This window comes from Haliotis rubra, unplaced genomic scaffold, assembly GCF_003918875.1.
Source record: "Haliotis rubra isolate DU_JTF1 unplaced genomic scaffold, ASM391887v1 Scf98, whole genome shotgun sequence".
In the NCBI taxonomy this organism is placed as follows: domain Eukaryota; kingdom Metazoa; phylum Mollusca; class Gastropoda; order Lepetellida; family Haliotidae; genus Haliotis; species Haliotis rubra.
In genome coordinates this window covers 714,948-787,036 of record NW_025767723.1, presented here as the reverse complement: position 1 = coordinate 787,036, position 72,089 = coordinate 714,948, and the positions used below count along the sequence as shown (strand labels likewise).

The 72,089-nt window shown below is 39.9% G+C and overlaps 1 protein-coding gene across 3 annotated transcripts; it reads left to right on the top strand.

The window, feature by feature from the left end:
• The first annotated feature begins 30,063 nt into the window (after positions 1-30,063).
• LOC124265474 (dystrophin-like) lies at positions 30,064-70,112 on the top strand. Of its 3 annotated transcripts, none has more exons than XM_046700273.1 (25): positions 30,064-30,460; positions 41,370-41,562; positions 41,800-41,981; positions 49,525-49,669; positions 50,110-50,200; positions 50,743-50,981; positions 51,819-51,998; positions 52,491-52,754; positions 52,957-53,044; positions 53,527-53,768; positions 54,559-54,712; positions 57,721-57,896; positions 58,271-58,486; positions 59,999-60,112; positions 60,698-61,024; positions 61,414-61,627; positions 61,966-62,069; positions 62,375-62,527; positions 63,290-63,451; positions 63,982-64,110; positions 65,327-65,500; positions 66,281-66,364; positions 68,441-68,608; positions 69,195-69,378; positions 69,973-70,112. In XM_046700273.1, exons 3-24 carry the CDS (start codon positions 41,806-41,808, stop codon positions 69,276-69,278), a joined length of 3,684 nt encoding a protein of 1,227 aa, XP_046556229.1. In that variant the 5' UTR covers positions 30,064-30,460; positions 41,370-41,562; positions 41,800-41,805; the 3' UTR covers positions 69,279-69,378; positions 69,973-70,112. The 3 variants fall into 3 exon arrangements, with proteins under 3 accessions (XP_046556229.1, XP_046556227.1, XP_046556228.1); XM_046700271.1 differs by having other exon boundaries at positions 66,281-66,436; XM_046700272.1 differs by lacking the exon at positions 30,064-30,460 and adding an exon at positions 34,667-34,825 and having other exon boundaries at positions 66,281-66,436.
• The last annotated feature ends 1,977 nt before the right edge of the window (positions 70,113-72,089 follow it).

The following is a 72,089-nucleotide window of genomic DNA, read 5'->3' as shown; positions in this document are numbered from 1 at the left end:
AACAGGTTTGGGAATTCTTCAGACCTGATAAGATTTTGAACTGAAAATCAGAAATAACAGAGCATGTATGAAGGAGTGGTCTAATGCAGCATCTCTACGTATGTGGATTGACTTCCTATGCTGAGGGGGCAGTGGGGTAGCCTAGTGGTTAAAGTGTTCGCACGTCACACCGAAGATCCGGGTTCGAATCCCCAAATGGGTACAATGTGCGAAACCCATTTCTGGTGTCCCCTGCCGTAATATTGCTGGAATATTGCTAAAAGCAGCGTAAAAACCAAACTCAGTCAGTCCTATGCTGAGGTTAGGGCCGGTGGGGTAGCCTAGGAGTTAAAGCGTCCGCTTGTCACCCCGAGGACCCGGGTTTGATTCCCCAGATGGGTACAATGTGTGAAACCCATTTCTGGTGCCCCCTGCCGTGATATTGCTGGAATATTGCTAAAGTGGCAAAAAATCAAACCCAATCATGCTGAGGTTGGACCTGCTTGTCACGGGTTCGAATCTCAGGTTCATTCTGATTCTGATCAATTCTCCAGGTTCCAGCTGAATGGTGACTGCCTTTGACTTTTGTCACTCAGTCATTACTTCCCATTTAAGTTCACTATTGGTGATATAACAGAGGATTGGCAAAGTGGCATTAAACCCATGTCGTTTACTCACTGCCACAACTGGCACCAGGAATGTTCCATGTGTCAGGATTGGGAGCAGACTTGTGCGGTGCAGTGTGGTCCCTGTCTACAGGAAGGTCTGGCAGGTGAACCTAGTGTACTACAGCAGACGTTGTAAGACTCTTGAATTATGGAGTGGAGTAAAAAGGGCAACCTCTCATTGTGTTTACCTTATCAAATTTCAGTAGCGTCTACTTGCTTTAGAGGATGAATGGCATGTGAATACTTCATCAAACGTTTTGTGAAAGTTAAACACGCATAATTTGTTTAGTTGAAGTTTCACAAGCTTTGCAATAAGAAGAATGTATGGACATTTATATACTGTATTTAAATCTGTGATCTTTCATTTACACAATGCATCAGAGTAACTGTCATACTTATGGAAGGTTATGATGTTATGTAGATAATTTAAAGAAGGTTGTTATTGTCAAGATTTAATTATTTATTTGAGACAGAATTACGTCATATTGATAGTAGCTCTTGTTGTGGGCATGGATGTCAGTGCTCAAGGAGATATATTATTTGTTGTGGCAGCAGTAGCATCACTGCAGCTCTTGTGACATGTGACATCAGTGGCAATTAGGTATGTTGTCTTGAGTACAATTTATACTTGCTGGATTGGCCTGGATTTGAGCAGTTAATACACCATGGAAGAGTATGGATGGTCTTCCTTTTGATGTTTCTTGCTGCAAGAATTTCTTTCCTTCTAAGCACTGCTGAACATGTGCCACGAATAGGAAGATTGATCATGTTATCCATACTTGAGCACGATTGCAGGTGTATTTTATGACTTGGATATATATTCTGAGCTTTCCGTAGACAATCTTTTATCAAATTGCTGCCCGCCTCCGAACTAGACACCCTTTCCCAAGATAGGAAGTGGCAGAATAGCACATTGCAACAGTCAGTCTTTATATATTCTGAATCTACTGTAAACACATGGTACAATTCCAGCCATTGCTATAGGCACCTGATACATTATACAACGTTATCTCACAGGTACACTGAGCCCTGTGCGTGTAAGTCAAACAGACGTCTGCTTCCGACAAATGATTGAGTGGACTGAGACTTTCTCTGCACATCAGAAATACTTCTGTCACGGTTTTGCCACGACATTGTCAGGACAAAAGGTTCTGACAATGACTGGTCTTTCTATGGGGCAGTCTGAGTAATTTGCAGTAAAGCAAGTACCTCTGTCACAAGCCACCAAGACAATGCATGACTTCAAATTACATGTTGTTCTTCTACCAGTGTTTCATTTTTGAAAATTCTCTGCATTTAGATGCACATATATCATAAAATGATTAACTATCATTGAGAAAATATCCTGAAATGTGAAAAACTATTTCCATTTGCATATTTATCTTAAATTTGTTGTACTTAGGAATTTACTTTTACAGTTCAGAGGCCAATATTTGGCAGACAATAAGTCTGAACCAGTTATAAAAAAGTACAAATTTGAATTCTAAATTTCCCAACTCCTCAAAATTAACAAAAAGTAAACAATATAATAATACAATTTAGAACAATAACAAATTGTTCCCAATTTGCCTCTACTTGTTAATCCTGGATAAAACCCTGGTATGGTTCCATGTGCTGTCATTGAAGCTCTGCAACAAGCTGTCAATATGGTCACTCTGATGTTAATATTTATGTTAAAAACATGATTGATCAGTATGCTTGTACTTCAGAATTACGCTTCATGTAGTGTTTGTGCTTATAATTAAAATATTAAACTTCGTATACAAAGCTCGAATAGCCTATGGGCGTATACTTAAGATATCATGATTTATATAGAAATATTGATTAGTGTATGAATGTATACTTAAGATATCATAATTTATATAGAAATATGGATTAGTCTATGAACGTATACTTAAGATATCATAATTTATATAGAAATATGGATAAGTCTATGAACTTATACTTAAGATATCATAATTTATATAGAAATATGGATTAGTCTATGAACGTATACTTAAGATTTCATAATTTATATAGAAATATGGATAAGTCTATGAACACAAACTTAAGATTTCATAATTTATATAGAAATATGGATTAGTCTATGAATGTATACTTATGATATCATAATTTATATAGAAATATGGATTAGTCTATGAACGCAAACTTAAGACATCATTTTTTATATAGAAATATGGATTAGTCTATGAACGTATACTTAAGATATCATAATTTATATAGAAATATGGATTAGTCTATGAACGTATACTTAAGATATCATAATTTATATAGAAATATGGATTAGTCTATGAACGCAAACTTAAGATTTCATAATTTATATAGAAATATGGATTAGTCTATGAACGTATACTTAAGATATCATAATTTATATAGAAATATGGATTAGTCTATGGACTGATGGTGAGTAAAGAGAACACATGAAAGTTTTAGTACACATACTTGATATATTTCCCGATTTTCACCTGCAGTACATGTTACAGTAGATACAGAGGAATGAGGGTGTGGATGCAGTCGGGTCTGTTTCTGTAAAGTTAAACTGCGGTAATATCCTTGACTACCTTAGATGATGCAGTCCACATTAACATTAGAGGAGTAATTTAATTTCCAAGGTGGTTGTCAGGGTAACGCATTATTTATTGTTTTCACGCTTGCACTAAGCTTTTTATGAGTGTTTTCAATTTTGTTATCCTCCCTAGTTTTTAACTGTTTATCTGTTAGAAATATGTCAGAAGTATTTGTGATAATATATTTTGTAAGCTGACGCTCCATTGTGGTGCTTTGTGTCTGTGTTCTGGGAATAAATAGTTTTTTGCAAGTTTTGCAATACAGGAAGAAATGAGCTTCACACCATGAGCTGGCCCAGTGCATATGTTTTTGTGTTGTTTATTTCAAGATGGGCTTCAGTTGTCTTGCTGGGCATGTGTATTTGGTCTGCTGTCTGAGAGGAGTTTTTCTGCAGCTGCACACTGCCATATGTCACTTTCAAACCTTCAGTGTTTGCCTGTCTCCAAATTCCTGAGATACTACAGGGAGTTAAAAATTTGAAATGTGCCTCTTCATTTGTGGGGATTTTTAAAACATTCTCAATAGAGGTGTGTTAGTTTGTATTAAAATGAACCGAGGAGAACGATATGTTTGAGGTATTTGGAATGTGTTTTGTTTGGATTGTAAATGTTTATTTCTTGTCTGTTTCAGATAAAACTTGTAAATATCAGCAGCAATGACATAGTAGATGGCAACGCGAAACTGACGCTAGGTCTGGTGTGGAGTATTATCCTGCACTGGCAGGTGAGTGGGGAAAACTTAGTACGACTTACATTGATAACCTGTCATTAAGACGACCAACTGGCCAATATGATCAGGCCCTATGACTAGGTGATGGCACGTGTACCCAATAGCCACAGGATCAGTGTTCCCAATATCAATCACCAGATTGTCTGACCAAGACGCGATTATTTACCAGTTGCTATCATACAGATTGAGGGGAGGTGGGGTTGCCGAGTGGTTAAAACGTTCGCTTGTCACGCTGAAGGCCGGGTTTCGATTCCTCACATGGGTACAATGTACCCCGCCGTGATATTCCTGGAATATTGCTGAAGGTGGTGTAAAACCATACTCACTCACTTACTCACCATCATATAGATAGAATATTGCAGAGTGTGGCATTAAACATAAAACACTAAGTTCTTGGGATGAGATTTTTCTGTACATGTGACTTGAACGTTTGTGAACAGATGCAGTGTAGATGGTATGGTCTGGCTGTTGTAGTGTATATTCTTACCCTGTCAGTGGGGAGTCTAGCTCTGTATTGGTGTACCTGTGTTCTGGCAGTTGTAGCTTCCAGCTGACACTTGCCATGAATATGTCAGGGTGATATATTCATCAGTAGTGTGGGACTGGTTTTGACATTTGTTTGATAACTCTTTTGAGGTCTGTATTATAAATGTTTAATGTGGTAATTGGATTGTTCCATTGACGTTCTCAGCATCACCTCTTTTCCTTAGGATAAGCAGAGTTACTCCCCTTAGATGAGAATGCGGCATGTTTAACACCTATGCAGATGTGTGAATGATATGTTTCCTGAATGTCTTGAAGATAGAGATTGATTGTTTGACTATTGGAACTGTAGACGAACTGAATGTATGGTATCTGACAGCAGTAGAACAAGTATTGATGGACTGCTATGTCAGTGACAGGTCAGTCAGTGTTGGACATTTGGGTAATATCCACAAGATTACTGGTTCAGAATGTTTGATGATGTTTGACTATATCAGAAAACTGAGGATTTTTCTTTAATCAGCCGCATACCTTTGAATGTTTGACCCTATTTTCATACTCCGTGTTTGACGCTATCAAGCACCCTTAATGTTTGTTGGTGTTGCAGGTGAAGGATGTCATGAAACACGTGATGGAGGACCTCCGCCAGACCAACCTTGAGAAGACCCTCCTGGCCTGGTGCAGGCAGTGTACCAATGGGTGCGCCTTTCCACATGTCTTCCTTACTACTATCTCTCAGAGTGACAAACCGAACAATTCTAAACTGTCTGACAAAACTGAACAACTTAATCTATCTCTTTGATGTTTAAATTTTTATATTTTATTTGTATGCATGTTGATTATATTTTGATGTTTTGTACAGCATGTAGATGGGTTTCAGGTACAAGAACGTCAGCATCAACAACTTCACCTCAAGCTGGAGGACGGGCCTCGCCTTCAACGCCCTCATACACAGATTCAGGTAGGATAGATTTTGAAAGTGACAACTGATATATGTTCAAAACCATAACCTTATTTCAAAGATCTTTGAATGAGGTTACGCACATCCAAGGCCAATGACACGAGGTACAGGCCTCATGTTATCATTGTTCTGAGTAAGGACATAATTTAGAGTTAGAATCGGATGGTTACAATATGTGATCTAGCTAATTGTGGACAGTATCATTTATTGCTCATGCTGTCAGCACTTAGTTTAACTCAGTGCAGTGATTTGCTTGCTGACTGTCTGAAATCAGATTTCATTTATTATCCATTTTGTAAAAGGGAGGCATGTAAATTTGTTCCAATTTGTCCCATTTGTCTTTAGGATAACAGTATTGGGTTTTGTACAAGTATGTCTGCAGTGTGGAAAATAACGTTTGAGTCTGCTAGCTCAAACTTGGCTCATGTCATATATGTTTTGTACATTGTAGTGTTACGATATGGACTGTTGTTAGCTGTTCTAAGTAGATCTATGTGTGTGTTTGTTTCAGGCCTGAGTTGTTTACATATGAAGACCTTCTGACCAATAGTAACCACGCTAACTTGGAGCATGCATTTCGCACTGCTCAGGACCACCTCGCCATCGACAGCTTGCTGGACGCAGAAGGTGAGTGGGGCTTCAATGAAGAATTTCATAGTTTTAGAGGAAATATTAATTTTCATAGAGCATGTCAACCATTGATATGTGTTGACATTTGTCAACAAAGTTTTGTTAACTCAATCAGTACACCCTAACAATACGCCTCCATCAGTACAATCCCATCTGAACACCTCCAACATTACACATCAGTCCATCCCCACCATTACATATTCATCAGTACAGCTCGATCAGTACACCTCTTTAGTACACCTTAATCAGTACACCTCTTAAGTACACCTTAATCAGTTCACCTTTAATCAGTACATCAACTTAAGTACATCATGTTTGTACATTCAGTACACCTGCATATGGACAACCCACCAGCACTCTTTGATCAGTACGTGTGAAGCCCATTTCTGGTGTCCCCTACCGCGATATTGCTGGAATATTGCTAAAAGCGGAGTAAAACTCACTCACTCACTCACTTTGATCAGTACGTGTGAAGCCCATTTCTGGTGTCCCTTTAATCGTGGTATTGCTGGAATATTGCTAAAAGCGGAGTAAAACTCACTCACTCACTCACTTTGATCAGTACGTGTGAAGCCCATTTCTGGTGTCCCCCACCGTGATATTGCTGGAATATTGCTAAAAGCGGAGTAAAACTCACTCACTCACTCACTTTGATCAGTACGTGTGAAGCCCATTTCTGGTGTCCCCCACCGCGATATTGCTGGAATATTGCTAAAAGCGGAGTAAAACTCACTCACTCACTCACTTTGATCAGTACGTGTGAAGCCCATTTCTGGTGTCCCCCACCGTGATATTGCTGGAATATTGCTAAAAGCGGAGTAAAACTCACTCACTTACTCACTTTGATCAGTACGTCTGAAGCCCATTTCTGGTGTCCCCCAACGTGATATTGCTGGAATATTGCTAAAAGCGGAGTAAAACTCACTCACTCACTTTGATCAGTACTCCTCCCTCCATCAGTACATGTCAGTTCATCCTCACCACACCTCCATCACAACATGAACCTGCAGTTGTCACCTCCGGATGTTTCAGATGTGGATGTTAGCCACCCTGACAAGAAGTCCATCATGACCTACCTGATGTGCTTCTTCCAAGTCCTCCCCCACTCCAACATCACCGTCGAGGAAGTTGTGTCACCATCCTCCTCCGTCGTTGTGGATGAGTTCGAGGCCACCCCGACCACACCTGACATGGGGGACATGGTGACAGCAGAACGCATCCAGCCCACCGCTGTCAAACAGTCTGAGGTAGGAATCAGTGCCAGGGACATTCTGGTCAGATCTGACAATCCTGTACCCTTCCTGCTGCTTCTGTACTTTAACATTGGTTTACAGTAACCACACTGCTGACATAGCCACAGTGTGACTTGGATTATCACTGTGATTTACAGTCCGTTTGAGTCAGAAACGGACCGATGAATTGCAAATTTTATCATTGTACAAAATTGCCACATAAATATTTATAGTACACATGTTTATCATTTACTAATACCCAACAGCTTTCTTATATTTGAAAATTTTCCGGACTCCACCAAAAAAGTTCTTTAAGAAACTATCATTAAAATTTTGACACAGTTCACTATTTGTTACGAGGGAGGAGTGCAGACAAAGGGACAGCCAGGTGTTAGAGAAGCACGTGCACAAGTGCCCACCAAGTTATTGATTCATTAGCCTGTGCCGTGCCCACCAAGTTATTGATTCATTAGCCTGTGCTGTGCCGTCTCCATCCTTTCTTAATGATAGTTTCTTAAAGAACTTTTTTGGTGGAGTCCGGAAAATTTTCAAATATAAGAAAGCTGTTGGGTATTAGTAAATGATAAACATGTGTACTATTTATATTTATGTGGCAATTTTGTACAATGATAAAATTTGCAATTCATCGGTCGTTTCTGACTCAAACGGACTGTAGGGGGTGGTGGGGAGGCCTAGTGGTTAAAGCGTTTGTTCGTCACGCTAAATACCTGGGTTCGATTCCCCACATGGGTTCAACGTATGAAGCCCATTTCTGGTGTCCCCCGCCACGATATTGCTGGAACATTGCTAAACATATATAACAGGGTTATCATAGCTGTTCAGTTGTCATGGAGACTGTTAGGGTGTCACTGTAGACAAGATGCAAGGTGGTGCTATCTTGCAGGGCAGGTTTTCATGCCAAGTGCTACCCTATTTTGCATGTATTGAAACAGAATTAAACCAAGGAAACTGTCTGTGAGGTGACAGTTAAGATCAGCCATAGACTTCATCATGTGACCATCTCCTGGTCCCTGACCCAGCTGCTGTTCACCTAATTACACATCTTCCCTTATCACAATGTCATTTAGAGGTGTAGTCGTTAGAACATCCGCCCGGAGAGGGGAAGGTCGTATGTTCGATCCCAGGCCGCGTCATATGGTACTTGTTGTTCCCTGCTTGGCACTTTGCATTACTTGAAACAACAAGGACTGGTCGACTCAGAGCCAGTATAATGTGTATGAGTGGGGTATTCATGCTTCACTGCGGCATGATATCTCAGTGAGCTAGCACTATAAAACCAACTTAAGTCTGGACTAGTACAAGCAGCCACACACACATGCACGTTGTCATATGAGCGAAATATTCTTAAGTACGACGTTCAACCCCATTTCACCTCACCTGTCATATGGACCTCAGCATTTCAAGTTGTTGCCAAACAAGACTCTGTTGAAGCAGTCATAAAATCTGCCAATACCCACATTCAGGGTTCACATATTGAGTGTATGTTATACATGTGCTTTGCTTTGTCACTGAGTCAATAGTAGAAACAATGTGTTTGTTTCTGGTAATCTGATGTCCAACACTGACATTTTATCTCATCTATTACAAGTCAGTAACTTTTTTATCTTGTTTAGACACACGTCTTCTAAGGGAGCAGTTCAAAAGTTTCATGAACAATAAAAAGAAAATACATGTTTAACTTTTGAAACAAACTCCCTCCCTCTTCAATTTATCACCTGAAGTGCTCCAACACCCCATGGGAGGTGAATGGAAACTTTAGAGACATGCATCAAGGGTCTTGGATCAGTTGGTTTGAGTTACTTCTATTGATATCATTATCCGGATGGATTATTTAGTTCACAGTCTAATCAGTATCAGTGCAGGAGGAACGTATTGTGTTTAGTTGCAGTTTGGGTTGTACTTAGATTGTACTTGTATTGAGATGGGACCAGGTTGCACTTAGATCATACTTGTATTGGGATGGGACCAGGTTGCACTCAGATTGTACTTGTATTGAGATGGGATCAGGTTGCACTTAGATCATACTTGTATTGGGATGGGACCAGGTTGCACTCAGATTGTACTTGTATTGAGATGGGATCAGGTTGCACTTAGATCATATTTGTATTGGGATGGGACCAGGTTGCACTTAGATCATACTTGTATTTGGATGCACTAGATTCGTACTTGTATTGGGATGGGACCAGGTTGCACTTAGATCATATTTGTATTGAGATGGGACCAGGTTGCACTTAGATCGTATTTGTATTGAGATGGGACCAGATCACTTGTATTGAGATATCAGGTTGCACTTAGATCGTGACTTGTATTGAGATAGGACCAGGTTGCACTTGTATTGAGATGGGACCAGGTTGCACTTGTATTAGATCATACTTGTATTGGGATGGGACCAGGTTGCACTTAGATCATACTTGTATTGGGATGGGACCAGGTTGCACTTAGATCGTACTTGTATTGAGATGGGACCAGGTTGCACTTAGATCATACTTGTATTGGGATGGGACCAGGTTGCACTTAGATCGTACTTGTATTGAGATGGGATCAGGTTGCACTTAGATGGGACCATGCACTTGTATATTGGGATGGGACCAGGTTGCACTTAGATCATACTTGTATTGGGAGATACCTTGTATTGAGACTTGTATTGAGATAGGACCAGGTTGCACTTAGATCATACTTGTATTTGGATGGGACCAGGGTTGCACTTGAGAGATGCACTTAGATGCGTACTTGTATTGGGATGGGAACCAGGTTGCACTTAGATCATACTTGTATTGAGATAGGACCAGGTTGCACTTGTATTGAGATGGGACCAGGTTGCACTTAGATCATACTTGTATTGGGATGGGACCAGGTTGCACTTAGATCGTACTTGTATTGGGATGGGACCAGGTTGCACTTAGATCATACTTGTATTGAGATGGGACCAGGTTGCACTTAGATCGTACTTGTATTGGGATGGGACCAGGTTGCACTTAGATCGTACTTGTATTGGGATGGGACCAGGTTGCACTTGTAGATCAGGTTGCACTTAGATCGTACTTGTATTGGGATGGGACCAGGTTGCACTTGGTGAAGATGGCTCAGAAGGACACTCATGGTGACAATTCATGGCTGTACACAAGTGAGTCAAGGATGTAGACTGTGTTGCCATGCAGTGTTATCTTACCCCGCCAAGAAAATAATCTTTTATTTCCGGTAACCTCTATTCAAACCTGTTCCTCCCTGTCTGAAATGACCAGAAATGACTTATATGACATGTTTTATCTTCAATGAAATTGGAAATATAAAAACAATTCTATCATGACATGTTTTCATTAAGGACACAATTTGACTTTATTATTTGGACTGTTGATTTGGTGTAGACAGTAGACAGCCTACAGTCATGTTTTAAGAACTAGATAAACAGTAGACTGCCTACAGGGTTCTGTATACTCTAGATAGGCAGTAGACTGAATCTAGTTTGATGGCTGGAACTAGACTGAATGAGGTAGGGATGTTCAACTGGTCTGTTTGACCTATGCATCTACTGCCCTGTCCATGGATTACAGCTTGCAGATATGTCCATATGTACAGGAATAGCTGTTGTTGCTTTAAGGACAGGATGACATGGATATAATGGTATCATCAAAACTGTCTCCTCCCTGGTCTTCAAGGTCACACTGATGCACACTGCCCATGTGGTCTGATTGATAGAGCGCTTGCCCTGACAGCAAAAGGTCAGTGGTTCAGTCCTCAGCTGTGTCACACCAGAAAATATTTAATGGTGGAATTTGTTTTATACCCAATCTGGTGCTTGGCATTAAAGAGATAAAACAAGTTCTGTCTGACTCAGTATATGCAGTATGGTATCCATGTTGAAGGTTACAGAATCCTATCTCAGTGCTCACAATTAAAAGACTATACCATCCTGAACCCCCATCACTGCATGTGTCACATCTCTCCTTGACTTCTTTGACTGGCATTCTAGAAGTTGGGTATTATTATTATTATTATTATTATTATTATTATTATTATTATTATTATAGGATATTTATATAGCGCACATATCCACGCACTAGTGCATGCTCAAGGGCTGGTATTTTTTCCCTCGATCATTGAATGTCAATCTCAACGGCACATCGCATTATCAATCTCAACTCCCTGGGGAGTATACAACTCTTGCAGCCACTAGGAGCACTGAGTTATTGTGGCTTTCTCATCCTAACGAGTTAGATAAAGAATGAGGCCTATTTTCATGGATATACAACTTCTATGTCGAAACGTCGCCTATATAGAATAAAGAAGTTGTATATCCATGAAAATAGTCCTCATTCTACATCTCTCCTTGTCCCAGTTCCCAGGTGACTGACCCGCCCCTCCTTGCCTGCTTCTTCCTCCATATCCTTAGGTCAGACTGACCCATCCCACATGTCCCGATGATATAACCCCACCCACACCAATGATATAGCCTCACCCACACCGTGCCTCCATTGTACCTCCTGGTATCTCAATGTCTGTGTCTCTCCACTTCATGTCACCATGAGAGTCTTACAGGTCTACAGCCACTGTCCCTCTCCCCTTCATTCTACTTCCCCATCTCAATGTCCCCAGATGTCACAGACCCACCCCACCTATATCTTGCCTCCCCAATGTCTAAACCTCCCACTCCACCTGTCTCTCTCTAAACAAGGGTCAGAATGATTCAACTTTTTCACACCTCCCCCCATGTCCCCATATCAAACTGTCCCACCCTTTTTCCTCCCTTCCTGATGTCCCCATATCAAACTGCCCCACCCTTCCTCTTTCCTTCCCCATGTCCCCATATCAAACTGCCCCACCCTTCCTCTTTCCTTCCCCATGTCTCCTCCCCCATAATAAACTGCCCCACCCTTCCTCCTCCCTTCCCCATGTCCACATCAAACTGGCCCACCCTTCCTCTTCCCTTCCCCATGTCCCCATAAGACTGCTCCAACCTCACCCCAACCCCATCTGTCTGACCCTCCCTGGCTGTGCCTTACCACTCCATTGTGCCTCCCTTGGCCCCCCCATGTCTCTCTCTCTCTCTCTCTGTGCCAGTCCCTCCTCCATGCCCTCAGGTCAGCGTGCCCCAGCACAGACATCCCTGCTTGCAGCTACAGCATGGATCCCCCTGAGGGATGATGCACTTCCTGGCACTTCCCATCCACACAATCATCAGAGTGGGAGTCTCCATAATATTGTCATCAATTTCGCTCTCAGAGGAATTTTAATTCCTCAATACCTCAAAGAGCACTTGAGCACCTCATAAGGTTTATCATGCTCGTGGATTTTAGAATGTTTGGATAAGCTAAGGAAAATGGCTTTGGGGTATGCAGGAAATTGGAAATACGGATCCATGGAGTGAGGTTAACATGTCATTTTGTCCTTATCAGGTTTTTGAATAACTTGAACCGAATCCTTTCTAACTCAGGAGCCATTATTTCAATTATTAAGCATGCAGATACTTTACGACAGACATATATTTGATATGGCACGGTGGACATGTGATAGTATGGAACATATTGTATTCTTCTTGATCGGTTCCTCAATTTGTCTCCAAGCTGAATTATGTAATCTAACCTGAATGGACCCCGGCATTACTTCCAAACAAAACACATCCAGTCTGTCACCAATGCCTACTGACCAACAGTACACCACTGTTTCACTATAGGAGACTTGATTAAAGAGACCTACTTGGTTTGTCAATGTGTTGACTGATATTTGTCATGCAAAACTGACTTCTACAGGAGATATCACTGCAACAAACTGTATCTTGATGCATTGCAGACCATTGTGATGTCATCCATTATGATGATGTCACAATGAAATGACATCAATAATCTCTCTGCCACTGAAGCTGATTAGCACTACTTTTTACTTTCAAGATACTGTTATTTATGTTCATGAACTCATTGATAATTGTTTTACCAATTCTTCTCAAGCTTGGGGGTTTGTTGATTTATGTTACTATGTTAAAATATTCTCAGTGCCAAATGTTTAGCTGAGCATTCTGATAATTTATTAGAGAGAGACAATGATCAAAATGCTATGACATATCCCCTCTATGTCTTGACCTGTAGTAAAGGAAGCCATATTTGCCATATAAGTTCATGTTTGCCTCCCTTGGGTACACAACAAGGGGTTTGAATCCCAGTTCACCCAAATTATGTGTCTGGGTTTGTCAGCACCAAACGTGTGCTCATCGCTTTCATCAATGTGGTATTTGTCTGGAACTTGCATCCCTTCCTGCTTTCTTCCACATTAGTGAGTGAGTGAGTGAGTATGGTTTTACGCGGCTTTTAGCAATATTCCAGCAATATCACGGCGGGGACACCAGAAATGGATTCAGACATTGTGCCCATGTGGGGAATTAAACCTGGGGCGAGGGAACGCTTTAACCACTAGGCTACCCTGCCGCCCCTCTCCCACATTAGACTAACATGCTGTGATATAACTGGAATACTGTTCCAAGCTTACCTAAACAAAAGTCACTATACCTCGTAACTAATGCCATTGGTAAAGCTGAGATGTTGTGTTGTGAGGGGAATTATATGTTCAATATCGGTATGCATAACATTTGAGTTTTGTAGACAAAGAAGATCAGGAATGGCTGACATTTGGTTTTGACCTAATATATCTTTAATAACCTTATCCTGTTTCTTTCTGGAGGGTATTGCTTCTATGATGAAACTTACAGGTTTTAGATTTCATCCAGTGGAGAGGAATATGCCGGACAAGGGATGTTATACATGAAACACATCAAGCTGGGACGTCCCAGGGGGGTCTGTATATACTGCTGATATTCCATTGGCTGGTGTGAACTCTGACTTTTGTGGGACAATTCTTGCTTCATTCATCTTTGATGCTTGAAGCTCCTGTTCAGGCCAGAAAACAGGTGTTTGACACTGTTTGCTGTTTTACGATTAAAAATAGAAAGATACTTGGCCCAAAAAATAGCTTCAGTCTTGTCTCGTAAATAGATTGCAGGTAGGCTAAATGGTAGAAATGTTTGACGTTTCACGATGCATCTTTGATGTTGCCATGGAGATGAACAGAAATATGCAATTTTTCCTTATCCTGACTCATGCTCTTTTTGCTTGTCTTCTTCTTCTTGCGAACATAGTGGAACACTTGTATCTCCCTAATTGAAGCTCCCTTCAATGTAAAATCACTAATTAGTACATCACGAGTTACCTCCCTTCCACAAGCGCGGGAACGAGGGCGCCACCTCTACCCATGTGCCTCACTCTCTCCTTCTTCGCCCAGTGAGCTGGACGTGAGAGCGCCTGTGTCTCCCGACACACTATATCCTTGGATTATATTTAGTTAGTTACCTCGTATAGACATCTATAGAGGTTTAGCTAGTATCCTTCAACAATTATATATTGATATTTAGTGTAGTGTTTCTACTGTTTATTCACGGGGCGCCATGTTTGTTCTGTGGATTACGTTGATGAAAATTCTGTACTGTTGCAGATTACGTTTTATTCTGCTGCTGATCCGCATTTAATATGCCCTAGCTGTACTGCGCCATGTTCATTTTATTCGCGTGGCAGTTGCGGTACTAATTTATCAATTCTGCCTTTAATAAATAAATACTTTATGTTTGAGGCGCGCGCAGCAGATGGGTCGCGTATGCAGAGTCTAGCCATGACTGATACACCTGAACCCTCGCCAGTCTACTGCGGTTGGTCGACCCCCTCCCGTCTGGTATTCGCTAGAGTGGTGGGGCGTGGGGCGTAGTCCGCCGCCTCAAGCGTCCTGCTTCCCCAGACATCCCATCGTCGCGGCGAAGACTAGAGGGCTTCTACTGCATCTCAGCGCCAGACTTCACACCCCAGGGCAGCGTCGACCTCTGAGGGGAAATCAAGCGAAGTCTACTAGAACTTTCTCAGCCGAGATTGTTCCCGTCGCGAATTTGGGCCTGTATGATGATCAGCCGATCATCATACCTGATAATACATCAAAGAATGACCGATGTCGGCAACAGTGATGTCAGCGCAGATCAACATGCAGCCTGATGTACCAGCGCTGATATTCGATGATCTTCCTGAGGGTCCCGTCGCTACCAACACTCAGCGCAGACTTCGCACCCCAGGGCAGCGTCGACCTCTGAGGGGAAATCAACGAAGTCTACTAGGACTTTCTCAGCGAGATTGTTCCAGCCGCTGAACTGGGCCTCTCACGATGATCAACCGATCATCATCCCGGCGTCATACGCCAAGAAGCGACCAGTGACATCAGCAGAGATCGCCATGCAGCCTGATGTCTCTACACTGATGTCAGGCGACTTCCCTGAGGGCTCAGCAGCTGTCATCGCAGAGAGGGCACCGACCACTTCGTCGCCAGACCATCCCAGACGAGCTGTTGCGGCAGATCATGACCATGATGGAGGCCACTACAGGCGGGAAGCAGCCAGCCCAGGGCCTGAGCAAGCGCGACAACACCCCAGAGGCACCCCAGTCAGCGTAGCAGCAACCCACGAAGAAGCCAGCCGAGAAGGAAGTCACAGACCACCTCGGCGAAGGACCCAGATGTACAGTCTTCGCGAAGGCTTTCGCGAAGACGGGAGAGATCGTCACCGTCCTCGGCCTCATCCTCAGATGCGGACTCAAGGTCATCCCATAGGCGCCAGATCACCTAGGCGATCTCCACGCCCGTTCACCACGGCGATCTCCCATTACATCACCGCGTCGATCACCTGCGCAGGTCACCACACAAGTCGGCAGCGTCACCCGACATAGAGATAGCAGCACACAGGTCACCATCAGAAGAGCATCAACCTCTCATCACCGATGCTGGTACAGAAGATGATGGAGACATCATCTTCTCAGACGCTGAGATAAGATATTGGATGGTAAACAACCTAGATTTATCTTCACCGTCCAAGAGTGGCAACTCAGCGCCAGACATACCTGATGAAGGAAGGCGATGTAGGCGTCGTCACCCTACCTCCGATCGACCCGATTGCTGCGGTGCCACAGAATGTGGACACAGCCTACCATAAAGGCATGTAAGTTCAAAGCGCCAGAGGCGTATGTTCTTTGGCCTTAATAGATCTAGAACGATCAATGAGATTCTTATCACCAGATTTCGTGACCGCGACTTCTGAAGATGATAGGATGATCTACTCGGCTCTACTTATGCAGAACCAGCAAGAACCACACCCTGTATGAAGCTAACGGCTCATATATTGATCGGACTCTAGACACCCGATAAGGAAGTCCCAGGCGCCTCAGCGAAGAACTAGAGCCTCACCAGTTACAAGGGGCGTCCGGAGGAGTGGCGGCCGCCGACCCACATCCTGTTGAACACAGAGGTCGTTCACGAAGCAAGCATGAGTCAGGATAAGTATAAAATATCAATTTTACTCTAAAAATTACATATATATATACTGATCGGGGCTCTGACTCGATACCAACCGAAGGTCGCGAAGGCTAAGTGGCTCAAGTCTGCTTCACCCAGAAGATCTAGAAGGGATGCCGAGAGCCGTGAAGTCTCGGCGTTCACCGAGGAAGTATCCTCCAAAGGTCTCCATATACTAGCCACTTTCGTCATATATGGCTACTCGTCCAGTCCGTTCAAGACATCGCATAAAGTGTCTATCAACTGTATGCCATATGCCGTCTATAAGCCTCTGCGAACAATTGCACAGGCTATTTACAACACAGAGCGTAAGCTATATAAATTAGTCAGCGGCGTTTCATAGATATTCACAGAAATCAACTTTCCGTATAGATTGCTAGAATATGCTATCCCACACTACGATCACGATTATCTACATGCGTGACCATTACGCAGATCTGCAGACAATTCAATATCGAAATTGAACAGCAACCTGTTACAGCGAGTATAACTCATAATCGTCAAGCGTTTCTGAGAAGTAATATGTACAACAAGTTCAGCTTTAATTCTACAATTATGACGATACATTCATGTATACAGTCTACAAGCTGACAACTTGCAAGTTTATTGTACCTTTATATAAGGAAGTCGAATTATATCCAAAACTGAAGTTACTTTCCGCGACAGGCAGGAAAATAACCTACCCAGCATTAATATTACAGAAGAGGTATTTGGCTACCGGAGGTTTCGCAGCGTTTACCATTAACCCTCGAAACACGTGGTCACTCGGGTAACCGGGAAAGCTACGGTGAAGACCGGCGATTATGCTAATATAAGCGGCGGCAAGATTTTATACAAGGTTTTTCCTGCTACACGGTGACATCACAGCGGGTATTCTACAGAATCAAAATGCCTTGTTCTGATTGGACGCGATGGACAACGACCTCGCAGAAGGTCGGTCTTTAGTTCACAGTTCAAGACTCGCGTTACAAGTGACAACTATATATCAGTGAGCGAGCAAGCCTCCTTACAGTCCAGTTAATCTGAACCTTCATGATTGGGCTGCTTTCTTCAGGTTAGAGACCTCCCCTGTCAAGTTAGGGCGAGGGCACACGGCAGTCGAGGCGATTTTACATAAAAGTTCAAGCGAGGACAGACACACCTGGTTGTGCACCTACATCGTCAAAAGGACTTAGCAGCGAATTTACCTAGGCGACGGAATACAAGTGGATCTAAATCCACAGCGTCTCAGTCTACAACTGAATTTCATCATCAAACTACTAACACAACTAGATGGTGAGTAAACCTACTTAAGCTTTCTGATTGGAGGATTAAAGCGGAAGTTTCAGCTCCAACCGGGATCTGTATATAGTGCTCCAACACCTCACAAGTGAGGTTTATGAACACGCCTGGATGACATACTTGGACTTCATGATCACGATGATTCTATCACGATGGCCAGCAAGAGCACTGTAAATTTATCTCCACCGAACCAAACAGGAGGAAAAATGCATCAGATTATTTCCTCTATATTCAAGTTACGCGAGACGGAAGTCTCATGTACTACCATCTCCTTGGATCAGAACTGTCATACTATGTGCCTACAAGACTGATGGACCCGATCCGACCCTCCATGAGCTTCTAATACTCATGATATTAGAGCTAACTGCTACAATTGATTTACACAAATGTTATTTGAAATTATGGAGGGGTTATTTCTGGAGATCCGATATGGTGGTTGCCAACCATTATCTGAGAGATATCACCGTCAAGGACGTCTCAGGTATCCACCAATTCGGTTCCAGGGTCCTCGCACAACAGTTGACAGTTCCTCGAGAAGATAAGTCAATCTTACAGATTTCTACTTATCTTATAACAGTACTAAATAGCTACATGCTATATATAATTTGCTTAAGTTCTTTTTTATCATCACAGTACTATGATTATTACATCATACAATATATAAGTTAACAACTCTACAGAGTTTGTTATTATATATTTACCTTAAGTTAATCATATCTTAAGCGTAGTACTATGGTTGCATTATAAATGCATTAGCTAATAAACTCTACAGAGTTTTTGGCTATTATATACGTAGCTTAAGTTAATTATATCTTAAGCATAGTACTATACACATATTATAAAATATATTAGCTTACAAACTCTCACGGGTTTTGCTATTATATAGGTAGCTTAAGCTTATTCATATCTTAAGCTCAGTACTATGTTTATATCATATAAGTATATTAGCTAACAAACTCTAAAGAGTTTTTTGCTAATTGGCTTAAGTTTCATCATATCTTAAGCATTATGGTTACATTATAACATGTATTAGCTAACAAACTCTACGGAGTTTTTGCTATTATATATGTAACTTAAGCTTATTCATATCTTAAGCGCAGTACTATGTTTATATCATATAGGTATATTAGCTATCAAACTCTAAAAGAGTTTTGCTATTATATATTTGGCTTAAGTTTCATCATATTTTAAGCTTTATGGTTACATTATAACATGTATTAGCTAACAAACTCTCACGGAGTTTTGCTATTATATATGTAACTTAAGCTTATTCATATAGGTATATTAGCTATCAAACTCTAAAAGAGTTTTGCTATTATATATTTGGCTTAAGTTTCATCATATTTTAAGCTTTATGGTTACATTATAACATGTATTAGCTAACAAACTCTACGGAGTTTTGCTATTATATATGTAGCTTAAGGTTTCCTTCATATCTTAAGCTCAATACTATGTTTATATCATATAAGTATATTAGCTAACAAAACTCTAAAAGGGTTTTTTGCTATTATATATTTAGCTTAAGTTCATCATATCTTAAGCAGTATGGTTACATTATAAAATGTATTAGCTAACAAACTCTCACGGAGTTTTGCTTTTTATATATATAGCTTAAGTTTAATCATATCTTAAGCTCAGTACTATGTTTTTAACATAAAAGTATATTAGTTAAAAACTCTAAGGAGTTTTTTTGCTATATACATTTAGCTTAAGTCTAATCATATCTTAAGCTTAATACTATGGTTACAATATAAGTCTATTAGCTAATAAACTCTACAGAGGTTTTGGCTATTGTATATGTAGCTTAAGTTAATTATATCTTAAGCACAGTACTATACTCATATTGTAAAAATATATTAGCTAACAAACTCTACAGAGTTTGCTATTATATATGTAGCTAAAGCTTATTCATATCTTAAGCTCAGCACTATGTTTATATCATATAAGTATATTAGCTAACAAACTCTAAAGAGTTTTGCTATTATATAATTGGCTTAAGTTTAAGCATATCTTAAGCTTAGTACTATGTTTATATCTTAAAGTAATTTAGCTAACAAACTCTAAGGAGTTTATACTAGCAATTTAACAAGCTTAAGTCTATTAGTCTTAAGCATTGTATTAATGTTATATATACTTTATCATAATAAGTACATTGTAATAAGTACATTGTAATAACCTTTATATGGCAGCTGATAAGTTAGCAGCAGGAATTCATCAGTTCAGTGCCTTTATGAAGTTCCCATAGGGTTATTACAATCATCACAGTTCAAATCACTAATTATTAAAATCCAAAGTATTATATATTCCCACCTCCTTTTCCGTAGGATTCTACAAGCAAAAGAGCATGAGTCAGGATAAGGAAAAAATATGTAATTTTTAGAGTAAAATTGATATTTTATACTTATCCTGACTCATGAGGTCTTCCTCCCATCCTCCCCACATAACACTTTGGATTTCCCTGTAAATTCAAATGTTGGGCTCAGTATATGAGGAGAGAGTGAGGCACATGGGTAGAGGTGGCGCCCTCGTTCCCGAGCTTGTGGAAGGGAGGTAACTCGTGATGTACTAATTAGTGATTTTACATTGAAGGGAGCTTCAATTAGGGAGATACAAGTGTTCCACTATGTTCGCAAGAAGAAGAAGACAAGCAAAAAGAGCATGAGTCAGGATAAGTATAAAATATCAATTTTACTCTAAAAATTACATAATTATAAGGCACAAAATGTATTAACAGTTTGTATTTCTTGTAGAACTGAAATGTGCAGAAAACACATTTACCACTGACACCCATAGGGGTCAGCAGGAGTCACATTAAGCCATGTTGGTCTCATGAAGGGGCTTAATAAGCAGGGATGGAAACATGCGGAAGCCAGGATCAGTTTTAGTATTGTTGAAAGTATCCCAGGGGGCTAATAGACTGCCATACCTGTATGGTGTTGTTACCCTATGTTATCACTACTTGGCACAGTAGATGTTCTCTGTGATGGGATCGATGAGGTAGTCCGACTCAGTGACTTGGCTGATAATGTGATACTCAACATCAATCACTGGATTGTCAGGTTCAGAATTAATTATTTACTGGCCATTGGTTCATAAGTGAAATATTGTAGAGATCAAGCTGTGTTAACAAGGGCAATGTAAGATTTGACTTTACATCCTTATGATGTCCTTGCTTGTGCATTCAGGCTCCATTTTTACTATGACTGACTTCAACTTGACTCCAGTATATTGAGTTTCACACTTGCTATTGTTTATGGTGCAAAATACCTTTGAATTACATTGCATTGCCTGACCCTGTACCCTGTGCCATCCCCAAGAAGATATTTGTTACAATATTTCTTCAGCAAACCCTGCTTGTCGTTGGAGCCGATTAATGGGACGGGAAGGTCAGACAGCAAGACTGACTCAATCAGGGGCGGATACAGCTTTTTGAGAAAAGGGGGTGCACTGTTCATTTGTTCATTTTACCCATTTTCACGAGCTTCAATGGTCATTTAATAAACTTGCATCCCCATGAATATCAGTGCTCATAATGTCAATCACTACTTTGTCCCATCCAGATTTGGTTATTTACAGACAGCCATTATTTAGCTTTTGTTATTTACCTTCTAGTGTCTCACAATGAGACAGGAAGTAGTTATTCAGCACCAGGCATGAAATGATATACTATGTGAGTGGTGGTTGGGAAAAACAATTTGTAACCTTGACCTTTGATCAGCTACTGTGTGGCATACAAAATCAGAATATTATTGTTCATTCCTATCTAAATCACATCAGTGGTTATTAATGGAAAAATGTGCCAACTTAGATGTTACAGTTGTATATGAAATGTCCCATGTGAAATCATGTTATTCACAAGGTTTTAAAAGAAGGCTAGATTCAGTTATATTTCACAGGGGACTTCAATACTGCTAGAATCAAGTGTCTACGAACAATAAAGTGAGTGGGTATGATATTGTCTGAGTGTACCAAATGGCAGATTGAATACTTACATGGTATAACACCATAGATCAGTGAGTATTGGATGAAGGTGTTGAAAAATTGGTTAATACTGTGTTTATAAATGGATATATTGTTAATTTAGAATGAACAAGATTGGATATTCCAGAAATTGTGATGATAATAATATTAATAGTAATAATAATAACAATATTAATCTTAATTTTCATTATTTGAATAACATGTGCTCTGAAAAGTTGCTTAGTTTTTCATATGAAATTCAAAGTGATTGATAAATGTTAATGTATTGTCTAAATAATGATGTCTCAATATTTTGAGAAAGACTTTTTTAAGCAATTATTTAAATGCAAATTACAATATAACCAATTTCTTACATATCTGACTGTGTAATGTCAGACATGGACTAATATCAATTAATAGCCATGTATATACATGCCTAGAAATACTCGGAAAATTGATTATGTAAGGAGGAAATTAGAAAGGAAGTAGATGAATAGTGACATTAAACTACAATTACATGACTTGTATGAGAAATCTAGTCTTTATATTACTGTTGCAATTCATTTATGGCCACCGTCCTCCCAGACACTTTATAGTAATCCTATCAATCAGGTAGTTGTTAGTATCGCAATTGACGTGGTACACGCTGCCTCGAGTCAGCATATCTCGCCCTGCGTCTCTGCTACAATGCTTGTAATCGGTTCATCCCACCTCCCTGTCTACAGTCAAGCAGGTGGAAAAACCTACCTGTTAACAACTCCCATTGTAAATTATATAACAGCATGATTAATGATCTAACCAAGCTCCTACAGAAGATCTGATGAAAAGCCAGTGTTCTGGAAACAGTGAGTGGAGTTTGGGAGGCGGACGTGAGGGGTTGTACAGGCACGCGAGTCGGCTAGCCTTTGGAGTGTGTACGTCAGACTATTCAGGGTGGGCCAAGTGAGAGATCAGTACTTTAGAAACTGTCTTGACCCATATTACCTGGCCTGATTGCACATGTTTCTGTTGCTGAGAGTTAACAGTGAAAGGTGCTATAATGACCGTGCTAATGTGGATTACACTGAAATAAGTTGTTCGTATTGGATTGTATATTTCACAGGTGGGTGATATGAACATGGTGTGTTTACATATTTGCTGGTGTGGTGTATATTGCTTGTTATACTATGTTGTTATGTGATATGGTAATTAGCACGGGGTCACTCTATCGAAGGGGAATACCTGAGGGAAATACTCTGATGAAAGTGAAAGTTGTACTTAATGGTTAAAGAATTCTGATGGGATATGGAGGTAAACACAAAGGGTCAGTTTCAGGAAATAGGATCACAGTGAAATTAACAACTTTGTTGAGTCTGTCTCAGTGGTACTATATATTAGATGCAATTATAAAGCCTTTGAAGCCTTTGCTTTTACTTAAGAGATTTGACCTGCTCATTTATCATTGAATGAATAGTGTGTCCTACATGTAGTCTAGTGTTATTGATTATTCAGAGGCATGCTGATAAAAAAGATAGCATAGAAAATCATTTAAAGGAGGTAAACAATTATTCCAATGAAAAAGAAATACCTAAGAGACTGCATAAGTTTGAATACCTTTAATTTCAAGTAAATCATGTATGATATGCATTACAAACTATATGATTTGCTTCACGCTACATTTTTTTTTTCATAGGTATGTATGGTAGATATGTATCTATTTTTTAGATTTAAACAGGACAATGTTGACGACAATATCTCAAGAGGAACAGCAGATATTTATGCTAAGCAATTTTAATAATGGCCTGAATTCTATGCAAATAGTACTTCTAAATGGACAACTTATCGTATTTGGACAGTGTGTGGTGTTAAGTGCTGCTTCCCTCACAACTCATGATGTTTGTTCATTTGTTTGAGTAACAAGGTAGATGTATTTGAACAACACACTTCCATTGATAGTTTCCTCAATTCAGTATTCGGTACAAATGGCTGACAACTACAGTAGGTTGGTATGTAGGGTACTGTCTGATGTCGCTCCAAACCCCTCACATCTATGCGACTGAAGAGAGTTCAAGACCAGGGGCTTGCTCTCATTAATTTCAGCAGCATGATGGATGCCATTAGCACATCTCAACCCTGTTGCTCTGTGTGGAAAAACCTACAGTGTAGTGGTGATATATACTACTGAATAGAAGTACAAGCATATTGCATTTCTTTTGTATGAATTTTCATTGTTAATATGTCATGTCCTTAACAGATAAACTGTAGTAATATATGGAAGAGTTAGGCCTTTTCTTTAACATACACAGCTTTTTGTAAATTACCAGTCTTACATATCCAGCAATCTAATCCAAAACTGAGGAATTGAAATAATATTCGTAAATAAATAGTATTTATATCCTATCAAGGCTGTTCAGTACTTTCAGCAATGACTTCTAGTTTATCAAGATCATATAATACCTGCTCACATGCAAAAGGAGTTAAAGGAGTTAAATCTGCTGGAATTTATACCAAGGTAGGCGTAATATGGAGAACTTTACTCTAGCCGTTTCCCCATGGTTTTAACTTTACATGAGTCTCTTTACTGGGCGAGTAAAGCTTTGAGTTCAGTTCTAATCCTGCTTCAAATTAGGTGTAGCAGCTTCCATGTTGTGTACAGGGTGTACGCTGTCTGTCTAATCAGACAAAATGATGCGAGTATTGACAATGTAACTACAGAAAGACTCCATTCACCATCCATTGATGCATTCAGGTGCATTAAACTCAGATGAAAAAGAGTCTTCTTTGTATGGTTGCTGCTTGAATGTATTGCTTGTGTTCAACACGCGATGGTTTCAGAGCACGACGGCAATGAAAAGAACATGAATGTGAGATGGTGTACATCGTTTATTGATGCTGGATTTAAGTGGTTTGTTAAGAAATAGATTGAAATTGACGGGTATTTGATGAAATAGACGTGTGGGTGGAAACGTGGCCCAGTTGTGCTGACACTGATGAATGAAGCTACTATTACTGACATGTGCATCGTGTGCAGCAACATGGACATCGTCTTGTTACTACTACTGGCGTAACTTTGATGTCTTCAGATCATTACTGTCCCTCTCTTGCTGTTGTTGTTTTGGATATTTTGGTGCCAAAATTTAGCTTACATATTAACCTTCATACTGCACTTTCACTGAAAAAACTTAATTTATTGACAATGTGTTTGATTCATCCATGGATGGTTTCAGTTCTTCTGTCCATTCATCCACCTGTCATTGGTTCCTCCATCTCTCTCCAAGTTGTAATCCATAATTATGTTTTCATTAAGCCAAGAATCCAACGATTTCTTTCAACTACAATCATTCAGCATTTCTTCCTTCATTCATTCACATCATTTTAATGCACACATCTATACTTCATTTTTTTTCTATTCATTCATCCAGTAATCAATCATTCATCCCTGTCATTCATCGGTGGTGTAGTGGTTAGAGCTTCCGCCCAGAGAGCGGAAGGTCGCGGGTTTGATCCCCGGCCGCGTCATACCAAAAGATGTTAAAATATGGTACTTGTTGGTCCCTGCCTGGCGCTCGGCATTAATGGGTACAACAAGGACTGGTAGGCTCAGAGTCAGTTTAATGTGTCTGAGTGGGGTATTCATGCTTCACTGCGGCATGGTATCTCAGTGGGCTAGCACTATAAAACCAGCTTCAGTCTGGTCTAGTACAAACAGCCACACATACACATACACATGCATGCACGTCGTCATATGAACGAAATATTTTCAAGCACGATGGTAAACCCAATTTCACCTCACCTCTCATTCATCCCATCATATTATTCTTCTAGCTGGCGATTAGGTGCCTGACTCTGAGGGTGTGGGTTCGAATCCGGATGGGACTCAACCCAACAAAAGTACTGGAATCTGTACTTCACTGAGAATGTGTAATCCCAAATATAACATGTTACATTTGACCACATTCTAAATGGCATTGTGTATTCATCTTTTAGCTATCATTCATTTATTAAAGTATTTATGTGCCTTAATTTGATTGATACAGCTTGAAATTCATTCATGCATGTATTTATTCAGTTTGATTTTTATTTCATCGGGTCATTTTTTCGTTCTTTCATTTGTTTGCCCATTCATTCATTCATTCATTCATCCACCTGCAAATAGTTATTTACTTTTTGTTTTCTCATCCACCATCATCCAACAGTCCTTCATTCCTGTATTAATTGATTCGCCACTGGCACCATACCTCCCTGAGTTATCCACAGATGCAGAAGTAATCTCCCATCAGATAACAGTAAACTCGCAGAAAGCCCTTCACACAGGTGCCACGTGGCAGGACGAAAACAGACCATTGCATAATTACTTCTACCTGATAGACGTAATCTGTGCTGGAATGTGTAGGATACCTGCCCTTAGGGAGTCCGAGGTTGTAGAGGGGATGTCATGTGACTTCTCTGGTTAAACACCAAAAATTCTACAGGTTGTGTTTTTTCCCGGGGCACATTTTGTTGATTAAAAGTCAACAAGGTTTCTGCTGCATTAGATGTAAAAACCTGTTGAGATATTTTCAGAAATGTGGAATTTTCGGTTGTATGACAAATGCATCAAGATAGGCCGAGTGATAAACATGTTAATGATTCTGAAAAATGTGTAGTTTTATTACAAGAAAGAAGATAAGGATGTGAGGTATTTCTGGAAGGGAGGGTTTACATGTAGATGAGATGATTGTGTGATACAGAGAAAGTATTAGGCAAACGAATGGAAGAAAAATGCTAAATGGAAAAAAGGGATTTGAGGAAGGGAAAGAATTAAAGATAAACAATGAAGGAAGAAGGAAATATTTTGTTTGGAGGGAAGAAGAAGGGAGAGGATGAATGATGACAGCAGTTAAATGAAGATGTGAGAGATCAAAAGACAAAGAACTAGTCAGCTCATGATTTAATTAAACGTCCAGAAGCATGATTCACATTTGTGTTCCTTCTTGAAGATCTGTCTATTTGACGTCTATATTTTCAACTGTATGACATATATGGTAATGTTACAAGAAATATGTGTACATATGGCACATGCCGATAAATAGCAGTATGATATAGATCTTATACATAAAAATGAACATTGAATATATAGAACATTTAAATAACCAGCTGTATGATACATGATATTTATAGCACATAGAGACAAACACTTTATGATATATGGAATATATTGCAAATAGATATAAATACCTGTTTGATATATGTAAGTCATAGCACATTTCAACTGCAGTATGATATATGAGAACACTGAAATATGTAGCTGTATGATATATGTACGCTATAGCCCATTTACACCAGAGTACGGTATATGGAAACACTGTGTCACGCTCACACAGACAGGTGCCATGACTGAGATGTGCAATATGCCAGGTCAGCAGAATATCTCTCTGGTAGAAGATGTTGATTTGGTTAGGTGTACACTTCCACGGAATGGTGCAGTGTTATACGTCAAGGGTTTGTCTGTGAGTTGGTGTGGTTAGATTTACGTTTAGTCTCTGAATATATAATTTAGAAGTAAACCCATTTATATTGAAAAGGAGCCCATGGGAGACCAGAGATTCTGTGCCTGGGGAAATATAGACTTACTTCATTTAGGGCTTTAGCACTGCAGGGAGGGCTAGGCAGTAGGGAAAATAATGTGGTTCAGGGACTGTGAGAAAGACTATGGTGTGGTTTGACATTCAGATGGATGGTATCAGTAGCAGTAAAACGTTTATTTGTGATTCTTTACATATTTAAAAATAACCATGGTTAACAACAGGGAGAGTTGTATGGATACACAACTTCTGTATTATAAAGTGTATCTAGAGAACTCTCCCCTTTGTTCATCACACCAACTTCTAATGCCACTCAAAGAAGTTACCAACATGGTAACCTTGTCCTATTCCCCATCATCACAGGAACATAGAACTGTTTGTGGACCAGCAACATTCAGAAGCAGGTAGTTGTGGCATGAGCTGGATGTTTAGGAAGTGTTACATTTTGTGGCTGTCCAGGCACAGAGGTATGTAATTCATCATAAAGCTGAAAACACTATGTGCTTATTTATGAAGGTTCTTTTCTGATTTCATACTTGTGGCATGAAACCCACCTCCCTCACTTACTCTGCATCGTGTGTAGTAAGTGTAGAAGTGCAGGTACACAGGTGGCTATCTGACAGGTGCGCAGGCCGTCCACCCAGAACACAGTCGGACGACGCCAGCACACATCTGAAGTGTGTCCGATAACAGGGGTGCAGATAACATCCTGTCAGTATATCATATCAGGGTTGTCTTCGGAGGCAAGAGATTCAGATTGATATCTGATGAACTCTATTGGTCAGTGTTTTGATGACATTTGCATAAAATATTTATTTCCTTCATGGTTCAGGTTGTCTGGATCCTTTGATATGTTGACATTGGTGTATACGTAATTGTGTTATTCCTTGTCATCGGGGGAATTATTCATCAATATTGTACACTACTAGAGAGATGGATAGCAGTCGTGTTTCTGAACCAGGAACTCAACCAAGTTTACTAAATGGGAGCAGAGGGAAATCTTTTTCATATAAACTTGATACCTCAATTATATATGTGTCATTCACTGGAATCAATATACAAACTTAAACTTATCGTGAGATATCAAATAGTAATACAATTGGTCTTCATGTACAGATTTCTGTCAAGACCTGTACAGATTTCTGTCAAGACCTGTACAGATTTCTGTCAAGACCTGAAATTAGATAACATAATGCTGATCCATTAAATGTTTAGAATTGAATTTTCTGCCCATCCTAACCAAAGCAATCTTGACTTTAAAGGCTTCTGCAGCAGCGAAATATATATTATATATTAGTAAATATTATTAATGCCGTATCCACTCTAAAAACGTATCGATACATTAGTACCATGGTATACATGACATCCTTTCCCTCCATGTGTATGAGAGAGCATTGTTTCCTGTGTTTCACTGACCCAGGGAGTTCTTCCTTATCACCTCCTGCCATAGTTTACACTGATGAATGTAGAGGTCAGGTGATGGTGACGGCTACAGGGTGTATGTCCAGGCAGTGACCAGGTGGTGTATACAAACCATAATTACCTAGCTCCATAACATATTAACCTACTGAACCTTCCATGTAGACTGCTGATGTTGAGGTACTGCCATGTCGGAGGTATGTCAAGGATGCTGTTCCTCAAACAGTTAACCTACTTGCTCACAGATTGTTGATTGTACAAGTATTTGGAGGAGAAACATTATGTCAGTTTCCTTGACTGAGTAAATATTTAGGCAGGTAAGAAATTGGTGGCAGGATTCAGTCTATCCTGGGATAGTGTAGCTTGTGTCACAACGAGGAAACGATGCGAGCGATGTGTGATGGAATGTAGCCCACATTACTCGCCAAATCACTGATTTAAAACATGTGAATATTTCATAACAAGACAACAGCTTCAGGTAATTTTTTAGTTATTGTTCATGAGATACATTGATAGTGAAATCATATCTGCAAGATTTGTGATCGTCTTTAGGGAATATTCAATTCACTGTGTATGTTTACATTACCATCATCAATCAAGATACAAAAACTCGTCCTCTGTATCTTGGAATTCATTAATAAATAACATAGGAAGCTTTGTTCAGAGCTTATTTCATTAACATGTTTAAATGTTAACATTTCACCATTTTGTATGTTATGTGTTTTCAAGAGGATATGTAATTTCTTGTATCACAAATATAAAATATCCCTTTTTGTTGTATTATAGAAATGTTTACAAGACCGTGAAAAGTGTAACATTAATAAGTAATGTGAGTCTTTAGGAAAACATCACACTTGATCCCAAAGCAGTACAGTGGACAATTTATTGTGTGATTGTTACTCTGACATTCTGCATCCACACATCCCATCATCAGTTTCAGGTCAATCACTCAGGGTTAGGGACACATTAAGAGAGCATTTTTCACTATCATTCCCTGAACATGGTAGATTGTATCGATGTCCCAGCATCACCCCGTTACACCATACTGCCATTAATTGCCTCTCAACACTTCCCTCCTCTGCCTATCCATCCCTCTCTCTCTCTCAGACTTGCTGTGGGAGAGTTCCACATGGAAGTGCTGTGCTGTAATCTGATACATCGCACTGATAACTGCATGGTGTTTTTTATCCTCTCTGGCAGTTATTTTTGAAAGTGTTGTTGGAGCCTCGGCCTGTATCCATCTCATACTCACTACCTGTGTCCAATCTCTGTTTTCGTGGACATGGGGTTTTCCCATCCTGCTGACGGAACACTCTGTTCTCATGGCTGTCTTTGAGAGTTGAAAACGTCAATTGTTTGTGTTCAGGCACCGCTTCACTGGGGCAGGATAACATCGGAAGTGAGAGCTCTGTCGGAATACTGGATGTTCGGGAGTCTATTTTCGTGTGTGTGTTAATTTGTTCATCAACCAAGGTGCCATGAGGGTGGAGTTTAATTGTGCTGTGGTTAAATTACCTTTTACAGATTTAGCAAACTCAGCAAATCTGTTGCAAGTCTGTGATAAAGGTGAAATATATCATGGAGTTGACAATGTTTACAAGTTTAATTCCCTAATTTCAAGTGAGTATACTTTTGTCTTGATGGATTTACAGTTATGTTGGTTTGGGAAATTTGGGATGGATGTGGTTTTGTATTTTTAGCATTGAAGTTCTGGCCATGTTTGTTTACATTGGAAGCCTGTCTGGAGCTGATGCTACAGTGTTACCATGTATTTGTGACAGTATGTTTATGTTACAGGGATAAGTTGAGGTGACATTTTGGTTGCAGTTTTTATTGTGAGGGTTTTGCAGACTGACATCTCTCCCAGAGCTTCTAACAATTTGTCGTTTGAATTAAACACATGGACTTACTGCAGTTTTAACTGCATGACCCATGAGTTAAAGAATTGTGGGATACTGATGACTCAAGTTGTTGGATGCGATATATGGAGATGACTGTATGAGCATGTGTGGTATACAATGTACACAGTATATGAAACATGTGTCAGAGTTCTTGTATTTCCCAACCAAGGTTTGAGACATAAATTCTTGCATGATTTTCGTGAAACGTGTGAGTGTAATAGGTTTTAATTAAAAGTTTTTCTCTTAATTGTTATATATCCTCCCCATCAGAAACATGACTGTCAAATTAAAATATGTTTATTTTGAATTATGTCAACAATATTCAGATATGTTCTCAAGTGATGCCATTCCTGTCTCACATCACAGTGATGTCAACAATGACATCTTGATCAACAAAACAATACGTTGGAGCACATGAATATTCACACAAGATCACATATGAGTTTTAAGAACTTTGTTATTTGTAAACAGTATGTAGTGATTACTGGTCATCACATGGAAATCACATGTATTGCTAGTGTATGCATGACAATTGTCACCCAGCCAGCAGTCATGTGCTTGTTTTGTCTCACATGTTTGGATCCTAAACCAGACATTGAAAAACAGTCTCCTCAAGGATTGCAGACTGGCAGTCTGATGAATTTTAATGTCATAATCAATCATTATGACTTGATGGAATTTAGTTTCAGTAAAAGGATAGTGGTTGGGGGATACAGGATAGTTGCTGGAGGATAGTGGTTGAGGGATACAGGATAGTTGCTGGAGGATAGTGGTTGGGGATACAGGATAGTTGCTGGAGGATAGTGGTTGAAGGATACAGGATAGTTGCTGGAGGATAGTGGTTGGGGATACAGGATAGTTGCTGGAGGATAGTGGTTGAGGGATACAGGATAGTTGCTGGAGGATAGTGGTTGAGGGATACAGGATAGTTGCTGGAGGATAGTGGTTGAGGGATACAGGATAGTTGCTGGAGGATAGTGGTTGAGGGATACAGGATAGTTGCTGGAGGATAGTGGTTGAGGGATACAGGATAGTTGCTGGAGGATATTGGTTGGGGATACAGGATAGTTGCTGGAGGATAGTGGTTGAGGGATACAGGATAGTTGCTGGAGGATAGTGGTTGAGGGATACAGGATAGTTGCTGGAGGATAGTGGTTGAGGGGGATACAGGATAGTGGTTGAGGGAGGATAGTGGATTGGTTGGGGATACAGGATAGTTGCTGGAGGATATTGGTTGGGGATACAGGATAGTTGCTGGAGGATAGTGGTTGAGGGATACAGGATAGTTGCTGGAGGATAGTGGTTGGGGATACAGGATAGTTGCTGGAGGATAGTGGTTGAAGGATACAGGATAGTTGCTGGAGGATAGTGGTTGAGGGATACAGGATAGTTGCTGGAGGATAGTGGTTGAGGGATACAGGATAGTTGCTGGAGGATAGTGGTTGAGGGATACAGGATAGTTGCTGGAGGATAGTGGTTGGGGATAGGGGCTGCTTCCTTGTGGCAGCAGAGTCACCAGTAGATAGGCAGCCTGGTGGTTAAGATGTTGATCAGCGCACTGGACACCCAGGTTCAAATCTCCAGATTCACACAAAATATGGAGCCCTTTCTTCCTATCTTCATATGGCTGGAAAAGCTGGCTACAAATGTAACACTGAATATCAGGCCCTATCCTTGTAATTGTGTTGTATAAAAGCAGGAATTCCAGTTACAATGGGTTTTATTTTATTTTGATCAATGCACTTTGAATTGTCAACATTTGATTGTCAGATAAAGGGTTCAGTTCTAACAATGTTTTTTATCATCCTTCATGACTGTGGAATGCTTAATCTGATCCATCGGCTGTGTTAACTTTGACCTTTCTCTTGCTGGGTTGTAATTTGACACAATCGTTCTTTGCCTCCAGTATCTCGTTAATTTTCTTGTTGACAAATTAAAGGACAGCATTTCAGGAAAGAAATCAGAACCATTGTGGACTTCAGATATAAAACACACACATCGCTCACTTATCGCACCTTAATAGCATTAGATTGTTTTTTACACGATCATGACCTTCACCTTAGAGTCGGCTAAATGAGTAAGGGTGAAAAGATGTTAGAATTAACATGTAAGTATTTCTATCTGGCTTGGGGATGTGTTGTGCCAAGGGAAGCTTCTGTGATGGCTCAATCACATGAGGGCAATTTTCCTGCTGTCTATAATTACTGATTTACCCTTCTCTAATTATTTTTGGTCCATGAATGTGTAAACATTGATCTGTTTCTAAGTATTTTTCTCAGCAAGTCGGTTAATTAGATTGTGATGAGACTGTGTGGAAGTGTTGCTGGGAGTATCGGATTGCATAGCAACATATACTATTGGAAAGAAGTTACAGAACACACAATTTCATATGACTATACTTAATATGTTCCTTATTACAAAGTGTGTATAATTTTAGTTATGATCTTGTAACATTGTAAGTGATATATTACCTGCAAGGAGTATATACATGACATTTACACAAGCTGGGATAAGATGATGTGAATCATTTAAGTTTGCAAGTGTGACCACCCTAAATAGCCCTGAATATCCCTTTATTCAACCAGGATAGACTAACACTTCTAAGCCTCTGTATATATGGGGCTGTGGGGTAGCTTAGTGGTTAAAGCGTTCGCACATCATGCAAAGACCCGAGTTCGATTCCCTACATGGGTACAATGTGTGAAGCCCTTTTTCTGCTTTCCCTTGCCATGATATTGCTGGAATATTGCTAAAATTGGCGTAAAACTAAACTCACTCACTCTGTATATATACAATTCTGATTCAAATAAACATATCATATTAATTCAAAACGACCTGGAGTGACATGGGACATTCAGACCTGAACCTGAGGAAATCTAGACTTGCTGCACTAACAGCCTTAGCGTTTCAGAAAGGGATGGGCAGAAAGGATAATAATACTGTGAGACAGAATGTAGTCTAGTTCTAACCTGGTTCTATTTTTACTGAAAGTACAAACATGAATGAAATATTGTTAGACAGAAAACCAATGTCCCGGTGACTGTAGAGCTTTTATTGAACATAAAATGAAACTGTATTTAATGATGTTGCCTGAAAGCGGACTGCCGCCATGATGAGTAGTTTTCCTCACTTCAAGCATGTGCTATCACTTGGAACATGTGAATGGTGAGGCTAAATTTGACACAACTAGGATAAAAATCTGCTAGTTTTGCCTCATAGAGATGTTTTCCATTCATACTTCAATACAGCTGTGCACATCCTCGGGTTGTCAGCCATCCTGTGTCATGACATTTGTGGGGAACTGTTTCAATCAGGACACCAGGAGCTGATAATGTTTTAGGAAGTAAACTTCTTCTAACTTGTAACATCTACACCTGGTCTACTGTAAGTGTAGGAAATGGATTCTATTTGTGGTCATTTGCAATAATTAATTGAATTAAGTCATATGTATCCTGAACCAAAAACTTCGGGATCAAGAATGTATTTTCTTGTTGTCAAGATTGATTTGCTTGAAATGTGAAAACTGTTCCTTAACTTTTGTGCAGTATATATTCATATGACATTTACAGATTTTCATCCTTGTGTCCAGTTATACGCTGATGTCTACAAGACAAAATGACTACAAAGTAATGCTGTGTGTTGATCATGCATTGTTTGAAAAAAACATACACAAACATAGTAAACGATTGTTTTATGGGCCTATCTGGTCAGTCAATAAACTGAATTCCAGTTTCACTCACACATGGGGATTCAATACACTGTGCTAAATATAGTTGAAGGAGTATTATATAAGTGTCAAGTCCTTAGTGTGTGTGATAAATATAAACATGGTCAGGTTGTGACAACCTGAGTGCAGTGTAGTGCTTGAAGGTGTTAGCATTATTGTGCAGTTGTGAACGAGGGCTGGAAGGTAACCTAGCTGAAGTGTTGCGTGAGGGCCAAAGTTGACATCAATATAAGGAATCAAACCTTGGTCTTAAGCATGACAAGCCACCGCTTCAACCACCATGCTATTCCGCAGTCCCTGAAAGCTGCTCCCATGAAGATCCATGTTAGAAGAGGTCTTCAGCAACCCATGTTGTTGGTAAGATACAGATATAGGATTCACTTGATCAGGTTCATCTGACCTGACATGTTTGATGCATGTTATTGTATCCGAATTCCATAGATCAATGCTCCTGATATCAGTGCCTGGATTGTCTGATCTAGTCTTGATTATGTACAGTTCGCCAATAGCTCCTGGGAGCATCTTAACCAGAAACGTAAACAAAGCTGAAACAATGTGTCTGGCCTTGAGACCAACTCTGTTTTTTCTACCTCCACCAGCGAGACCTCCTCAGACAAGGGCATTAATTCTGTCTCTTTCACAACCAGGCATCTTACACAAAGAGACATTCTTATTGTTACAAATTTAATTTTGCTGTGACATTGTTTTTGCCAGTCTGGGAATGTAAAGTTTTGGAGGTTGTTTGCTTTGTTTAAAATTGTTCCTGATATGTTGTTGCCCACATACCGGTAGGTGATGCAATATATCGTAACTTTGTAGCTGCAAGTGTACATGATAATTGTTTATGTTATGTTTCTGTATGAATAGAAAGATGACTAAAACTGTGACATGTCCTCAAAACAGTTTTCTCAGCGGAATACTGTGTAGAAATTAAAATTAAAATCAAGGGATCTTAAAACACAATGCATGAAGCAAGGTACCACAAGTCTACGCCTCAAATACTGTTACAGAAAAATGATAAGATCCCCACCTCTCCCTATAACATCAGAATAAGTTTATGTTTTGAAACAAAGATATTGGTTAAAGTATTTATCATTAAGATCCTTGCCACCTAGTGCAGAGTGACATACCGTGCAGTATTACGACAGATTCAATGCAGTATTAGGACAGATTCAATCTGCTGTCGACACTGAATACAAAACCAGGTCATCGTGACCTGGCTGATAACTTGGGCATGATTAAGGACAGCCCAACCTTCTGATCACATCGACCTCTTGATCCCAGTGAGAGGCTTACAACAAGAAATGGAAAGTCGGTGTAAAAACTCCTTTGTTTTGCCATCTCATGAGTTAACGAGTCACATTTTGTCATTGATAATCCAGCTCAAATTTGTCTTTAGGTTTTGTACATGTTTCAAGGTATTTCCGTCTCCGATGTAAATTTGTCCCTTGTAAATGAGTTGTTGTATGTAGAGTTATGGCTGCGGGATGTGGTGGAGACAACATCAGGTGCTAATGATGATGAATGAAGGCTGTTGATGCAAGGTTTCCATAGAACCGGTAGACTGTTAGGTCAAGGATTCCTTGTGCTGCTTCTCCGCATTCGGGAGATAGAGGTCCAGTATACAGGTATACCATGATTTCACATAATGTATATGTATTAAAATAGTTTTGGAAAATAACATATTTTGTTTTTCAAAATGATGCATATTTTCATTATGTTGGCACAGTTTAAATCAGTGACAAATCAAATTTAAAAAAATAAATTTAGAAATTAGCAACTAATTCCAATGATCAAAAATGACCCCCAGCTTGTAATATGTAATGTGCATATTACATATGTGTTCTGACCAAAGCAACATCCAACTAAATGGCAGCTGATGAAGAAGTTGTCAGAAATGTGCAGGTATTTTGGAGTATTGGTCCATTCTACTGATGTTTTTAGGTGATAGGAAAGAATATATTGTGTTGCATCTTGCAATGCATGAATATTTACTGCAGTAAATTGCACAACAAATTTCAAACAAATTCCTATTACTGCTAAAAGGAAACCATACGTGTTTAAGTGTTAACACCATTGATAATATCCATCTAATCCACAGACAAGTCCACCAACAAGTGGCTTATTTAATAGTTTCACACTTTTCTTACTAATGGCCAAGTGGCCAAGTCTAACCCTGTAATGTACTGATGGCAGTTTTCAAAATTTAAGTGACCCTTAGATCCTGGAGGTCAGCCTGATAGTCTTTGACTGTGGGAACCAAGGACCAGCATTAGGGTCTGACCAGGGCCACGTTCCTCAAAGCGATCGTAGCGCTAAGGTGATCGTAACTCCCATACTTTAACATAGACTTACGACTGTCGTAGCACTATGATCGCTTTGAGGAATGGGACCCAGGACATGTGATGATCTGCTGTATTACAGACACTGTCAAATCCAAGTTCAGTGTTCAGAAACCCACCCTTGTCACTGGATGATAATCACCTTGGTGACGTTCCACTAACCGATTTTAGCCCTACGCCAATCGTAAACCCCTAAAATCCCAATCTTAGCGTGACGTTACGATCGGCATACCGTTCCACTAACCAATCTTCCTCATGTCAATCGTAAAGTTAAGATCCAAAGTCTAATTTGCTCATGACCAACTAAAATCGTTAAAATCAATCGTAGAGAAACCAAAATGGTGGCTTTCATATTCTATGTGAAGAAGAAGAGCGAGCATTTCACCGTGAACGTCCCCTAAAATCCCCAATGAAATGAATTTGTTTATTTCTGTGATGTAAACAAACACTGCACTGAAGCCTTACAAATGTTGGGCCAGTCTGACCACTGTCCTCATGGGAACACAACCGAGGGTGTCGGTGTAATACATTTGTTCAACAATATTGCAACGTCATGGTTAATAATAGGTAGGGGTCATGAAGTGAACAATGTTCTGAAACAAAAGGATACAAATATGTTTGATTTCTCTGTGCTTATTTGGTAGGGGATTCTAAATTTTAGGGCAGGCCGGGTGTTTTTCAAGACCACTGACAGATTCTAGATACGTTATCAGATGATGTGCTTGTGGTGAGGTAGAGGTGTTCACACCCACTTGCCCCTGAAACCAAGGTGCTCACTACCCTAATATTTTGCTCGAGGTTTTTTCTCCACTTTTACACTTGGTTCCAAAACTACTTCCTCGCATTTCTCTATCTCTCGCACGAAAGAGTCTCGATCTAAGCTTGGATCGGATCGTAAGATCGGGACCGGCTACGATCGGCCTAAGATCGGTTAGTGGAACGGGTGTAACTTTTAGCTAAGACGATTGTAAAATTGGCGTAACTTGCTAAGATTGATCTTGGATAAGATAGGTTTGTGGAACGGCACCCTGAGCGATTTCTTGGGCTTACTGGCTGGGTTGATGTAATACATGTCATCTTGTGCTCATAGATTGATGTTCATTATGTCAATCTAAGGACTTTCTAATCCGACTTACTTATTTGTTTGTTGTATAACATCTCACTCAGCAATATTCCAGCTATTGGAGGAGATCTGTAAATAATCGAATATGGACCAGACAATCCAGTGATCAACAGCATGAGCATCGATCTACGCAATTGGGATACGATAACGTGTCAACCAGGTCAGCAAGTCTATCCACCTGATCCTGTTAGTCGCCTCTTACGACATGTTATGTTATTTTTAACTTAATGTTTAGAAGGGGCGGTGGGGTGGCCTAGTGGTTAAAGCGGTCGCTCATCATGCCAAAGACCTGGGTTCGATTCCCGACATGAGTACAATGTGTGAATCCCACTTCTGGTGTCCCCATGATATTGCTGGAATATTGTTAAAAGTGGCGTAAAACTAAACTCACTCACTCACTCACTTATATTTAGAATTTACAACTGATATCTTGATCTCAACAATATTTTGTTCTGAGATTCAGAACACTGATGTCATGAATCGTTTGGATTCCTGTTTTAGAATTATTAGTGCAAACTATTAACTACCTGGGAAACGTAAAATAAACTATGGCTGGCTGCAAACAATGCACAATAGATTGACAGTTTAATCTTTGTTCACTTCATGTTTGTTTCTCAAGCTTCTATAATGGACATTAAGTGCTGGGTAATCAAATATGGCTAATCAGAAAATCTCCGTTTAATATGTCCCTCTTGTTGTTTGTGTGAGCACTGGGTGTGATATGGCCAGTCATCAATAATGGTCAATACATGCTGTGGGTAACTGATTATACTTGCTGCCAGTCAATATGTGCCGTTATGGAGCCGAGCTCACAATGATCTGTACAAGATCTGGTGTGCTCTTGTTGCCAGTCAAACTACAAAGTCTCATGCACACTGTACTTTATGTGATCTGGTGTAGACCTGTCACTATGATCTGTACAAGATCTGGTGTAGACCTGTCACAATAATCTGTTCAAGATCTGATATAGACCTGTCACAATAATCTGTACAAGGTGTGATATAGACCTGTCACAATAATCTGTACAAGATCTGATATAGACCTGTCACAATAATCTGTACAAGGTCTGATATGGACCTGTCACAATAATCTGTACAAGATCTGATATAGACCTGTCACAATAATCTGTACAAGGTCTGATATAGACCTGTCACAATAATCTGTACAAGGTCTGATATAGACCTGTCACAATAATCTGTACAAGGTCTGATATAGACCTGTCACAATAATCTCTACAAGATCTGATATAGACCTGTCACAATAATCTGTACAAGATCTGATATAGACCTGTCACAATTATCTGTACAAGATCTGATATAGACCTGTCACAATAATCTGTACAAGATCTGGTGTGCTCTTGTTGCCAGTCAAACTACAAAATCTGATGTACACTGTACTTTATGTGATCTGGTGTAGACCTCTCATTATAATCTGTACAAGGTCTTGTTGCCAGTCAAAATACAAATTCTGATGTACACTGTACTTTATGTGATCTGGTGTAGACCTCTCATTATAATCTGTACAAGGTCTTGTTGCCAGTCAAAATACAAATTCTGATGTACACTGTACTTTATGTGATCTGGTGTAGACCTCTCATTATAATCTGTACAAGGTCTTGTTGCCAGTCAAAATACAAATTCTGATGTACACTGTACTTTATGTGATCTGGTGTAGACCTCTCATTATAATCTGTACAAGGTCTTGTTGCCAGTCAAAATACAAATTCTGATACAAAATACTTTGTGGTCTGACATAGACTTGCTGCCTATGACTATACTCTGTACAAGGTCTTTTAGTTAGTTAAAAGTAGTTTGTTATTCGCATTATGCAAAGAAACTTGGCTGAGATAAAAACCCAACAGTTTGTTATACCAATCAGTTCATTATAAGTGTGTTGGTGATGAACCTGGTCTAATTTAAATACAAATGGAAATCAAGGACATCTTTTTACTGATATTTTGCACATGATATTGGAATAAAAATGGCTTGGCTTGTAGTCGTTTAAGTTTAACTACCTAAAAGGGGATGTCAGTGTCGACAATAATCTTGTCTGAAAACTCGAGTCCAGTGTTTCCATCAGTGAGGGAGTCACCAGACTACTTCTTGTTTTCATTTGGAGTCTGAATTATTCTGGCATTAACAATTATTGTAATTGTGGAAGCAGAAATTTATTAAATATGACTTTAAGCAATTGGGTATGCATGTGCTGAACTGAGGGAATATTAAGTTGTTCCATGGTGGGAGAACATCGTTATGTGATACGAACAGTGGAGTGAGCGTAGCACCACGCAGCCTCTGGCAAAAGGGAACTTGATCTCTTGGAAGAATTGTTTTTGTTTTCATCTCTTGACCGGTTCAAAAAATCCATTTTTGATTCATGAAATCATGACATTGTTAAAAAATATCCTAACTTAAAACGAAAAGTAATTAATGGAATAACAGGACAAAAAAGTAAGTTTTTGTATGAGGGTCCTAACCTGTCTGTTATTAGATAACGATTTGCCAGTGTTTTAATAGTTGACTGTGTCATTAATCATCGGAACGAGACCTTGAATTATGATATTGTGCTACATGTTTTGTTCTTTGTCCTGTCTATGGTAATAACCACTGACAGGAGGCCAAGTTTGAGAGAGAGCCATTTTAATTCCTGAAATTTGGTCTCCGAACAATGAAGATGGCACTCTCCTTGCACCATGTAACAGGCATGTAATATGAACTTGTATCAGTAAGTAGTTCCTGTGCTCTTTAAATCAAATTACTTAGGACTGTTTGTCTAGTATCTTGACATTTGTGGTTGGTATGTTCATGGTCATTTGTTTAGAAGCATCATATGAAGGTTTGTTTATATTCTGCTTTTGGAAATGTTCTATTGCGACATTTCAGCATGAAACAGAGACCTTGCAGTGGATGGTATTTCGGCCACTCATTTGTCAAGGGCTTTGTATTTATTGGGAGAGAACGTTTTGTTATTGCTTCTATTTTGGACTAGTCAGAATGTCATGACAAATCATTGTTCAATTTCCGTTTGACGAGTGCATTCAATAGTCCAGGCCCTGATTGTCCAGGATGTCCAGTCTCATGGTGACTGTAGACTGACATTTAGTCTCAGAAGCGTAGTTATTTCTTATTTAGAAATACATATCAACAAAATAAAAAAATGCACATGGAGCCCAGAACAATTCTTTATTTCAGATCGAGGCAATCTAGACTTGCCACATCATTCTCGACTTTTACTTAGACACCTTTTTAAGTTTTGTTTCGAGAGACAAACTAGACTGTTTGCAATGTCTGCTTATTTAGGAAAAAGCTCTCTACCCGTATCTTATTGATCCTTAAATGTTGTGATCCAAAAGATATAGTACAATCCACATTAAATGAATGTATTCTTAATGACTTTGACTTTAGAGGAGACTGTGAGATTGCTGTTTGTTTTCCAGTCTGCCATGTCCATGAGCAGCTCTGAGAGCAGACACAGTACCATGAGCACCACGTTCCTCTGATCTCCTGTCCTACCAGGATGCCCTTGAGAACGTCCTCACCTGGCTGCTGGAGGCAGAGGAGGTCATCGAGAAACAAGCCTCCATTGGACACCTCGTCTACAGTGTCAAGAAACAGTTTAATGAACATGAGGTACGTCTGCTAACACATATGACAGCAAGAGATAGCACACAGTTCTCATCTAGTTGCTATTCTCCATACAGTATAAGTGTACAAGAACATATGGTTGACTATTGGACATGAGTACAAGATGTAGATGCTGTCACCCAAACACAACCCACCCAAATGCAATCCACACTAAAATAACTATGCACCATCCTTGTACATTGAACCCTTGACCAGTTGTGATACCAACTTGTCTCCTTGCAGGAGTTTATGCTGGAACTGACCAAGCACCAGGACAGTATTGGGAATGTCCTGAAGGAAGGAAATGACCTCATTGCAGAGGGCAAGGTCACGGAAGAGGAGGAGAATGAAATCCGTGTTCAGATGGGATTACTTAACAATCGGTGGGAAGACCTCCGTCTCAAGGCCCTTGACAGACAGAGCAGGTATGTATATCTTATACTTCCCTTGGGGTTCCCAATGTAGAGTGAACATACAGCATCTATCCTTATTTCAAGGGCCTCATAATGGGTTGTTTTAACTAACAGATTTTGCATCATCCTACTGTGGAACATTGGTCATGCTCTCAGTCACTGGTTTGCCAGAACTTGTCTAGATGCTATGCTGTAGCTTGATCCTAGTTAAAATGAAAATAGATTTGACTGTGAAAGCTATCTCATGAATGTGTTTAGGTATTTGTTCTTGGCAATAGCGGTGACACTGTGAGTGGTATAAACCAGTTGACTTAGTCTGATTGTTCATGGAAAGCATATTAGCAGCACTGGGATCTTATTCTAACTAGATTAGCCTTAATCTGCAGGTGTGAAGATTAGGAACTCGATTACTGCATGCATGGTCAAACTCTGAGCTCTGGGATAATCTCAGGAGTTTTTGCCCTGTCATTGTGGTGTCCCACCGTTACAGTCACATAGAGATCCTGTCACTGTGGTGTCCCACCATTACAGTTACATAGAGATCCTGTCACTGTGGTGTCCCACCATTACAGTCACATAGAGATCCTGTCACTGTGGTGTCCCACCATTACAGTTACATAGAGATCCTGTCACTGTGGTGTCCCACCATTACAGTCACATAGAGATCCTGTCACTGTGGTGTCCCACCATTACAGTCACATAGAGATCCTGTCACTGTGGTGTCCCACCATTACAGTCACATAGAGATCCTGTCACTGTGGTGTCCCACCGTTACAGTCACATAGAGATCCTGTCACTGTGGTGTCCTGTCACCGTGTACAGTCACATAGAGATCCTGTCACTGTGGTGTCCCAGTCATTACAGTCACATAGAGATCCTGTCACTGTGGTGTCCCACCATTACAGTCACATAGAGATCCTGTCACTGTGGTGTCCCACCATTACAGTCACATAGAGATCCTGTCACTGTGGTGTCCCACCATTACAGTCACATAGAGATCCTGTCACTGTGGTGGTGTCCCATAGAGATCCTTACAGTCCCACCATTAGAGACATAGAGATCCTGTCACTGTGGTGATCCTGTCACTGTGGTGTCCCACCGTCACATACAGTCACATAGAGATCCTGTCACTGTGGTGTCCCACCCCACACATAGAGATTACAGTTACAGTCACATAGAGATCCTGTCACTGTGGTGTCCCACCGTTACAGTCACATAGAGATCCTGTCACTGTGGTGTCCCACCGTTACAGTCACATAGAGATCCTGTCACTGTGGTGTCCCACCATTACAGTCACATAGAGATCCTGTCACTGTGGTGTCCCACCATTACAGTCACATAGAGATCCTGTCACTGTGGTTCCCAGTCACATCCTGTCACTGTGGTGTCCCAGTCACATAGAGATCCTGTCACTGTGGTGTGTACAGTCACATAGAGATCCTGTCACTGTGGTGTCCCACCGTTACAGTCACATAGAGATCCTGTCACTGTGGTGTCCCACACATTACACCATTACAGTCACATAGAGATCCTGTCACTGTGGTGTCCCACCATTACAGTCACATAGAGATCCTGTCACTGTGGTGTCCCACATAGAGATCATTACAGTCACATCCCAGAGATCCTGTCACTGTGGTGTCCCACCATTACAGTCACATTACAGTCACATAGAGATCCTGTCACTGTGGTGTCCCACCATTACAGTCACATAGAGATCCTGTCACTGTGGTGTCCCACCATTACAGTCACATAGAGATCCTGTCACTGTGGTGTCCCACCATTACAGTCACATAGAGATCCTGTCACTGTGGTGTCCCACCATTACAGTTACATAGAGATCCTGTCACTGTGGTGTCCCACCGTTACAGTCACATAGAGATCCTGTCAGGTGATGATCAGTTCTTGTTGTCAGCAATAATTGGTTGGTTGCTTTGTTGTTAAATGCCACACTCAGCCATATTTCAGGTATATGGCGATAGTCTGTAAGTAGTCGAGTCTGGACCAGACAATCCAGTGATCAACAGCATGAGCCTCAATCTACACAATTTAGATATGATGATATGTGTCAACCAAGTCTGCTTGCCTGACCACCTGATCCCGTTAGTCGCCTGTTACGACAGTGTCAGCAATACTGACCACCTGATCCCATTAGTCGCCTGTTACGACAGTGTCAGCAATACTGACCACCTGATCCCGTTAGTCGCCTGTTACGACAGTGTCAGCAATAAAGATTAATCGGAAATATTTTATTCATCATACTTTTATTGAAAAAATTGACTCTCAAATGTGCACGCAACTTGAACTTGAGAAAAAAGCATTTATTTAATTAAAAGAGCTGACACTGTCGAACAACACTATTATGTGCTTCCATTAAATGTCAGTATGTACTCCACCTGATTGTCTGAGATGCTCTTGGATTCAGACATCTGTTTCATGATTATATGGTATACAGTTTGAGAGTGACAGTTCCCATATAACGTGGGCATTAGCCAGAGTATGTCGAATAATCAGGATCACCATCTTCAATAAGCAAGTCATCAATGTCTTGACAGCGTTATAAGGGGCCTGTTTATCAGTAGATTGCAACTGCTGTTTACATGCATGGCCACCAGCTGACTACAGTGTCTAGGGGGGCACCTGCTGTAGCTGATTACACTGTCTCAGACGAGGAGGTAGTCCTTGGAAATATACCACTGGTGTGTGGCAGGTTCATCTGTTAGATTTTTATAACAGTGACATTGTGCAGTCACAGTGCAGGGGTGTGAGTGGTGGAGTAGCCTAGTGGTTCAAGTGTTCGCCTGTCATGCCGAAACCCAGGTTCAGTTCCCGACATGGGTACAATGTGAGAGACTCATTTCTGGTGGCCCTACAGTGATACTGCTGGAATACTGCTAAAAAGGGTAGAAAATGATACCCATTCAGTCACATTGCTGAGTTGTCCATGTTCTTAAGATCTGAGGAAATAACAATACATATTTTAATGCATTGACATAATAAGAGATGGGACAATAGGATAGATTCATACAAGAGGCTGCCAGCCTCTCTTGCCATTCAGCATACCACTTATATTGTCTTGGTCCCCGGTTCAAGAACTCGTGAGTCACATCCGTGTATACAACTGAATTTTTACATAGAATGTATACTCATGCATGCAGATAAGATTAGAGCTGAATATTTTATTGATTTTCACTTGAGACAAAATACAAAGAGAGGAAGTTAAGCTCAACATTGACTTGCTGACATCCATGAACCAGATAAACCTCCATGGCATCCGGCATCCGGCATCCGGCATCCGGCATCCTGCAGTATGTCATCTGTGTTAGTGTCTCCTTCCAGAATATGTTGCTGAAGTATCGATCAAAGCTTCATATAACTGCCTCTCGCTCTCATGAACACATCAAAATTTAAAGCCCAAGGTAGTGTTCACAATTCTGCATGAACATCAGTGACTCCTGTCAATATCTTATTGCAAACACCTTTAGTTTTGGAGGGTGAATGAAATTTGAATACAACCCAAGAACCTCAAAAACCTGAGTCCTTAATGACTAAAACTTCCAAACTCTGCCAGTGCAGTACACAAGTATGAAGCACATTAAGTAAATCTGCAACATTCTCCCTCCTTTGAGTTCATTTCCCTCGTTCAGTATGAAGCCGTAAGATGCTATTAATGATAGATAAGTTTGTCAGATTTTGATATGGCTTCTAATAGTCCTCACATAAAACTCCAGGGAAAATATTGCGATTTTTTCAGTGGACATCAAACTGAAGTGTTAATGGCTACATGGTATATGATTCATACTTCCCTAAATCACGATATACTGGGGTTATATACACTCTAAATCACGATATACTGGGGTTATATACTCTCTCTGCAGTAATAGCAGGGAGGTGTCCTTCATCAAATACATGCATCTGTCCAATCTGGGAAACATTTCACTTAAAGTACAGATAAGGTTGATTTCTTGCACATAACATGACAGTGCAGATCATAGATCAGCTATCACCCACCCTCTGTAGCATTGCTCATATCTCAATTGATATATATATAACTAAAAACGAGTTAAAGAGCATCTAAAGTAGAGGGCTATGTGTCATGACACCAACCAATAAAGTTATGATTATTATATGAAAACAATTGATGTCCTTTAATTTCTTTTGAGTTCATCCCTTGGTTAACAGACTGGATGGAGTGGTCAGGATAGAAGATTGATACCTCAATGGCTGGGGATGTTACTCATTATGTCAACCATGGTTCACTTGATCCGCAATATGTCTAAAACTGCATGATACAGCTGAATAATACTGACTGGCATTCACATTGCTTCGAAGTATCTCCCATATTATACACCAGAAGGTGTTAGAAGTGAGCTGAATAAGATTTCTATCATTGATACAGCTGCCCTGTCTAAAGGCGTCGTAATCAAATGTGCAGAGTATCAATCCTTTAGTCCTTTAGTCCTTTAGTCCTTTAGTTATTGTATGAAGATCCCACTTTGCTCTGTTTATGTGTCTACATTTGGCAGTGCCATACCACTGCTTGTGGTTTGCACCAGAACATTATAACCATATACAGTGTTGAACTAAACTTTATCACTAATTGATTGGGAGCGATGGGTAGCCTCCTGCTTAAGGCATCACTTGTCACATCGAAGACCCCGGGTTCGATTCCACACATGCATTCAGTGTGTGAAGCCCATTTCTGGTGTCCCCTGCCGTGATATTGCTGGAAATCTGGAATATTGCTAAAAGCAATCATGCCAATAAAACTTACAAGAAATTGTATTGACTGTATTAAAGCTCTTTTGCTGTGTTTTTTTTTAATTAGCTGAATAGAAATAAAAATCACAGGCAGATATTGTAGTTTTAATGGTAGTCTTTGTTTGTTGGACGTACTCAGCCACAATACTGCACACTCAAACCGATCTGACTTCAAAGGATCAGTCGTGTTAAAGGGCCATTGATTTGTGATAAAAGTGTCTGTAATGGTCTGAATATTTGATGATACCTCACAAAAAAACTTTGCGTCTTTGCTGAGAATCATGAAATAATAATTGAAAAACAATCACTACAAGGGCACAACAGTTTGGAAAGTGTGTCATACATGACTGAAAACATGGAGTTTAACTGGAGGATTAGATGTAATGGTAGCAAGATGGTTCGGAGTGTCAAAACTAACAAATTTGAAGACAATATGGTGGCAAGGGTTCGCTCATCATAATATAGATCTTTGTTTGAAACGTTTCATCTGAAACCCACAATAATGTAAGACTGGGAATTGGTGAAGCATTGTGAAGGGTAGCCCCATGGTTAAAGCGTTCTCTCTCGACACGCCAAAGGCAGGGTTCTTTTTCCCACATGGGTACATGGGCTCATTTCTGGTGTCCCCCGCCGTGATATTACTCGAATATTGCTAAAAGCTGCATAAAATCCAACTCACTCACTTACTCCCAAATAATCAGTGATTGGCAGGGGTCCAGCTTACCTGGTTACACTTCTTGATGTGCTTATGACTGTACATCATTTATTTCTGATGCAACCATTTCGGTTTCCTGTGATGTCTGACACAGTTGCCATCAACATAAAGTCATGCACTCATTCCTTTTAATATTAGATCTTTGAGTTTGCTATTTCCAAAACTGAACTGGTTTCTTACACATGTTTAAATAGATCTCTAGAAAGATAATAAGGTTAGAATAGTTCATCATCTAACTTTTGCATTATGTAGGAGGTGACCTCACTCACTCACTCACTCACTCACTCACTCACTCACTCACTCACTCACTCACTCACTCACTCACTCACTCACTCACTCACTCACCCACAGTTGTATCACCATTGTCTGATGATAACAACAAAATGTCTCTTCCAATTTGTTTGGAAACTGTTACCTGTCAGTGTCTAAAACTCATAGCCCTCTAGTCTGTCAAAACAGGACATAAGAAAAGCATTAAACGTATTCTTCTTTGACATCTCTGATCCAAAAGGTTTTATTCCTACAGCTCCAGAGAAAATAAGGCCATTAGGTAAATGCTGCCAGAAAAATAACTTCCCAAAGTATTAATGGGGACATTGAACTGGCAGCTGCATGGTCGGCAATGCAACATTTATACACCGCTGACAGAAGAGCAGTAGGAGCGGTTCTTGTCAGACATCAGAAGGAACCAAACGGCATCCTACCCAATACTGTGTTGTGAGAACCCCTCACCTGCCACTGTGTCGGCACGGCGCCAACACTTGGCTGTCAGTATTTATAAGTGCCGCTAATGTTTGATATATGGAGCATAAATTCTTATCCAGACTTTGATGGTCTTGCACTCCTTTGATCAAGAGGGAAGTATATTTTATGAATGATGACAAACTTAAAGTGATTGATTCTTATAATGAAATGGGACTGATAAAATTGCGTTAGATTTTGTTTGTTTTTGTTTTGTATTGAAATACTAAGTACTTATTGAAACGTATGTTATGATTGAATTATTAGTTTCTGAAAGAGATCCTCTGAAAAGTTTGTGAATTTTGTATTTTGGAAAAACATATTGACTGTGAATTGATGTCTTAAAACAATGTTTTTCTCTGAGGAACCTTCTAAGTCACACATGTTACACTTTCTCAGTAAAGTTCAGATTCTAGTACTTTTGGGTTGAGTCTCATCCGGGATTCAAACCCATGCTCTCAGAGTCACGCATCCTAATTGCTAGCACACAATGTCAGCCATCTAACCCACTCAGCCACCTCGGCTTCCTCTGACTTTGTGTCAGTGGAAGCACTTGAACAGCAGACAAGGTACACTCAGACAGAATCCACTCACTGAAGCATCTTGTCTGCCTGTGGCTGTGTGCTGTAATAGGATGTGTAACATGTAGAGATCTCTGTGGCAGACGTCAATGGGAGGAAGAGTTTAGATGTGTTTTTGATGTAGGTAAACATTCATCTTTGAAGTTGAAGATGCCTGTAATTACTTCTCTGACCTCTCTTCTCGAAATGATTAAAATTTATGGAACATCAAACAGTGTCTGTTTCATAGGTAGCCGCGTGTAAAATGATGGACTTTATGGGTAATTTTTTTTATTTGGAAACATTTATATTCCATCCCTCCTATGAGATATTTGTTTCAGCAACAAACAGAAACCTGATATTATTGGGGTATTATGGACTTTATAGCACTGCCCTCTGTAATGACCCCATTTGCCCTCTGCCTAAACTTCAGTGCTTTTGTACTTCAGTACTGCCCTCTACAACACATTATATTCCAGTACTGCTCCTATGAGATACATTGTTTCACTGCCCTCTGACAACAACTTCAGTACTGCCCCTGATACTTCAGTACTGCCCTCTATTACATTACTTCAGTACTGCCCTCTGCCATTACTTCAGTACTACCCTCTGCCTCACATTACTTCAGTACTGTCCTCTGCCCCCTCTGACTGTCCTCTGCCCCCATTACTTCAGTACTGTCCCCTCTGCCTCACATTACTTCAGTACTGTCCTCTGCCTCACATTACTTCAGTACTGTCCTCTGCCCCCCATTACTTCAGTACTGTCCCTTGTGTTGCAGACTGCAGCAGGTGTTGATGGACCTTCAGCAGCAGCAGCTGGATGAGCTGGCCAGTTGGCTGGGTCAGATGGAGGAACGCATCAACCAGCAGGAGCCCCTGGGATCCGATCTCGACTCCATAAAGCGACAAGTCAGTGAACACAAGGTAGGACACCAGATATACATGGTAATAATTGTTTAGTTCAGCTATTTGAGAAAGCCATTCGCTCTTTGACTTAATCCAAAGGGTATGCTGCATGGACCGGTGAGTGATGGGCAATGGTGACCTGTATCTTCTTGATGACAGTTTGTGATTGTATGCTCAGCTTGTTGGGATTATAGGATGTACATCCAGGAGTATCTGTTATACTGCAAGAGCTATGATTGTCTTAAAATTATTATTACTTCATGCATGTGGCATCTGTATCATGTGGATGTGCAGTTTTTATGGAAGCGGATCAAGGATGAGAGCTTTGATAGTTTCAGCATTGGGAACATTTGGAACATGTGGCCGACCCATTTATGATGTGGGTTTTTAACGCCCTGTTTTTTAGGAACTCTTTGTACACATGGCCCTTTATGATGTGGATGTCCTGTTTGTTACAGCGGATCCAGGAATCCCTGGAGAAGCAGCAAAAGAGAGTGGACAGTCTGCAGAACATGGTGGTGGTAGTAGACGACACAAACACAGAGAGTGGTGAGTGACACCCGCTGGCAGACTGTTTGTCTTTGACTGTCTTTATTGCCTTGTAATAATATAGGCAAGATACTTTATGGATGATGCATCATTTCGGTATAGAAATGGTGTATAATGGTGTGCGTAATGAGAAACTGAGATATTGTCGTGAGACTATGAAGGCTGCTCATACTCTGGTACACACAGAATATTTGGAGGTACAGGCCAAAATCCAAAATTGAGTTCAATCTCACTTGTTGAACTTCCAGTCAGTTCTTCAAAGTTGCATCGCACTGTGCTTCGATAACAAATTGCTGAACCTCAGACTACTGGGCCACCCACAGCCAGTAAATTTGCAATGATTCGCACAAAGTTCATGATGAGATGGTTGGATCCAACTTTTTCATTTTTTTTTTTTTTTTTTCTTCTCTTTTGTATGTTTTTAATTAATAACATGAATATAGCAAACAACATCAGGTTGTATGTTTCGGTTACTCTTACTGCAAAATTGTTTTTTTACATTTTGTCGTTTGAATAGTTCATTTTTTGGTTGAATATTTCAGTGTGTGAAGCCATGGAGAAGCAGCTGGAGTCACTCGGGAAGCGATGGGCAACAATTGGACGATGGACAGAAAAGAAGTGGATGATTTTACAGGAACTGCTCCTAAAGTGGCAGCACTTCAATGAGGAACAAAACCAATTTGCTGATTGGCTAGCAGATAAGGAACAAGTGTTAGGAAGAATGCGATTGGCTGACCTGACTGTAGCTGAAGAAGTGATAGCCCAAGTCAGACAGTTGAAGGTAGTTATGTGAAGTGATTTGTGTAATGGTGTGTCATGAATAGTTGCAAGGTTACCTACACCATTGTTGGGCTGCCCATTCCCTCGTTTCACAAAGCTCTCGTAAGCCTAAGATCTCGTAACTTTTCTCGTAGCATTCGAATCTCCTATACTGTAACATTGGAGGTACGAATGCTACGAGAAAAGTTACGAGATCTTAGGCTTACGAGAGCTTTGAGAAACAGGGCCCAGGGCCCTTATTCTCAAAATGTTTATAGCCCTAAGAATTCTTAACTTTGATCGTAGCCATTTTGTTAAAAATGGGCTTGAGAAGTTCGTAGGGCTACAAAAGTTTCAAGAATAGCTAGCCTGGGTTGTATCCCTTAGGCATCCAGAAACATACGATCACAGGATCCAGTCCATTATTTGCCCTGTTTATGTTTACTGGTTTTACAATGACCAACTAAATTAAGGTGAAATATGAGGTCCTGTAAACTGATCAAATGATGTAGTAGTCTGTATTGTAAGGCTTAATGTTACTTTATTTACATGAACTTTATATTTCTTGTCACGAATATTGAACAGTGAATATCACTGGACACAGTGTATGTAATTTTCTGTACCCATTCTATACATTTCTGGGTATGGACGCATATTCCTGCATCACATGAAACCCTGTACCTGTTGTAATGGGTTCTCGTAGTCGGTGATGTTTGCATCTACAGCACTTTCAGCTCTTCTCTCAAATTCAGCAATCATGCTGTGAAGAAACTGTAATCCTAAAACTCACCCACTCCTCATGTCCACAATGGCTGACGTGGTACAGATTCTGTTTTTAATGCAAGTGACTGTTTTTCAGGCAATTGAGAGAGACATGGTGGAACAGGTCCAGAGGTTTGACGAGCTGAACGACTGTGGTCAGCAGATCGTCCAGCATGTCGACAATCAGGTGGCTGTTGATCGCATCAGCTCACAGCTGGAGCAGTTCCAGGAAAGGTGGGAGCGACTTGTCCAGCAAATGGAGTACCAGAGTAAAGAGGTGAGGATGGCAGGATGGGAGCAGACGCACATGGCAGCCATTTTGAATTAAACTTAGAAATGAACGGGATTGAGCACTTTCAGTCCTATGGTGACAGTTGAAGACTGCTACTGACAGCTTATTTATTATTGTGATGTTATGTAATCTTTAAAGAATTGTAAGAGTATTGTGTTATGTTTTCAATGAAGGCCTGATGTATGTAGATATCTGCCCTGCGATAATTGCCTGTCCTTTTTAAAGATAGCCCTCCCTGTATCATGGACACAAAAGCGAAAATATGCAGTAAAATACTCATATACGTAGCCATTTTGCTTGAAAATGCTTTGTTATATATTTGTATTTAGATTATTTACAGTCTACCATCATATGCCACTAAGCAAGAAACAGGTAAAACAAATTTGCCTCATTTTATGCTGAGACGTTTTGAAAGATCAGTAAGAGAAAAGATAGTGACAGTTTGTGCTAAGTTTGTTTGTTTGTTTTCTTGCCCAGATTGCAAACTCAGGGGTAGAACTGGGAAAGATATCTGAGGAGATGATTTCGGAAGTTTCGGAAGAAGCAAGACTTCGATCCCCTTCAGCCTCGTCAGCTAAGAAGCGTCGTGTTGAGTCAGCCAATCAGGTGCAATTTGACCAGGATCTTATGACACTATACGATTGGTTTGACAAAACAGAAACGACACTGGAGCTTCTCGTCTCGGAATCCAATAGTCCGCAAGAACAGTTCACAGAAGAAGAACAGTTGGTGCTAACACAGGTTTGTTGTTTGTTGTAATGGCTCAGTAGATCATGCCACCTTTAATCCAGGTTTCATTCCAAACCGGGCAACTGGAGATTTGTGTAATTTACACTTGGACATGAGAGGTAGTTGTCATCTGTAATACATATGTATCTATACTTGGATAAGCAATCACACTGAGTTTCTGTAGATATATTTCTATCGATATCGTTTCTTTCAGGACATGGAGAGTGAGGTGAAAGCTCACACACACGATGTGTTCAACCTGTTGAGGCTTGGTAAAACCGTCACAACTGAACTGAAAATTGGTGAGTTTAAAACAACAATACATACTTGACAGCATGTGTTGATTCTGAGTTAATTAACAGCATCTATAGATTGTAAGAGAAATATATGGCAGTAATTTGTTTCCATAAATTACAGTTTCACAGCAACTCGAAATAGGGATAAATTTGTTCCTTCTAGAGTTGTGTCCCTTTAGCCAGTTACATTAGCATTGATTGTATCAAGTCATTGCAGGGTTTAGACATTGACAATACACTTACTCCTCAATGAGCTGACCCAAACCATGATCTTCCATCTGTGATGATTGTAAGTCTAGGTTGAACAGTGGGAGGTAGATAAGTCATAGCAATGCCTTTGTGGAACAGGGCCTCCTTTCACAAATCACTAAGGTTATCGTAAGTCACTAAGGTGGCCTTAGTGCAATGTTAAGGTTACCCTTAGTAAAGGTTGCTTCGTGAAAGGAGCCCCAGGACTGTCAATATCACGTCATTCCCTTGTGTTTCAGCTGATGAGCCCAACAAACACATCGTGAAGGCCACGAGACAGGTGGAGGAGAGATGGGACCACATCAACAGGAAACTGTCAGAAACACAGAACAGGGTGGATCTCAACATGGAGACCAAGAAGTTCTACAGCGAGCTGGCCACGCTGCAGGAACTGATGGCCAGCTATGAGAAGTGGGTGACCACTGCAGAGAGGATTGCTGACGAGGCCATGGACATCAGCCAGCAGCTGGACCAGTGCAAGGTGAGCCGTTGTTTTGTGGTGGTCAAAGTGTCTGTACAGAAACCTGATTGGGTGTTCCAATCTTGAAATGTTACAAGAGCGATGGGGTAGCCTAGTGGTTAGAGCATTCGCTCATCACGCCGAAGATCAGGGTTTGATTCCCCACATGGGTACAATGTTTGAAGGCCAATTCTGTTGTCCCCCGCCGTTATATTGCTGGAATATTGCTAAAAGCAGCGTAAAACTAAACTCACTCGCACCGCTCACGGATCCTCCTCACTCACATCACTCACTCTCACCCACCCACTCACCACTCACCTACCTACTCACACCCACCCACCCACAGTTGTATCACCATTGTCTAATGATAACAACAAAATGTCTCTTCCAATTTGTTTGGAAACTGCTCCCTGTCAATGTCTGAAACTCATAGCCCTCTAGTCTGTCAAAACAGGACATAAGAAAAGCATTAAATGTATTCTTCTTTGACATCTCTGATCCAAAAAGTTTTATTCCTACAGCTCCAGAGAATATGTTACAGATGTAAAACCATTCTCATTCACTCTGAACATTCTGCATCTGAACATTGTTAGCCTATGGAGATCTTCGTTACAATTTGCATATTGTCAAGGCAACTAACAGGCTCATGACTTGGTTGATATCTCAGTGGCTCATGGCTTGGTTGATATCTCAGTTGTGTGGATTAAGGCTCATGATGTCGGTCACTATTTAATATTTATGGATTGTTATGAAGCTGGAGTATTCCTTATACAAGCAGTATGAGCATTGATTTATTTAACTTTGTGTCCAGCTGAAGTTGAAGTCCATCAAGTCCCACGAGGATCGAGTCAGCAGGTTGAGAAAACATGGCGAGAGTCTAATGAAACTCAACAAAACCAACAACCAGATACAGGAAGATCTCAATGTCTTCAATTCAAAGTGGCAGACAACTTTCGATAATATTGGTGAGACTTTTCTGACATCTACAGCTGTGTTTTTTTTATGAGTTTTCTGCAAGTGCGACATCGTGCGATGTGAGACAGCTTCCTGGTCACCATGTCTATCTTGTGTGTCAACACTGTCATGTCTTTCAGTGACTTGCTGATGCTTTGTTGGACACACATCACCACACGTACGTCTCATATCTCACATCATTCAGCTTCCATACTTTGACGGAAACCATACCAATCAAAGGAAGGATCTTAGCATCACTTACTATTCATAAACACTGTTATTGTGTCTGTGCGTGCATGCGTCCATGGATGCGTGTGTGTGTGTCTTTGCAGATGTTTCTGTCTTTGTGTGGTGGCAGTAAGAGGGAGAGTGTGTGTGCATGTGCCTGCGTGCGTGCGTGTGCGTGTGTGTGGTTACATTCACCATACAATTGCACGAACAAAATGAAAATATATATGAACACAAAGATTAATATTTTTTTACACAAAAACATATTCAAATGTTAAAACGTATCTTTGCTTTGATTCAAAACGTCTTCTGTTACCTTGAGGAAGTTACAAATCTGGTTATGTTCAGGGTTTTTTAATTTGTGTGTAAATTGACTAATATACAAGAATGTTTTGTTTTTCAATACTTATTTCACACTATTATAAATGCTCATAGATCTAAGAGACTTTTGATGTGTATTGTTTATGAAGGCTGCCATACAGATGGTGCTGTGTGTCAGCCATCGCTGTACTTATCTATGAACTGGAGATTTTCTCTAACAATATAGATAGGCAAGATTATTGACCATCATAATTGCATGAGCTTTCTTTACATTATTGGCCAATATATTGATAATTTGACACCTTTTCAACACATACATAAAGAATAAAATGTAAGGCATGAGTTTTGAACACCATGTAAGCTCACATATTAATGGACATAAATGCATGCATTTTCAAAGTTTTAAAACAAATGCATGACTTTTCAGCACCAAGCTTTGGAATTTATTATTAAATAACCTTTATGCTTGACTTTTCAATGCTACTCACATATAGACATAATGCATGATTTTTAACTCCAAACTGTCATCTAAAATATTTAGTGATGTTACTGCATGTATCTCCATCGCCAAGTCCTAGTTTCTCTGTGTAGACAGTAACATACATTTATCTACATCAAGTACTGTATTCCAGATCCCGAGGAGTGTAAGTACCATGAAACATGAAAGTGTTGTAAACTCTCCTTTGATTTACATTATGTTACTTTCCAGTCAAACCTATTTTGAAAGTTTCATGATAAATTCAGAAAATTATTTACCCAGAAATTTATTTATGATACCTAGTCCATTTCATTTGACCTGCTGTTGAGTTAACAAACACTTGCTATTTTTTTAAATGTCGAAGTCCTGAAAAACATTGGACCTCATGAATTGTATAGATTTTGCATGCTACTTGCATGGTTGTATAATTAATAAATGATAATTCTTTGATAATTAGTAATTATGATTAGTAGGATCATTAGCATGTGTGTGTCGCCTCATGTTCAGTTCATCATCATCATCATCCATGTTGTGGCCATGTTGTGTGTCTGTGTGTATTCAGTGTACCAGTCTTGGTTCTCACTGAGGTCCATTGACTGACAGAGAGGAACTGGTAGTTCCACGGTCAAGAAGTTTGTGGTCCTGATTGGTATTGTCTCATGGGAGTTGTGAGGCAGAATAGGGTCATGAGTGACCCAGTTTTCTGAGGAGCCACAATTCGATTGTTTCTAGGTTTGTCAACACCATCCTCATGCTGGTGGGTAGTGTTGGGAATTGGTTAAAATCTCATAATTGATGATTGGTTCATTACTACCGATCAATCATCGAAAATAATTGGTTAACGTCATTTATGAAATTTGTTAATGCACATACAAAAAAGGGAAAAAACATGTAGTTCTTTGGGGGTTTTTGGGCAAAATTTCACATCTTTAAAGGATGACTAGTATGTTAGGAACATAAATTTCTTAGAATCTTTAAGATAAATTCAATCATGTCTTGAAACGAGCTTGTAGTGCTTACGAAATGTAACAGACAAAACCAACCATGTGAAAAATATTGTTAATGAAAACAAGTGTTCCAGAATTGTTTGTGTTCTATTATGAGAAATTATGATCGATTGCTTGGTCGTTTAGTCACTACGACCAATCATCGATTATTTCAATTAATCGGGCCACCAATACTTGTGGGTGTGAAGTGCTAAATGTCTGAGACTTGCACAACTTCAGGCTTACCTTCCACATGAAGCTGATGCTTGGATATGCTTGATAGAAGGGGAATACTGTTGAAAAATAGTGTCAAACCCACCTCACTCACTCACTCTGGGGCAGAGCAGGACCCCGTGCCCCTTGCATGCATGTATTGAGATGAAGATGGAGTCTCAGTGACGCCTGATTGCATGTTATCATACCCAAAAGGGATTATCGTAGCTCATACTCTCAACCACTTGTTTGGATGAGCCAGACTTGATTATTTCTTGACTGACTTGATACAGCTTTCAATTTGCAGCCATGTATAGTACCATGACAAAAATAGAAACTATTTGTCTAAAGTGGATTAAGTGAAAATGTAGCAGTTAGCAGCTATTGGGCTGTTGAACCCTAAATGGCTAAAGATTTAGAGAGGCATTTGTCTTATACATCATATCATGAAACAACTAGTTATTTTGTAACAAATTCAAAAGAAACTAACACAAACAAAATCAAGTGAGAGTAGGCAGTTTTCAAGGCAAACAAAATGGATCCTGGTAACATGTAAGTTTGCATAACATAACACTGGTATTTTCAGTTCTTGAAGGATTACACTCTTCATTAAATAAATTCTTGATCAGATTTGAATGTAGACTTTCTAGATTGTAACTAAAACCCTGTGTTACACTAACCATGACTTGTGCATTGTGATTTCACACTGTCATTACACCCTGGTATGTTAATGATATACAGGGCTGGGTTCTCTACTGCAGCTAATCCCTCTACACACACTATTGTTTATTAGGGGAGAGGCAGAGGTTGTTAGCGGAGGCAATGGAGCGAGCTCCGTCCAAGTCATACATGGCAGCCATCGGCGCACTCTCCAAGTGGGTGAGTGATATGGAGGCTATACTGCAGACTGAGAAGATCTCGCTGGCTGGGAGTCTTGAAATAATGGAGGAACAACAACTGCAATACCGGGTGAGTTATTCACTGGGAACCTATCTGTTGAACCAGTTATATAATATACTGTATCTTTAAATCTTTTGGGAAGGCTGGTCACAAGAGTATTGTTTAATGTCATCATATCCTGATCATATGTTATATTTGCAAAATATAAGTGGTAAAATGGTAGCACATCAAGGGAGACAATTTCTGAAGTTTTGGAAGAGTTGTCTCCCTTCATATTCTAGTGTGTTTTGTTGAAAGATAAATTTTCACCAATATTACCAAACACTTTTGGGAAACATTTAAATGTTGACTTGTCATACATGATTACTTTCTTCAGTCTCCTGATTTAAACAAATTTTCATTCAGAAAATGTCAATGCTTTTGTATTTTGTTGATGTGTGTAGGAACTGCAGGACGATCTCCAGGACCACCAAGCCAGTTTGGACTACGTCAACAGGACTGGGCAGGAGCTCATTGACAAGAAGTCCTCTGATGAAGATGTAGGGGATCTCCAGAATGACCTTAAGAATCTGAATGGCCGATGGTCAGATGTGTCTACAGCCATTACAGACAGACTGGGGAAACTGGACCGGACTATTGGCCACATGAAACAGTATCAGGTACACTGTCCGCTTTCTAGAATTGTTAAAATGAGGTCTCAGGCAACAACAGTATTTCCTATTTAGAGACATTGGGATTTACATTCCTGACATCACATCTATTTTTAGTGTGAACATCAGTCTAAACCAGGGGAACATGATATAATATTTCCAATTAATTCCAAGGTTATAAACAGAAAAATATTTGACCATCCACTCACCCGAACAACTGTGTCCTTACTTGCTGATACTAGATTGCCAAGGGATCATCTACTAGTCCAGGGTTTGAAATACTCCATATATTAGGGTGCCATGGCACGGTAAATATTGAAATGGCACGGATAAAAACTGTTCTCTGTGCCCTTGTGGCACGCCTAATTTTTTAGAGACATAACTCACCTTTAGTCATATAATCCCCAAAACAAGACACTTACGCAAATGACAAACAAGCAAAAACATTTTTTGACTTTATCGCCCAGGAAATCAATGGAATTATGATGGATGATGTAAAGAAATCTGGTTGTTTTTCCATTAAGAGTGATGGGAGTACTGATAGTTAGGTTATTGAAGAGGAAATTGTGTATGTTAGATATGTTGAACAAATACCTGTCACAAAATTCTCAGCTATTAAAAGTGTTTGGAAAGTAGTACAAACGAAGCTGAAGAAAGCCATTAAACAGAAGACAGAAAACAGGTTACATTTGTTGTTTACTAACAATAAATTTCAAAACATCATCATCACTGCTACAGTCATTCATTGATTTCTGAAAGGCACATTTAAAATATTTGCCTGGTGCCCTAAGGCACACTTAGAAAATAAAGTATTTCTGCCCCTGTAGTCTATGTGCACACTTTACATGCATCAACTACAGGCCTACAATGGAAAAACATATTGAAGTCAGTCATGTTAGGGTACAGCTGGTAGTTGGTCACCAATAATTATGTTATATGTTTTCTACAAGCATGAATTGGTAACTCTCTGGTATGTTAGTTGAAGTGGATAATTAAGTGTGAGTATTAAACCAAATTAGTTCTTATATATTAGTCAGGTCATTGTGCAGAGTTACATCCCTTAGGCATGGCAGGATCCTATGATTAAAATTTATCAGCAACATTGCAATTATTTCCGGCTTCATACAAGTGGAATTAGACCTGCATGGACTCTTGTTGCTGCGTTGCCTTCATAAAGCTGAAATATTGTACATTGCAGCATGGCTGCCAAGTCACTCTTTGCTTCTTTACTGAATCAGGGGCGGAAATAACTTTAAAATTGCTAGTGTACACCGGTACAGTGGCACATGTAAAATCACTTGCCCTGATAATTTTCCTCTATACTGGCCGATTTTCTTGTTGATTTTTTAAATAAACAACATAATTAACATTGGAAAGTCAACTTGACATTAGTACAGCATGATATACAAATTTGCTTGCCCGACTGAAAAACACTGGACCCGGACGTCGGGCAATGGGTTATTTCCATCCCTGCTGAATGTATGATACAGTTGTATCTTCATCAATGTCGACATGTTTTAGAATCAGCTGGTTGGGCTGACACGATGGATGGATGAAATGGATGTGTTCCTCCATGCAGAGGACCCAGTCAGTGGTGACATCCCCACCCTTGAAGCACAGCTCCATGAGAGTAACGTAAGTGGTTCTTCTGTTTACAGCTAGTGCTTGATAGAACAGATTCACATACACAGGAGAAATGGGCTGTCAAGTTTCACAAGAGTAACATGAGTTGTTCTCCAGTGTAGTGTTGGCTTACAGCAGGCTCTGAACAGAGCTGATACATAAAAGGTGGCGGTGGGGTAGCCTAGTGGTTTAAGCATTGGCTCATCACGCCGAAGATCTAGGTTCGATTCCCCACATGGGTACAATATGTGAAGCCCATTTCTCGTGTCCCCAGCAGTGATATTGCTGGAATTTTGCTAAAAGCAGCATAAAACCATACTCACTCACTCACTGATACATGAAAGAAATCAGCACAGGTTGCTGGGGACAAATCCAAACCCAGAATCCCCAATCGGTAGTCTTTAAGAATAAATTCATAAACAATATGATAAGGATAGAAAGACCTGGACTAAGCATTCCATTTATTGTACCATACCATCAACCCGTGTTGCTAGGAGATTGAAGATGTCATTTACATAATACCTATCATTGAAATTGGCCAATGTATCAAACATAAGAAGAAATATCTGATGACAAATCTTGTGAACTTATTTTCAGGGAGTTCTGGATGATATTAAGACCCTCCGTCAGAACGTCACCAACATCAGCAGCTTGAGCAAGTCCTTGTCTGCGGAGGGTGATGACAAGTTCCAGGAGAGTCTGGACAATGAGGTAGTGAGCTTGAACAGTAAGTGGGAGCGAGTTGTCCAAATGGCCGAGGAACAAAACGAGCGCCTGAAGAAACTCCTGTGTGACAGTCAGGGTGTGTACGACAAGATAGACAACATCACTAAGTGGCTGGAACCACTCAAGGTCAACCTGGCTAATAAGGATTACTCAGTGGAAAATGCAAATGATCTGCTTGTGAAGAACAAAAAATTCAAGGTTTGTTGAATTTCTGTGTTCTACATGTGTTTAGGGCTTCTTTGTATTTCTTGTCAATTTTGGTTTTGTTCTGAGGGGTAAATGGTCAACCTATTTTTCAAAGCATTTGCTTGACACCCTTAACATTTCATGTTGATTTTCAACTGTTGAAATATTTCAAAATATTGTAAAACAATGCTCACTTGATGTATTCACTTGCTAAAAATATTTAGAAGCAGTTTTCACAAGTTCATTTCAATGTCTCAAACACCAACTGAATATTGCAGCAATTCCTTTTAAAAAATTCTGACAATTCACTATGATAGTTGACTAGACTCGTGCTGTATCTGCGTGATGTTTAGTGTAATGTACATGAAGTCAGTTAAGGTTATAATAACACCACCTTCCAGAGTCTGAAGAAGGATGTGAGTGGGAGAGAGTCTGAAGTGGATGCACTCAACGAAGAAGCTAACGAAATGTTGAACAAAGCTCCATCAGGGACACTGCAGGAGTTGGCGCGGTCGCTGATGAAGATGAATGCGTTATGGACCGATGTGTTCCAGAGGGTGGACAGATACCACTCTCTGTATGACAGCTCTGATGTTCAGTGGAAGGAGCTGAAAGGTAAATCCAGGGTCTGAAGTTAATATTAGTCGGCTTGTCCAAGACCTGTAAAATTGAAGAACAAATTATGGTATTTCCTTGTGGATGTATTGTTAATTATCATTTTTGTGCACTAGTGAAAATATAAATTTGTTTCTGACCCTGAGATATTAAGATGAAGTTAGTGCTAGGTGTACGCACAATTTACTTGGAAATATGCCCACTGGTTGATGTGCACTGCAGTTCTAGTTGAGGCAATTATTTGCAAGCATGTGAAGGTTGTGGATTTACATTTAGCAAATCATAGTGCCTAATTACTGTTTCCATAGTGATTACACTGATTGATGTTGACATTTCAGACCTTCTGGATTTGGAGAGGCGGTTTCTGCAGAATCTGGAAAGGAAAGTCCGTCGAACTTCAGCTACCAGTTCAGATGCTGAGGAGATTTCAGAAGAACTAGATGTAAGTAGTTTTGAAATGAATTTCTCAGTCAACCATGTTTAATAGTGACATTTTCTGGGTATGTATTACATTTTAGCTTGCTGCAAGAGGATGGGGGAAATAGTGTCATAGTCATACTCTATGTTATTGAGAGAAAATGTTCACAGTCAACCTGCCATCTTAACTCAGATGGACAAGTGATCTTTAATGTTGACAAGAAACACAAGATTCCAGATGAGATGGGAACTGTTTCAGCAGACCTGCAATTGTATTGGTAAGATGTTGTTTGAGATGGTACATATAAACAAACTGATATTGTATCACAGGATGTGGAGACCCTTCTCAGGGACCACAATGACAACAACAGGAAGCGTGTGAACGAGCTGGCCGGGGAACTGATCACTAACTCCGTCATGGTGGACATTGTGAAGAAGGAGCTGGAGGAGTACAACAGGAAGTACAGCTCCCTGGAGGCAGAGGTCAGTTGGTCACACACACTGCGGCACAGCGATGACTTGACATAACATCACTGCCACAGGCTAATTTGCATATCACGTGACCAGACTTTTCTCTTGTTTGTAATGGATATTCATAATAATAAGAGAAGAAGAACTGGAAGCTAAAGCTTTGGCCTCTTCATAATGTTTTACATTGAGTTAGGTCTATGACAGTACATATTTAGATATCAAACTGGCTGCATCGCGTTTGCTCTCCGCCGGCTTCGATGACAGCAAGTGGAGCCGTACAACCTATGTAAACAAAGGATCGCTACGCAAATCGAAATAGTGTTACATGTTTTTAGATATTTTCTCAGTGAAACTAATTCATTCTATTAAAGATGTTTAATTAGATGTGTAGACTCGTCAAAAATAAAAGAGTAAAAGAAATCTGTACATTATATTGAATGGACAGTGCAAGATGTGATGAATCGTCACATTTTTCTGGCCTGTGGCAGAGGTACTATGCTGGCTTGCCGCATGGTACTCTGGGTAGGAGAGTGTTGGTCACAGACATGCTCCTGCTTGTAATGGTGCCATTTTTTAAAAACATTTTTTAACTCTGTTGCTGTTGCTACTTTTGATGATCTCATTTCCACTGACTGGAGTCGTTGAGTCTGTTGATGGTTTGGCACCAACAACCTGTGATGTACATTTTATCATATAATACAGGTCGAAGGATTTTATGCCACCTTGGATGTATTTTGAAGTTATAGTTGTATGGATATATATCTGTGTACACAGGCCAAAGAAAAGGTGAACCGTCTGGAGCGGTCAATCCACCAGGCCCAGAAGATCGAGCGTCAAATGCTGGAAATGTCACAGTGGATGTCGGACATCACCCAGTACCTACAGTCTCGTCTGGATGCAGACATGGTTGCTGGCGACGTTCCTCAGGAACATGAGGTCAGTTGCTACAGATTGCCAGACTAAATCAGATGATAACAGGAACTGACAGAGATTAAGTTTCAGTTCCATTCTACAGTGTTGCCTGTGGAGCTCATAGCTCATGGTAATGTCCTCCTTAAATGTTGGTCAGTAGAAAATGCTTCTGCTTGTGCATGTGTGAACTGCCCTCAGTGTATCACACATTGCATGAGCTTGGACCAAGATATATATCGAAGGTACAACACACTTGACGTACAACTTCTTGTGTTACATACTGCAGAATTATTGATGTCTTCATGGTGCCTGCTTTCAATGAGTAAATCAAATTTCTACAAAATATATAAATGCAAGCAAAACGGCTATATGGGTAAATACTCAGAGAGATTCCTATTGAGATTTTCTCATACTTATTTCTCCACAAACTCCGTAAGTGAATGAATGATCTGGAGTTCTGTAACATGTGTGTTGCATGATCTGGAGTTGTGTAACATGTGTGTTGCATGATCTGGAGCTCTGTAACATGTGTGTTACTGTTCCTCCTTCCACAGTCTCTGAAGGAGGAGTTCCAGCAGCAGGAGGATCTCCTGCGGGAGCTGGAGAAGCATGTCCTGGAGTACCGCCAGCAGGGCAAGATGGAGGCCAGTGCCAGGCTGGAGCAACAGACGCAGCTTCTGAAGGTTAGATACATTGTAACTCAAGGTCAGATTAATGCACAGTTACTCTGTCAGATTAATGCACAGTTACTCTGTCAGATTAATGCATTGTTACTCAAGGTCAGATTGATGCACAGTTACTCTGTCAGATTGATGCACAGTTACTCTGTCAGATTAATGCACTGTTACTCTGTCAGATTAATGCACAGTTACTCTGTCAGATTAATGCACTGTTACTCAAGGTCAGATTAATGCACAGTAAGTCTGTCAGATTAATGCACTGTTACTCAAGGTCAGATTAATGCACAGTTACTCTGTTAGATTGATGCACAGTTACTCTGTTAGATTGATGCACAGTTACTCTGTCAGATTGATGCACAGTTACTCTGTCAGATTGATGCACAGTTACTCTGTCAGATTGATGCACAGTTACTCTGGCAGATTAATGCACAGTTACTCTGGCAGATTAATGCACAGTTACTCTGTCAGATTGATGCACAGTTACTCTGTCAGATTAATGCACTGTTACTCAAGGTCAGATTAATGCACAGTAAGTCTGTAAGATTAATGCACAGTTACTCTGTTAGATTGATGCACAGTTACTCTGTTAGATTGATGCACAGTTACTCTGTCAGATTGATGCACAGTTACTCTGTCAGATTCTGTCAGATTGATGCACAGTTACTCTGTCAGATTAATGCACTGTTATGCACAGTTACTCTGTCAGATTGATGCACAGTTACTCTGTCAGATTAATGCACAGTTACTCTGTCAGATTGATGCACAGTTACTCTGTCAGATTAATGCACAGTTACTCTGTCAGATTGATGCACAGTTACTCTGTCAGATTGATGCACAGTTACTGTCAGATTAATGCATGGAAAGACCTTTCATGACTTAGTTTCCTGTCAAGTTGCATGTATTCCCTTCTCATCTTGTTCAGAGGCTATTAAATTGGGTATGAGTGGCTGATGAACAAACATTCCTTGATTACTACATTCCTTGATTGACTACTACGTCATACTTGATGGTTCCTGCCTGGGCTCGGCATTAATGATAGACTATGACATGACTGGAATTCTGTTGAAAGCAGCATTATACCCACCTCACTAGCAATTCAAAAAGTTTAGATTTATGCATGATGAAATTAGGTTCAAAGCAGCATTATACCCACCTCACTAGCAATTAAAAGTTTAGATTTATGCCAAACAACTCTTGCTGCATCATATATTCCTAACAGAAACACTTTGCTGAGGTGATGGTGAAGTTCCGCAAGTTCCAGCGCCCAGCAGACTTTGAGCCAAAACTGAGTCATGTGAAGAGGGAGCTGGACAACATCCAGGACAGATCTCACCTCCTGGAAGTCCCTGGGGAGGATATCGAGATGCTGCAGTCTAGGCATGACACCTGCATGGTGAGATACCGGAGAGGACGAGGATAGATGGATGAGTGGAGTGATGGATTGGTGGAGACTGAGATTGATGGGGGATGAAGTGCCCTGGAGAGATGGGGAGGATCAGAGATGTTTTGGGGATGGATCGAGATGGATGCTGCAGTCCAGGCATGAGTGATGGAGAGATGGATGCATGATAGATGTTTTGGGGATGGATGGGTGGAGGTTGAGATGGATTGAGATGGGAAGGCAAAGAGTGATGGAGAGATGGATACTGTGATAGATTGGGGATGGATGACTGGATATGAGATGATACATTGAGAGACTGAAGGCTGATGGAGAGATGGATACAGTGTTTGGGGGATGGATGGGTGGAGTTTGAGATGGATTGAGACTGGTGAAGGCAAAGGGGATGGATGGATTGAGTGATAGATGTTTTGGGAGATGGATGGGTGGAGGCTGAGATGGATACATTGAGAGACTGGTGAAGGCAAAGAGTGATGGAGAGATGGATACAGTGATAGATGTTTTTGGAGATGGATGGGTGGAGGTTGAGATGGATACATTGAGAGATTGGTGAAGGCAAAGAATGATGGATGCTTGGGTGATGAATAGATGGCAATAGACATTAGTAGATGGGTAGATGGTTGGTTGAGATATGGTGGTGGAAGATGCATTGATGGATGAGGAGATGGATGCACGGAGAGACTGATTGATGCAATGGATAGATGGAGATGGTGGACAAATCTCATGGGATTGGCCAGATGACAGAAATAATTTTAAACATTGTTTCACTTCCAGAAATTTTACAAGACAATGAGTGAGCTAAAGCCAGAGGTGGAGTATGTGATCAAGGCAGGTCGTCATGTGGTAGAGAAGAAACAGGTAGACTTCCCTGACAAGCTCAATAAGCAGTTGGATGCCATTAAACAACAATATAATGACCTGGGGGCACAGGTACTAGCTGAGTCACATAACACTGCAGCAGCAGCTTGCTGTAGCCTGGCTTTCCTCTAGCTTATCTCTGTCTGGATAGTAGTGTAGGCCGGTACTCCTTCATGGTGAAGAAAGGAGGTCAGAAGAATGATGCCTTCAAAATCAGAAATACATAAAATTTGAAATATTATTTAAGAACAGTTATCTAAATTTATTTTTGTCATAAAACTTGCTTCCATTATTTTAGTGATTTTGTTTAGCCTCTTTTTCCAAAAATTTACATTGCTGTTTATATTTTTGGTATTCTAAGATCAATTCACTGGTTCTGATACCGGCAATGTTTGGTATGGTTTTTCAAATCGCATCATTCTTTTGTCAAGACTGACTTTCTTTCCTCTGTTGTGAAGTAAATATCTTGAAGCTATTTTCACTTCAGTTTTTAATTTCCTTACGTTTGTCGTTTTTGTGTGATTTCGTTGCATGTTGTATTTTTGATGAAATGTTTTCCAAATGCAATTTGTGTGAGATAACCAAGTGATTTATGTTGCACAAAACACTGACTGATATCTAATAATTTATATGAAATATAAACTGTATTATAATTAAACATGGCTTCCCTGGTATGCATCATGAGATAGTATCGATGACATGACTGACAAATATTTCATTACAGAGGCGTCGGGTCACCATGGTTACTTACGTTTAATTGTTGACTGATATATTGTGTAGAGTTAATGCTGTTATATACACAAGGTATAAGCCAGGCTACTCCCGGACTTGTCTACTAACAAACCTATGTATGTTACTGATCCTCTGATATTAACATGCACTTACATCAGCATGTCGATAACACCTGTCGTTGATAGTTTCAAATGTACGAAAATCAATAAAAACTTCCAGCATAAAACTTACCTGTAAAATTAAGTGTCCAAATGGCGGTGAAGTTAAAAAGAAGGTTCTTTTGGGGTGGTTGTTTTTTAGGAAGCTGTAACCTTATGCAAACTTGCTGCATTGTCTTTTAGTATCAAGCTTTACATTACATTGTTGTGAATACCAGTTGGAAACATAGATTTTCTTAAATGTTCTGAAAACTTTAAGATTGTTATATCAGGAAGATGGTGGCCATGGCCAGCCTTTCAAAGCACACTTCCCTGATAGGAAATACATGTTCACTGAGAAGCTACATTGGCTTATAAACATACATTTGGTTCTCAAAAGAACACCTGAGTATTTCTTATTAATACAGCTAATCTGTCACATCATGGTAGATAGACTAAAGTGATATGAAAGAACTGGGTGTGCATTTATTTCATTTAAGCAGTACATATTGAACTTTAGGAGCATGTGACATATTTTGATAGGGTCTTTTGTTTCAAGTATATTTTATGACAAATTATATCCTTTTTTGGTAACCAATTTTCTCTTGTCAGCTCACAGCATGACTTCATGAGTAGATTTGTTGATTAGAACTGTATGTTTGCTGTTTTAGTCGTAATTATACTTATTTAATGAACACACGATCAACACTCACATAAGCATGGTGAATAACAATTAATGTTACAGTATGTTGCAAAAGTAATGTTTGTTTTCCTAACTCTGTGCTTGCTTATTTCATCCTAAGTGTGGAGCCTATTTCATCTTTTGTTTTGCAATGTGCATGCTTTTAAATATAATATTTTATGTTCTGCTTCTGGGATTTAAATTTTTTTCATTCTAATATAGATATATGGTTCAACATTAAAACATATTTCTGTAATCTTTATCTTTGATTATTATCTCAAATCTTGTAGATATTTTCCGTGTAGTAAATATTAATCAATATTCTCAACTTATAATGATTATATACTTAACAATAATAATTTCAACTGGTAATAGTGAATGTTTGAAAACCTTCATTATAAGGAATAATTAATTTGTATTGCGTTAACTTTTATTCAACTTAAGAAAATTGTATCCATCAATTTAGCATAGTGATTTCAAATGACTGTTTTAATGACCCCTATCATTGTGTTACTCCAACATTAGGTGACATTGGGGAAAACTAATCTTGAGAAAGCTCTAAAACTGTCGAAGAAGCTACGGAAAGAAATGAGTGCAGTCAGCGAGTTTGTGTCAGCAACGAATCATGACCTTGACCGAAGGGAGTTAAACACAACCGTCTACAATGTAGAAGAGGAGGTCAACCATGTCAGGGTGAGTCATGGGCAGAGTTAAGACCCCTAGTTAAAGGCAGGATCTGGTGGTCTTAGACCCAGCCTTTGTACACTTTGTATGAACCCCAGAGGGTTTCAGGTTGAGGATTTTGGTTCCTGATATCATGATGGCCACATGAAACATAACTTGATTGATGGCATACCTCATTGTACCCAGAATGTGGAAAATTGTTCATATTATCCATCACTGGTTTGTTTGGTCCAGACATGATGAATCACGAGCTGTTGTCATAAGGCTGGAATACTGGAGAGTGTGGTGTGCAACAAATAAAAAAAAGAACAAAAAGTGTATGATATAATCTCTGAATTTACCATGGTTAATAATCGATATATTTTGCATATTCTTTAGTTTGGACTTAAAAAAATAATTATAATAATCCAGCATTCATTTACCCAGAGTCCTTTATGTGACTTTAAATCTTAACTCACTCACTCACTCATTTACCCAGATCCTTTAAGGACTTCTTTACAGGTCAATTTGTCTGGTCAGTTACTGAGTTTTATTATATTGTAAAGATGCCTAACCTGTGCCTGTTCAATAGTATGTTATTTTCACCGATCCTCAGCTGGCTGAAGATGACCTGGCCAAAAGACAGGCACTAGTGCCGCTCAATCAAGGAACTCATTCACCAGCTCCAGGACCTGGCTGAAGAAGGGGAGGTAATCGAGGTAGCTGAAACAGTGTCTAACATGGAGAAGTCGGTAGAGGACCTGTCTACCAGGCTGTCAGCACGGAAACAGAAATTGCAAGTGAGTTGATTGTCACAATGTACATGTATATGAAACTATGTACATTAATATATGTATTTATCTGTGTAGCAATCACAAAGTTACACGATAAATTATGAGGAAACATGATAATTGGTTTGTTGATGGGGCATTTTCTATCATTAAAAGGAATTACTCAATAGCCAGCAACAAACATGTTCACAAAACATGATTGTGAAATTTAAACCTGGCTTGAAGGGTGATACCATCAAGAAAATCCAAAACATGATGTCATGATCTCTTTATGAAAAAATTGTTTAGGACAAAGGCGGTACAGATGATATCTTATAATTAATGTATGGAAACAGCTTGTAACTAAATCCTTGATTCAATCGCCAGTGTTGTTCAAGTGTATACAGAGTTGCTTCCCTTATTAGTCCCACGATCCACTGACACTCAGACTCAAATCCCCGTGTTGCCAGATAATACGGATTCTCATTTTTTCTTTGTGGCTAACATCTACGACCTACATTTGTATTTGGTTTCCTCCAACAATAAAATGCCATGCCATGATATCACTGATATGCTATTCAAACACAGCTCTCAAAATCTGTCATTCCTCTCTTCCCTCTCCAGGATGAGAGCAGCAAGATCGATGGTCAGTTCATCGACTTCCAGACACAGATACTCAAGGTCAAGGACTGGCTGGGTGGTGCAGAGGTTATCCTGGGATCACATGACAAGTTGCCGGACCAGCAGAAGTCGACACTAGTACAGAGGGAGGCCATCAAGGTAAATATACTGTCCTTTGGTAGCAGGATAAACCTGTAGTGCCTGTGAAGCAACCATTTACCAAGGTCAACCAGTCTGTGAAGGTCACATCTGTTCTTTGGCACACTTCATCTGACCCCCGGACTTTTACAGATATCACACTACAGCACATTTGAGAACATTATACCTAGTTTTAATGGAGATTTAATTGAAGAAATTTAGCCATAACTTTTTTACCCAGGATAGTGAGTGAGTTTAGTTTTACGCCGCACTCAGCAATATTCCAGCTGTATGGCGGCGGTTTGTGAATAATCAAGTCTGGATCAGACAATCCAGTGATCAACAGCATGACCATTGATCTATGCTATTGGGATGCGATGACATGTGTCAACAAAGTCAGCAAGCCTGACCACCAAATCCTGTTAGTCGCCTGTTACAACAAGCATGGGTTACTGAAGATGAATTCTAACCCAGATCTGCACAGGTTTACCTCGGACCGAAATGCTGTGTACAATTTTAATAGTGATCAGTAAAAGTGATTCAAACACCTCAAGGTTGTGAGTCAAGCAGGACCTAAAATTGAAATCAATTGTTTTGTACATTAAATGTCTATAAAGAGCATGCTTAAAGTGAATTGACTGATACAAGAAACTGTCCTGTTCTTGGTTCCCACTACTTCGAAAACAACAGCTATAACAAACTAAACTTAGTGGTCCCTTTAAGCTCATTATAATCATAGTATACTCTATATGCATCAAGGATGCAATATTTTGCATCTGGTAGAACCCTGAAGACAGACAAATGGAGTTCAACATCACAGATGGTCCATGAGGTTTCGGCAGACCTCTCCATGCTACACTGTGTTTTGTCTCTGACACCATGACATACCCTCACATTTGTTGCAGCAATTACAGATTTGCTCTGATTTTTCTAGATTTGTGTCAGCATCACACACATGCTTGGGTTTCACTATAAAATGGTAGACAGCATCACTTCAGCCTTTCCTTACCATAGTATAATATTCAACGTTGCATTTGCTGAAGCTCCATCACAACCCAGTGTTTTTGCCTCTTCATGCAGATTTCTATCATGGACCAGTTTCTGTTATCACTTGCTTGGATGTTTCAGGGAATTTTATGAGAATAAAACCATGTTTCCATGACAACTGACCTGTTTGGTTAGTAGAATGCAGTGAAAAATCAACTGAATCATACGAGGGGCTATCAAAATGTTTTGAGCCTAAAATACTTCTGATATGTGCATGATGAAAATATGGAACAAGTTTTTATGGATAACAACTTCTTTATTTAGTGAGTGCGACGTTTGATACAGATTCTTGTACCGTTGTCAAGCAAGAAGTATCACTCTTTGCTTGACAACGGTACAAGAATCTGTATCAAACGCCAAGACTCACTAAATATAGAAGTTGTTATCCATAAAAACTTGTTCCATATCGTACGTCTCTACTTCTAAAATGCCACTCAAACAAGTTATGATGAAAATAACTGTATGATGTTGAAGAATGGTTTATGTCATTGACATGCACATAATATTGACATGCACATGTGACTAGTTTCCGGTCACGTGACATATATTATCACATGTACCCCTACTGAAACATCAGAAATGGATAAGCTTGAGTTCAGAGCAATCAGGAAGTTTTTGAACCTCAAGGGCCACTCGGTGAAGCACATTGAAGAACGAATAAAAGCAGTACAAGTACTTAGTCCCATGCAGTACTCGTATATTATGTCTCGATTATATGTCACGTGACCGGAAACCAGCAACATGTGCATGTCAATATTACATTTATGTGAATGATATAATACAACCAACCAACCCAATATCTCCTATTAGTGGAATGAGCTGACGAAGTACAAGCTCAGATGGTAACAGTGTGTGACGTTGTTCCTGGTATGTCAATGTGCCCCGACTTCATAACATTAACTCATGTTGTCAACCATTGTTTTTTTCTCATCCAC

Coding starts and splice junctions, on each gene's coding strand:
- LOC124265474 (XM_046700271.1), top strand. CDS start 41,806: ATGCTGGAACTGACCAAGCACCAGGACAGTATTGGGAATGTCCTGAAG. Junction 53,769..54,558: donor AGCAGCTGGACCAGTGCAAG/GTGAGCCGTTGT, acceptor CTTTGTGTCCAG/CTGAAGTTGAAGTCCATCAA. Junction 63,452..63,981: donor ACGTTCCTCAGGAACATGAG/GTCAGTTGCTAC, acceptor CTCCTTCCACAG/TCTCTGAAGGAGGAGTTCCA.